Below are 72,089 nucleotides of genomic sequence, written 5' to 3' on the forward strand. Positions count from 1 at the left end.
AAATATTTAATGGTAAACTTTGCAGTAGTGGCACACTCTCCTGCCTCACAAAAGCGCAATGAGGTTACCATTCTGCTTTGTAAAGCCATACAAGCAGAAATAATAAGCCAATCATCTGATAATGTTGGTTGATGGATTAAAACTAACCTACCAATACAAAAGAAACATCTAATTATATACAATATATTTACATGCCTAACATAGAAACTCCTAGCTTTTTTTTCAAACTATTGCATCTGAAATATTGGGAGCAGGCTTTGTTCCTGTAATTTTAGATGGAGATGTTAATCAAATTCAAGATTCAATTTTGGACAGGCAATCTAAAAGCCCACTTCAACAGACCAAATCCAGTCTGAGCATTCTATCTATGAAATCTTCATTAGGATTAACAGATCCCTGGTGACTCGTTAATCCTACCGAACGTGATTACACTTTTTTCTCCTGACCACATTCTTGTTACTTTCACTTGGATTTTTTTCTAATCCTATATAATAATTCTCACCTCCAACATTCTATGCTTCTGTCTGCCTGTGTCTGTAACTTTCTTCACAGATGGGCTCCGAAGCCCTAGCTGATGTCACTAGACCCATTATGACGCGTCCTATAAAATTCTCACCCCCCAACGTTCTCTGCGTCTGCCTGCCTGTGTCCGTAACTTTCTTCACAGATGGGCTCCGAAGCCCCGAGGGTTGGCGGCGGGAAGGGGGGCTCAAGAGGGTCGCCGCAGGGGGGTCCAGGGGTCAGGAACTCCGAGGGGGGGTGTCGGAAAATCGGAGGAAGGGAGGTCTGCAAATCGGAGGGAGGGAAATGGGGTCTTTAACTCGGAAGCGGGAGGGGTATGGAATTCAGAGTGAGGGAGGGAGGGGGTATGGAACTCAGGGGGTGGGGGGTCTGGAACTTGGAGGAGGGGACGAGAGGGGAGGAGGGGGGGAATGCACCACCTGTACAAAAACTTAAAAAAAAAAAAATGGGGGGATGACCCTGGAACTCGGAGGGAGGGAAGGGTAATGACGACCCTGCAACACGGAGGAAGGGTGGACACGAACTGGGTGGGAGGGAGGGCCCCAGGCACGCACACACTCTCACAGACACACTCGCACCCAGTCTCACTCTGTCTATCACACACACACACTCACAGATTCACTCTCTCTCACACACAGTCGCTCTCATACACATGCTCTCAAACAGACACACTCCGAGGAAAACCTTGCTAGCGCCCATTTCAATCGTGTCAGAAACGGGCCTTTTTTACTAGTCTCTCTATATAAAACACACCTCCAACATTCTAATGAAGCCTCACTTTCCCAACGTTCTAAAGTGAGGCGGCAGAGACCACTTTTTGAACATCAGTGTTTGCCCCGCCCACTCGCTGCTGATTGGCTGTGCCTCAGGTGATGCACACAATGTACGGTTCCACCTCCCAAACACTCACATGGACTTAGAAACCACCAAGCCTTTGAATGGGACCGATGCTGCAGAGGAGCAGGAGTGGGACAGCGAAGAAAATGCAGCGGCGTTCAGGAAAAAAAAAAAAACACACACGAGTCTCGCCCCTTCCTGAGGAGGGGGTAATTACCAGCACAGGGACCAACCGCGAGGAAAGCGCGGACGAAGAACGCCACTAAACAACCACTACATTGCGGACCTTACTCTGCAAGCTGTTCATGCGGTGAGTCTCCAAGCCGGCGTTCAGTGCCTACAACAGAGACTTCCAAACACATGCGCCCTCAGCCCCGCCCCCACTACAGAACGCCACCCACATTCCACACTAAAACCAAACCAACCCCCCCCCCCCCCCAAAAAAACCACCCAAACGGAAACCTCCGGCGCCCAACCCCCCCCTAACAAAACGGATAATAGCCCACCTGAGTGCCCAGCTGAAATCAGTGCCTACAAGGAGACCTCCAGATACATGCGCCCTCAGCCCCGTCCCCCCCTACAGAACACCACCCACATTCCACACTCGAAAAAAAACCCATATCTACTCCTACTGCCTGCCTGCAACGGATCCCTCTGGTTTCAACAAAAATACAAGTGCCTACAAATACCACATCAGAGTGCCCTGCTGAATTAAGATTACTGTATCACACTCACACGCAGAGAATCACCCCCTACCAGCCACAAAAAAACCCCACATCTAATATGGACAATCAGCATCACTCACTAACACACATATATACAACCAAACTGCCCACCACCCAAAATGCCACACACTGCCATGGACAGACAACATCTTGCTTTCACACTCATACACACACACTCCCTCCCCCAACCCCCTTAATACAAAAACTGAAACAGTAAAAACCTACATCTCTCTCTTACAAACACCCACAGAATCCCATAATCCCCCCCCCCAAAAAAACACAAACACTCATACAGAACAACCCTACCCCACAAACACCCCCCTACAAACACCCCCCCACAAAATGGCACAGACACCCACAACCCCCCTCAAAACCACAGTCATACAGAACAACGCTACCCTACCCCACAAACACCCCTCCCCCCCCCAAAAAAATAGCATACACCCATAGACCCCCACAACCCCCCCTCAAAACCACAAACACTCATACTGACTTTACAACTTTAAAAAAAAACTCTCTTCCTTTTTAAAAAAAAAATATATCCCTTAATATCAAACAGAAAAAAAAACCCACATGCTAGCGCCCGTTTCATTTGTTTTGGAAACCGGCCTTTTTTACTAGTATCTAATAATTTGCTACCTGAGGAAACCCACTCTGAAATTCATACTATAACCATCTCAGATCACTCAGCAGTCTCACTAACACTGATATCTGTACCCCTACATTCAAACCAACTTAGAGATTTAATACATCCTTTCTTCAAGATGAGTCTTTCAAATCTTTGGTCTGTCAATCTTTTGTACAATATTTGGACAACAATCCTACACATGAATATTCAACAAACATATGGTAAGATGCATATAAAGCCATGATAAGAGATGTCATCATTAATTATACTACAGACAAAGCCAAAGAACACAAAAAGAGATTAATGGATAAAGAAAAAGAAAAAAAAAACTTTCTCTTTCTTTTCTGCCTAGCCCTGATGGTACTTTTCAAATTGTCTTTCACAGTGCTTACTCTTGTGCTTTATTTTAGTTTATTTTTATTTAATATACCACCTTTTATATAATCAAAGCAATTTACAGGTAAAATCAATTAAAAACACAATGAAAAGGTATGAGAATGCCAACTATCGAAAAAGAAACTTACAAAAAACTTAGATTGTGAGTCCCCTAGGGACAGAGAAGGTAAAATTATGTATAATCATACCTGATAATTTTCTTTCCATTAATCATAGCTGATCAATCCATAGACTGGTGGGTTGTGTCCATCTACCAGCAGGTGGAGATAGAGAGCAAACTTTTGCCTCCCTATATGTGGTCATGTGCTGCCGGAAACTCCTCAGTATGTCGATATCAAAGCTCCATCCGCAGGACTCAGCACTTAGAGAATTACACCCACGAAGGGACACTCTGCCCAGCTCACCACCGCCGAAACGGGGGAGGGGAATTAACCCAGCTCATCCCCACACAAGTGGGGGAGGGGAATCCGTCCAGCTCATCCCCGCGGAGCGGGGGAGGGACACCACACCCGCCGATGCGGGGGGATCTGGCTTATCCTGCAACCACAACCGCGGGAGGAGCTGACTGACCCTAACACCGCCGAAGCGGGAGGGGTACAAAGCTGCCCTACAGCCGCACGAAGCGGGAGGGAGTGCCGGCAGAATTTATGTCTCAATCCAGCCCCGTAAAACGGGGGGGAGAGGAATGCAGCAGCTCACTGTAACACAAACTCGTCTCAACTCTTGAAGAATCCAAGTGAAAAAACTTGAACACGAAGTCTTTCTGAAGTAACTGAAGACTAAACTTGGACCTGAAATGCAACCAGAATAAAAACAGTACAGATATCTGGGAGGGGCTATGGATTGATCAGCTATGATTAATGGAAAGAAAATTATCAGGTATGATTATACATAATTTTACCTTCCATATCATCAAGCTGATCAATCCATAGACTGGTGGGATGTACCGAAGCAGTACTCACCCAGGGCGGGACATTGAAATCCCTGACCGCAACACTGAAGCTCCAAACCGGGCCTCCGCCCGTGCAGCCACAGTCAAACGGTAATGCTTGGAGAATGTATGAGCCGAAGCCCAAGTTGCCGCCTTGCATATCTCTTCCAAGGAGACGGATCCGGCCTCTGCCATCGAGGCCGCCTGAGCTCTCGTGGAGTGAGCCTTCAGCTGGATAGGCGGCACCTTCCTTGCGGCCACATAAGCCGCTGCAATGGCTTCCTTGACCCATCTTGCCACTGTAGGCTTAGCAGCCTGCAGACCCTTACGAGGACCTGCAAACAGGACAAACAGGTGATCCGATTTCCGGAAATCATTGGTCACCTCCAAGTATCTGATGATGCCTCGTCTCACATCCAGATATTTAAGAGCAGAGTACTCCTCTGGGTAGACCTCCCTACGGAAGGAAGGGAGACAGAGCTGCTGATTCACATGGAAGCGAGAAACAATCTTGGGCAGGAAGGAAGGCACTGTGCGAATAGTCACTCCTGCCTCAGTGAACTGCAGAAAAGGCTCTCGCCATGAGAGCGCCTGGAGCTCGGAAACTCTTCTGGCTGAAGTGATAGCCACCAAAAAGACTGCTTTCAACGTCAGGTCTTTCAGAGATGCCCTTGACAAGGGTTCAAAAGGCGGCTTCTGCAATGCTCTTAGCACCAGGTTGAGATTCCACGCAGGCACCACTGAGTGCAGAGGAGGGTGCAGGTGATTAACTCCCTTGAGAAAGCGCACCACATCTGGCTGCGAAGCCAGGGAAGCACCCTTCAGGCGGCCCCTGAAGCAAGCCAGAGCCGCTACCTGGATTTGAAGGGAACTGAGCGACAGGCCTTTCTCCAGACCCTCTTGCAGGAACGCCAACACTGAAGAAATTGGAGCAGTGAAGGGAGAAAGTGAGCCTGCTTCACACCACGCTGCAAAGATACGCCAAACCCTGGCGTAAGCAGTAGAAGTAGAGCGCTTCCTCGCTCTTAGCATAGTGGCGATGACCTTGTCTGAGAAGCCCTTCTTCCTCAGACGCTGCCGCTCAATAGCCAGGCCGTAAGACCAAAGGGGGAGGGATCCTCCATCACCATGGGACCCTGATGTAACAGGCCCTGCTCCACTGGCAGCCGCAGAGGATCGTCGACTGAGAGCCTGATCAAGTCCGCATACCAGGGACGTCTGGGCCAATCCGGACCCACCAGGATTACCCTGCCGGGATGCTTTGCCACCCGGTCTAGCACCCTGCCCAACATGGGCCAGGACGGGAACACATAGAGGAGCTCTTGTGTCGGCCACTGTTGGAGAAGAGCATCTACTCCCAGGGATCGAGGGTCCCGTCCTCTGCTGAAAAAGCGCGGCACTTGGCAATTGGCCGATGAAGCCATCAGAACTAGGCTCGGCTGGCCCCAGCGCTTCGTGATGTCCAAGAACGCCTGAGCAGATAGTTGCCAGTCTCCGGGCTCCAAGGTATGGCGACTGAGAAAGACCGCCTTGACATTCATGACTCCGGCAAGCTCCAGGTTCGCTTCCGCCCACTGGCAAAGATTCATAGCCTCCTTGGCTAGAGGGGCGCTCTTGGTACCTCCCTGGCGGTTGACATAGACCACAGCCGTGGCATTGTCTGACAGGACCCGTACAGGCTTCAACACCAGTACCGGGATGAACTCCAAAAGCGCCAACCGAATGGCTCTGAGTTCCAGGAGGTTGATAGACCACTTTGCCTCTGCAGGAGACCAGAGCCCCTGCGCTGTCCTTCCCAAGTAGTGGGCTCCCCAGCCCGATAAAGAGGCGTCCGTCGTGACGACAATCCACTCTGGGGTCACCAGAGGCATTCCCGCAGACAACTTGTCTGTCTGCATCCACCAGCTCAGCGCCTTGCGCACTGCTGGGTCCAAGGGAAGGCGCACAGCATAATCCTCCGACATCGGAGTCCAGCGCCGCAGCAAAGATTGTTGAAGTGGTCTCATATGAGCCCTGGCCCAGGGCACTACTTCAATCATGGCTGTCATAGAGCCCAACAGCTGCACATAGTCCCAATCCCGAGGAGGAGAGGCTACTAGGAACTGGTCCACTTGAGCCTGAAGTTTGACAATTCGATTGTCTGGCAGGAACACTCTGCCCACTTGGGTGTCGAATCGAACTCCCAGGTACTCCAGGGACTGAGTCGGGCGCAGCTGGCTCTTCTCCCAGTTGATGATCCATCCCAGGGAGCTCAAAAGAGCAACTACCCGGTTCACAGCTTGCCGCACTCTGCATAAGAGGGGGCTCGGATCAACCAGTCGTCCAGATAAGGATGGACTTGTACCCCTTCCTTTCGTAGGAAGGCCGCGATGACCACCATTACTTTGGAAAAGGTCCGCGGAGCAGTAGCCAACCCGAATGGGAGGGCTCTGAACTGGAAGTGTCGTCCCAGGACTGCAAAACGCAGAAAGCGTTGAAGATGAGGCCAGATGGGAATATGCAGGTACGCTTCCTTGATGCCCAAGGATGCCAGGAACTCTCCTGCCTTCACTGCCGCTATAACAGAGCGGAGAGTCTCCATGCGAAAGTGCCGCACTTTCAAGGCCCGATTGACCCCTTGAGGTCGAGGATAGGCCGGACAGAACCTCCTTTCTTTGGTACCACAAAGGAAATGGAGTAACGTCCCTTGCCAAGCTGACTTTCTGGCACCGGAACGACCGCGCCCAGGCGGATCAGATTGTCCAAGGTCTGCTGCACTGCCACAGCTTTGACCGGAGACTTGCAGGGCGAGAGTACGAACCCGCTTTTAAGGGTCGGCAGAACTCTAGCTTGTAGCCGTCTCTGATGACTTCCAGCACCCACGCGTCTGAAGTTATTGTGGTCCACTCGCCCAGAAACGAGGACAGCCGTCCTCCAATCTGCACTGGGGCGTGGACCAAGGCCCCGTCATCGGGTACGAGACCCTGGGGGAGGACCGGAGGGAGCACCTCCGGGACGGCGGTCTCTGCAAAAAGAATGCTGCTTGGGGGAGAAATTCCTCTTGAAGGAAGAAGGGGCAGAGGAGCCCGCTTGCCCGGGCGGTACCGACGGGCTTCCTGCAACCGTCCTCTGGAGGTACCGGGACGAGTACTAGCTCGAGCCCTGACCTCTGGTAATTTCTTGCCCTTAGACGTGCCGAGAACGGTCACGATTTTGTCCAGCTCGACCCCAAAGAGCAGCTTGCCTTTAAAAGGCAATCTAGCCAGGCGGGCTTTAGAGGCGTGGTCAGCAGACCAATGTTTCAGCCAAAGCCACCGCCGCGCAGAGACTGTCTGAGCCATGCCTTTAGCTGAGGCTCTCAAGACATCATACAGCAAGTCTGCCAAATAGGCTAAGCCCGATTCCAGGGCCGGCCAATCAGCCCTCAAGGAAAGATCCGAGGGGGAAGCCCGCTGCACCATAGTCAGGCACGCCCTGGCCACATAGGAGCCGCAAACTGAGGCCTGCAAACTTAAAGCAGCTGCCTCAAAGGACGACCTTAAGGCCGCCTCCAATCTTCTGTCTTGGGCGTCCTTTAGGGCCGTGCCACCTTCCACCGGCAACGCCGTTTTCATAGTCACCGCAGTGATTAAAGAATCCACGGTAGGCCACAGATAGGCCTCACGTTCACTTACAGCCAAAGGATAGAGGCGGGACATAGCCCTAGCCACTTTAAGGCTCGTTTCCGGGACATCCCATTGAGCCGAAATTAAGGTGTGCATGGCATCATGCACGTGGAAGGTTCTAGGCGGGCGCTACGTCCCCAGCATAATGGCAGAGCCAACAGGGGCTGAGGGAGAGACGTCCTCCGGAGAGGAAATCTTCAAAGTGTCCATGGCCTGTAACAACAGGTTGGGCAAATCCTCTGGGCTAAAAAGCCGCGCTGCAGAGGTCATCCGCTCCATCCAAGCGAGGATCCGTCTCCTCCAAGGAATCCGCAAAGGACCGTTGGGAGACCTCAGACACGCTGCCCTCATCTACATCGGGGGAGACAAGTCCTCCAAGGCCTGGAAATCAACCCGAGGGCGTTTACCTCTGGGAACCTCAACCTCTTTACCAGAAGAGGGAGCAGGGGCAGCGTTTTGCCTGAGGAAAGCCTGATGCAGCAGCAAAACAAACTCGGGGGAGAAACCCCCCAGACTGTGCACTTCCGCAGCCTGGGCAACAGCCCTAGACGCACTCTCAACCGGCGCTCGCAAGAGCGGGGGAGAGACATGCTGCGCATCCAAAATGGCGTCCGGCGCGACACTCCACGAAGGAGCCGCGCGGGAAGAACGGCGCTTAACTTTAGCCGCTTTTGTGCCGTCGCCCAAATTAAGGGCGTTCATGGCATTAATGTCTCCAACCTCAAGGGCGGCCCACGAAGAAGCCGTCCGAGCCGCGTGGCCGGCCAAGATGGCGGAGGCGAGGAGCGGGGGATGGGCGTTTATGGCGGGAAAAACCGCCACGCCGGAGGAAGGTCCATGCAGATGACTATTCGACTCCTGGAGCTACTAGGGTTTGTGATAAATTATCCAAAGTCCCACCTTCTTCCAGTCCAGACACTAGAATTCATAGGAACTCTGCTGGACTCTCAGACGGCTCGTGCCTACCATCTAGAGGCGAAGTCCGACACTTTTCTGTCTCTCGTCTCCTGGGTTCGGGCGTCTCAGCAGATCACAGCTCGGCAGATGTTGAGATTGCTTGGCCACATGGCCACAGTGCATGTGACTCCCATGGCCCGCCTTCACATGAGATCAGCTCAATGGACCCTAGCTTCTCGTGGTACCAAGCCGCTGGGGACCTGGAGGATGTAGTCCTGCTGTCCACGAGTTTTCTCCAATCCCTACATTGGTGGACAATTCGGTCCAATTTGTCTCTGGGACGTCCTTTCCAACTTCCTCAGCCACAAAAGGTGCTGACGACGGATGTGTCTCTCCTGGGGTGGGGAGCTCATGTCGATGGGCTTCACACCCAAGGGAGTTGGTCCTTTCAGGAAAAAGGGTTGCAGATCAACCTCCTGGAGTTGCAAGCGGTCTGGAACGCTCTAAACGCTTTCAGGGATTGGCTGTCCCAACAAATTATCCAAATTCAGACGGACAGTCAGGTTGCCATGTATTACATCATCAAGCAGGGGGGCACCGGATCTTGCCCCCTGTGTCAGGAGGCCGTCAGAATGTGGCTCTGGGCTCGCCGGTACGGCATGTTTCTCCAAGCCACGTACCTGGCAGGCGTAAACAACAGACTGGCCGACAGGTTGAGCAGGATCATGCAACCTCACGAGTGGTCACTCAATTGAAGAGTGGTACACGAGATCTTTCAAGTGTGGGGCACCCCCTTGGTGGATCTCTTTGCCACTCGAATCAACCACAAGGTCCCTCAGTTCTGTTCCAGACTTCAGGCCCATGGCAGGCTAGCGTCGGATTCTTTTCTCCTGGATTGGGGGACAGGCCTCCTGTATGCTTATCCTCCCATACCTTTGGTGGGGAAGACTTTGCTGAAATTCAAGCAAGGTCGAGGCACCATGATTCTGATCGCTCCCTTTTGGCCGCGTCAGATATGGTTCCCTCTTCCTCTGGAGTTGTCCTCCGAAGAACCGTGGAGATTGGAGTGTTTTCCGACCCTCATTACTCAGAACAAGGGGGCGCTTCTGCATCCCAACCTCCGGTCCCTGGCTCTCACAGCCTGGATGTTGAGGGCGTAGATTTTGCCTCCTTGGGTCTCTCCGAGGGTGTCTCCCGTGTCTTGTTTGCTTCCAGGAAAGATTCCTCTAAGAAAAGTTACTTTTTTCTCTGATGGAGGTTTGCTGTTTGGTGTGACAGCAAGGCCCTAGATCCTCATTCCTGTTCTACACAGACCCTGCTTGAATACCTTCTGCACTTGTCCGAGTCTGGTCTAAAGACCAACTCTGTAAGAGTTCATCTTAGTGCGATTAGTGCATACCATTACCGTGTAGAAGGTAAGCTGATCTCGGGACAGCCTTTAGTTGTTCGCTTCATGAGAGGTTTGCTTTTGTCAAAGCCCCCCATCAACCTCCTACAGTGTCATGGGATCTCAATGTCATTCTCACCCAGCTGATGAAACCTCCTTTTGAGCCACTGCATTCCTGCCATCTGAAGTACTTGACCTGGAAGGTCATTTTCTTGGTGGCAGTTACTTCAGCTCGCAGAGGCAGTGAGCTTCAAGCCTTGGTAGCTCATGCTCCTTATACAAAATTTCATCATAACGGAGTAATCCTCCGCACTCACCCTAAGTTCTTACCGAAGGTGGTGTTGGAGTTCCATCTGAACCAGTCAATTGTCTTGCCAACATTCTTTCCCCTTCCTCATACCTGCCCTGCTGAACGTCAGCTGCACACATTGGACTGCAAGCGAGCATTTGCCTTCTACCTGGAGCGGACAGAGCCCCACAGACAGTCCGCCCAATTGTTTGTTTCTTTTGATCCCAACAGAAGGGGAGTGGCTGTCGGGAAACGCACCATTTCCAATTGGTTAGCAGATTGCATTTCCTTCACTTACGCCCAGACTGGGCTGACTCTTGAGGGCCATGTCACGGCTCATAGTGTTCGATCCATGGCAGCGTCAGTGACATACTTGAAGTCAGCCACTATTGAAGAGATTTGCAAGGCTGCGACGTGGTCATTCGTCCACACATTCACATCGCATTACTGTCTTCAGCAGGATACCCAACGCGACAGTCGGTTCGGGCAGTTGGTGCTGCAGAATCTGTTTGGGGTTTAGAATCCAGCTCCACCCCCCTAGGCCCATTTTTATTCTGTTCCAGGCTGCACTCTCAGTTAGTTGAATAAGTTTAGGTCAATCTCAGTTATGTCCTCGCCGTTGCGAGGCCCAATTGACCAATGTTTGTTGTTTTGAGTGAGCCTGGGGGCTAGGGATACCCCATCTGTGAGAAGAAGCAGCCTGCTTGTCCTCGGAGAAAGCGAAAGCTACATACCTGTAGAAGGTATTCTCCAAGGACAGCAGGCTGATTGTTCTCAGCAACCCGCCCACCTCCTCTTTGAAGTTGTGTCTTCCCTTGTCTTTGCTATTTACTGGACTGTCGAGCACACTTGCGTTTGGGCGGGAAGACAGTCGCGCATGCGCACACGAGGGCTAGCAAACGTTGTTGCTAGTGAAGATCTCCGATCGGAGGGGGCTGCCGTGGACGTCAACCCATCTGTGAGAACAATCAGCCTGCTGTCCTCTGAGAATACCTTCTACAGGTATGTAGCTTTCGCTTTAAGCCACCTGCCAACCCCCAAGCAGCCAGTAAATCTCAGTCTCCAGCAGAGGGTAGACGTACAGCCTGAGCAGTCAATCTGGTCTGGTAGGCCTGGGATTTGTTTTAGGCCTTTTGTTGGTTAGCACCCTGTACTTAGAATCTGTGTGCTTCGGGGAAGTGGCTCCAGTGGGGCTCCGTTTATCCCCTGGGGTGTCACACCCGGTGATCGGGTCCCTCCCCCTGCTGTGCTCTCCTGAGCAGTCAGCCCTGCGCCTCGACTCCTGTGTGATTGCAGGAACCTTGAGAGCCATAGCCCTTGTCAGCTTTTAGCAACCGGGCTAGGAGGTAAGAAGCCAGTTGAAAAAACAACAAAAAAAGAAAAGCTCTGCTTGTTTGTTTTGGGGCTGACCGGGAGAGCTGCAGTGTGTTTGTGAGAGACAGTGAGTCTGGGTGCTGCTGCCTGTTGCGTTGCTTACCTCCTTTCTTCCCTGAGGGATGTCAGCGGGGAAACCGTCCCGTTGCCGGTTCTGTGTGCACCGAGGTGTGGACGTGCCGGGGGCACAATGCAGGCTCTGTGGGGAGCCGAAACCACCTCTTTCTTCACCTCTGGTATTGTCCACAGAGGTTTCCGGGATTGGCTCGAGCTCTGTTGATACATCCTTGCTCCCGGGTGCGGTAGCGGCGGTTCTGATTTTGGGTGGAACCGCCACCATCTTGGATTCCTCCAGCCCTGCGGTTTTGCCTCAGACATTGCAGGATTTTCAGGGGCAGAACGTAGGCTGGTCTCCTGAGTGCTCAGGGGGCATGGGATTCTCACCTGATTTTATTTGGTCGATGTTCCAGGCGTGGAAGTCAGGTTCCCAGCAGGCAGACCTTCAGAAGGGGGGTAGGTCCCTTAGTTGCCAAGCGCCCTCGTCTGAAGTGGTCAGAAGACCCTGAGTTTTTGTCCTTACAGCACTCAGAAGAGGAGTGAAGTGATCTTGGAGATGACGTTCTTTTGGACACCTGTCCTGAGAAGGAGGGGTCCTTGCCAGGTGAAGATCCCTCGGTAGTGAGGATCTTTCATAGAGATGAGCTGGCTGAATTGATTGATCAGGTGGTTGCTACACTTAAATTTGATTCTCCTGAGACCACGGTGGCGGAGGTAAAGCAGGTAGACCTTTAGTTAAGGGTATTCGCTGGTCTTCCCATTCTTTTCCCATGAATAAAGACCTCAGAGATATGATCATTCAGGAGTGGTCTTCCCCAGATTCTGCTTGTAGGGTGGCTAGAGCTATGGTGAGGCTTTAGTCTCTTCCGCAAGAGGATAGGGACTCCTTAAACTCTCCTACAGTAGACGCGGTGGTGACGGCGGTCACTAAAGCCACTGCTATTCCTGTTGATGGGGGGGCTGATCTCAGGGATCCTCAAGATAGGAATCCTTTATTAGGCGTAGTTTTGATCTGTCTGCCTTGTCGCTGCAGGCCTCGGTGTGTGGAGGTTTAGTAGCTTGTGTTTGCTTCCGCTGGGCTGAAAAACTCTTAGATGATCCAGCAGTGGATAGATCTTCCTGGGTGCAGGAACTAACAAAATCTGGAGATGGGCTCTTCTTTCTTAGCGGAAGTTCTTTATGATTTGCTGCACATGTCGGAAAAAAAAATATGCATTGGTTGTGGGAGCTCGTCAGGCTCTTTGGCCTCGAGGTTGGGTCGCAGATGCGGCCTCTAAGTCCAAATTGTGTTCTCTCCCCTTCAAGGGCTCTATGCTGTTTGGAGAAGAGCTGGATAAGTTGGTACGCGGTCCTGGGGATGCTAAGGTTCCACACCTGCCAGTGATGCGTCCCTGAACAGGTGGTCGAGGGGTATTGGGCCATGGTTGTCTGCAAGATGCTCAGTGGTACAGTCCGGGTAGGGCCAATGGTGCGCCTAGAGGGCGATTTTTTTCAGCTTACGCAGCCCTAGAGTTTGATGGCCCTCTTTCCGCTATTTTTTTTTCTGGGATCTCCATGTCGCTCTCGTCTCAAGGCCAGGGCAATTCGCCAAACCCTCCGGTTGATCGATCTGGGGGCTGTGGTTCGCCGTACCCACCTCAGAGAGGGGGGCGGGTTGTTACTCGATTTATTTCGTGGTTCCCAAGAAGGAGGGTACCTTCCGGCCTATTTTAGATATGAAAACGGTCAACGGGGCGCTGAAGGTTCCCTCCTTCTGGATGGAGACTTTGTGTTCGGTCATCCTAGCTGTTCAGTCGGGGGAGTTTCTCACTTTGTTGGATCTGACAGAAGCCTATCTACATATTCCCATCCGGGTGGCGCATCAGCGTTTTCTTCGTTTTGCGGTCTTAGGACAGCATTTTCAATTCTGTGCTCTGCCGTTCGGTCTTGCGATGGCACCTCATACCTTTTCCAAGGTTATAGTGGTCATAGCGGCGGCATTGAGGAAGCAAGGAATCTTGGTGCATCTGTACCTCGACGATTGGCTGATTCAAGCCAAGTCAAGGCAGGAGAGTGTAGAGGCGACTGCGAGAGTGGTGAGTTTCTTGGAGTCAGTTGGGTAGTGAACATGGACAAGAGTCACCTAGTTCCGTCGCAGTCCCTGGAGTATCTGGGAGTTCGTTTCGATATGTTGAAGGGGCGAGTGTTCCTACTGTCAGCTTGGATTGTCAAGATGCAGGCTCTGATTCATCAGCTTTGCTCCAAGAGATATCCTTCAGCTCACTCTTATCTGCAGATATTGGGTCTCATGGCAGCGTCGATAGAAGTAGTTCCGTGGGCCTTGGCTTACATAGTAACATAGTAGATGATGGCAGAAAAAGACCTGCACGGTCCATCCAGTCTGCCCAACAAGATAACTCACATGTGCCACATTTTGTGTATACCTTACCTTGATTTGTACCTGTCTTTTTCAGGGCACAGACCGTATAAGTCTGCCCAGCACTATCCCCGCCTCCCAACCACCAGTCCTGCCTCCCACCACCGGCTCTGGCACAGACCCCCATACTCACCCCCATTTGGGAATCTGCTACCAGAGGCAAGTTTGAGCCTCACACCACAGTGCTAAGGTGGCCAGGCCGTGAGGTGCTTGCTTTTATTTATTTATTTATTTATTTTTATAAACGGCAGGAGAGAGCCAGAACAAATCTCAGTCAAGGCAGACTAGGAAGGGACCAATAGGAGGAAACTGGCATCACCAGGTGTACACCTAGACCCTAAGCCCGGGCCACTTCAACCCTAAAAGTTCTACCGGGCCTGAGGGACTAGGCCAGGAGCTAAGCAATCCAGAGCCGAACGGTTATGACCATCCACCTGCTAGATACAGAGGTGGCTGCACATGACCATATATAGTAAACCTCTTAAGTTCTCTCTCTCCATCTGCTGGCAGAGGGACATAACCCACAGGTCTCTGGATTGATTTGTGGAAAGCTATGAAAGCTTGAATTACATTTTTAAAAAGGGTTCTAGGAGTGATCCTGGAAATTACAGACCAGTAAGCCTGACGTCAGTGCCGGGCAAAATATTGGAAATTATTATAAAGAATAAAATTACAGAACACAAACGTGGTTTAATGGGACAGAGTCAGCATGGCGGCAGTTACATTCGTCCCTGCTGGATCGCTAGTCTCACTCAGGACTTGAGGAGAGACTCTTTTTGCTGGATGCTCCCCGCATCAGCCTTTAGTCATGGCTTCACACGCTGAATCTGGAGAAGGGCATGCCCTTGGATTCTCCAGACTAGATTGTTCTCACCACGGATGCCAGTCTGGGAGGTTGGGGGGCCCATTGCCTCGGACAGGTGGTCCAGGGCTGTTGGTCATCAGAGGAGGCCGGATGGTCCATTAATCTTATGGAAACGCGGGCGATCCATTCGGCTCTCCAGGCTCTTCAGTATGTTCTAGGCGGCAAGGCGGTCTGGGTTCTGTCCGACAATGCCACGGCCGTCGCATATGTCGATCGTCAAGGGGGGCACGAAGAGACGTGCGGTCGACGAGAAGACAGCAGGGTTAATGCATTCTGCGGAAGTTCGTCTGCAATGTCTCTCAGCAGGTCACGTGGCCGGCGTGGACAACGTGAGCGCAGATTTTCTGAGCAGACAGACATTGGACCCCGGAGAGTGGTCACTTCATCGTTCGCTGTTTCATGGTCTGGTGATGGAGTGGGGTCTGCCTGTGATGGACCTCATCGTGATGTTCAGGTGCCCCGGTTTTTCAGTCATCGTCGGGATCCGCGGTCCAAGGGGATCGACGCCCTGGTGCTTTCATGGCCTCCTCAACAGCTGTTGTACATGTTTCCTCCTTGGGCCCTGGTAGGTCGTGTAGTTCAGAGAATAGAGCAGCACTTAGGCACAGTGATTCTGGTAGCTCTGAATTGGCCTCGTCGGCCGTGGTACGGAGATCTAGTGCGTCTGGCAGTTCGGGGTCCGCTGTCTCTGGAAGAGTCGGTGTTGTTAGTGCAAGGCCCCATAGTGATGCCCGATCCGTCTCCGTTCTCGCTTACGGCTTGGCTCTTGAGAGGAACAGGTTGCGGAACAAAGGGTTTTCGTCCAGAGTAATTGATACTATGTTGCAGTCCCGTAAATGGTCCACCTCCGTCGCTTATGTTCGCATGTGGTGAATTTTTGAAAATTGGTGTCAGAAACGTTCTTATTCTCCTTGGCACACTTCAGTTCCGGAAGTGCTAGAAATTTTGCAAGGTACAGGTTGCGGCTTTGGCTTGTTTCCGGGGGAAGGTACAGGGTGTATCCTTGGCCTCTTCTCCGGACGTGGTTCATTTTTTGCGGAGCGTGAAGTTGATTCGTCCGCCGCGGTGTCAGGTTGTTCCTCCGTGGGATTTGAATCTGGTGTTGGTGGGTTCCCTCTTTGAGCCGTTGGTTTCAAGTACTTTTAAGGATCTCACTCTGAAGACAGTGTTTTTGGTGGCTATTGCTTTGGCTCGGCGGATTTCAGAGTTGCAGGCTTTGTCTTGTCGTGCTCCTTTTTTGACTTTTTCTAAGGAAAAGGTGTCCTTGAAGCCCGTTTCATCCTTTTTGCCTAAGGTGGTTTCCTCTTTTCATGTGAATCAGGACATTTCTTTGCTAATTTTGGGCGTTAGGTCGGGAGATTCGACTCGCCGTTTAGCTAAATTGGATGTTCGTCGAGCTTTGCGTTCTTACTTGACAAGGAATCAAGTGTTTCGGGTCTCTGATAGATTGTTTGTGTTGTATGGGGGACCTAAGAAGGGTGCTGCAGCTTCTAAAGCAACGATATCCAGATGGTTGAAAGAGGCAGTTTCTTCAGCATACTTGCTCAAGGGGCGTGAGGTGCCTTCGGTACTTAAGGCGCATTCTACTCGGGTGGGTGGCTTCCTCCTGGGCTTAAAGTAGTTTGATTCCTCCTCAAGATATTTGCAGAGCGGCTGTCTGGTCCTCTCTGCATTCTTTTGTGAAGCATTATAGGATTGATGTGCAGGCTAGAGTGGATGCGAGTTTTGGTGCGGCAGTTCTGACTTCTGGTTTTCGGGGTTCCCGCCCTTAGACTGCTTTGGTACTTCCCAAGCGTCTTGACCAGTCTGGAGGGTCGCCGAGGAAGATGAAATTAGGCCCTACCTGCTAATTTTCTTTCCTCTAGACCCTCCAGACCAGTCAAGAACCCACCTGGTATGTTTTAGTCTAGTGTGGTCTGCAGGCTGGTTTTGGTTTTGTGCCTCAGGGTTGCTATGACTGATAGGTCTTTAGTTCTGGACTTATCGTTTTCTGAAGTTCAGTGGTAGTAGCCTCTGCGTTGTCAGGGGCGGACCGCAGCGCTTTGGCATTCGGTCGACAGAAGCATATTCGTATCTGTTTTGAGTTCTGAGTACAGGGTTCTGTGTTTTCATTTTATGTGTTTGATTGTTCTTTTCTGCTTTGTTACTGATTTACTGGCTGCTTGGGGGTTGGCAGGTGGCTTATACATTGTTACAGTTTTAGTGTTCTCAGTCTCCCTCTACTGGTAGGAGTGCATAACCCAAGCGTCTTGACCAGTCTGGAGGGTCTAGAGGAAAGAAAATTAGCAGGTAGGGCCTAATTTCACCATCATATCACCTCTCCTTTCCTCTAGTGTATACAGTGGGGGAAATAAGTATTTGATCCCTTGCTGATTTTGTAAGTTTGCCCACTGACAAAGACATGAGCAGCCCATAATTGAAGGGTAGGTTATTGGTAACAGTGAGAGATAGCACATCACAAATTTAATCCGGAAAATCACATTGTGGAAAGCATATGAATTTATTTGCATTCTGCAGAGGGAAATAAGTATTTGATCCCCCACCAACCAGTAAGAGATCTGGCCCCTACAGACCAGGTAGATGCTCCAAATCAACTCGTTACCTGCATGACAGACAGCTGTCGGCAATGGTCACCTGTATGAAAGACACCTGTCCACAGACTCAGTGAATCAGTCAGACTCTAACCTCTACAAAATGGCCAAGAGCAAGGAGCTGTCTAAGGATGTCAGGGACAAGATCATACACCTGCACAAGGCTGGAATGGGCTACAAAACCATCAGTAAGACGCTGGGCGAGAAGGAGACAACTGTTGGTGCCATAGTAAGAAAATGGAAGAAGTACAAAATGACTGTCAATCGACAAAGATCTGGGGCTCCACGCAAAATCTCACCTCGTGGGGTATCCTTGATCATGAGGAAGGTTAGAAATCAGCCTACAACTACAAGGGGGGAACTTGTCAATGATCTCAAGGCAGCTGGGACCACTGTCACCACGAAAACCATTGGTAACACATTACGACATAACGGATTGCAATCCTGCAGTGCCCGCAAGGTCCCCCTGCTCCGGAAGGCACATGTGACGGCCCGTCTGAAGTTTGCCAGTGAACACCTGGATGATGCCGAGAGTGATTGGGAGAAGGTGCTGTGGTCAGATGAGACAAAAATTGAGCTCTTTGGCATGAACTCAACTCGCCGTGTTTGGAGGAAGAGAAATGCTGCCTATGACCCAAAGAACACCGTCCCCACTGTCAAGCATGGAGGTGGAAATGTTATGTTTTGGGGGTGTTTCTCTGCTAAGGGCACAGGACTACTTCACCGCATCAATGGGAGAATGGATGGGGCTATGTACCGTAAAATTCTGAGTGACAACCTCCTTCCCTCCGCCAGGGCCTTAAAAATGGGTCGTGGCTGGGTCTTCCAGCACGACAATGACCCAAAACATACAGCCAAGGCAACAAAGGAGTGGCTCAGGAAGAAGCACATTAGGGTCATGGAGTGGCCTAGCCAGTCACCAGACCTTAATCCCATTGAAAACTTATGGAGGGAGCTGAAGCTGCGAGTTGCCAAGCGACAGCCCAGAACTCTTAATGATTTAGAGATGATCTGCAAAGAGGAGTGGACCAAAATTCCTCCTGACATGTGTGCAAACCTCATCATCAACTACAGAAGACGTCTGACCGCTGTGCTTGCCAACAAGGGTTTTGCCACCAAGTATTAGGTCTTGTTTGCCAGAGGGATTAAATACTTATTTCCCTCTGCAGAATGCAAATAAATTCATATACTTTCCACAATGTGATTTTCCGGATTTAATTTGTGATGTGCTATCTCTCACTGTTACCAATAACCTACCCTTCAATTATGGGCTGCTCATGTCTTTGTCAGTGGGCAAACTTACAAAATCAGCAAGGGATCAAATACTTATTTCCCCCACTGTACATATTCAAGTCTCCCAGTCTCTTCTCATACGTCTTGTTGCACAAATGCTGTACCATTTTTGTCACCTTCATCTGAACCGCCTCAAGTCTTTTTATGTCTTTGAAGAGATACGGCCTCTAAAACTGGACACAATACTCCAAATGGAACCTCACTAATGACTTGTATAGGGGCATCAACATCTCCTTTCTTCTACTGGTTATGCCTCTCTCTATTCAGCCTAGCATTCTTCTGGCAATAGCCATCACCTTGTCACTTTGATTCACTGCCTTGAGATCCTCAGACACTATCACCCCAAGGTCTCTCTCCTGATCCGTTTGTGTCAGTCTTTCAGTCCCTAGCGCATACTTCTCTTTTTGAATTTCTACATCCCAAGTGTATCACTTTGCACTTTTTTGCATTAAATTTGAACTGCCAAACATTCAAGGCTTCTATAGTGTATGCAGGAGGGGTGGGGGAAAGTTAGGTTGGAAAAGAAAAACAGGCCATGCAAATACGATTTTCAAAAGGATGTATGCTATTTACCCCCCCCCCCCCCCCCCCCCCACCACCTGAAGAAATATGTGCAAAATGAAAATTTAAATACATATGATAAAAGTATCTGTGTGCTTGCATTTATGTGGGCTGTTTGAAAATTACCAACTATATGTTACCTAGCTGTTTCTTACTTTTAGGGGAGACCGGACAGAAGTAGGAACTCTGAAAGATGAAGGGCTTCAAGTCTCCAGCACCTCAGAAAATCAGTCTTTTGCGGTGAGTTTCTCAATTATTTATGTTTAAAATATACTTAATTGGATTGTGATTTCCATTTCAAATAATGATTATTTTGTGCATGGATTTAACTTTTTGGTAATAGATTCTATGACAACAGTATACCTTTCATACCAGAGGAGGTAATAGCCAGCAGTGGCGTACCAAGGGGTGGGGACGGTCCACCCCGGGTGCACGCCGCTGGGGGGTGCTGCGGCGCGTGCCTGCTGCGAGAGTTCGCTAACTTCTCTCGTTCGCTGCAGCTCCCTCTGCCCCGGAACAGGTTACTTCCTGTTCCAGGGCAGAGGGAGCTGCAGCGAACGAGCAAAGTTATTAAACTCGCGGCAGGCGCGCGCTGCGGCAACCCCCCCCCCAGCGGCATGCACCCCGGGGGGGGCCTCTTTCGCGGGGGGGGGGGTGTCTTTCGCCGGGGGGGGGGTCCGCGCTGCATCGGGGGGGGCGCTGCACCCGGGAGGCGGGGCGCCGCCCCGGGTGTCCGCCCCCCCTATGAACGCCACTGATAGCCAATACTGCTATATTAATCAAATAACTCTCTCTTTTGCTTATGGGGACAGATGCTGGTTTATTTACATTTATTTTCTAATAATGAAGGGGGAAACAGTTTTCAAAGCATTTATCTAGGTATGTTGTCTGTGCATCTGCAAGCTCATTTTTAATAGGAAGCTACATACACATTATATCTTTGATAGTGCATTAGCATTCAGACCATGAGTATGGAAATACTGAGAGAAAGTACATGTGATGATTTAAAAATGAAATTACCATGCTTGTTCTCTCCCAACAGAACCCTGTTCCCTCCCAACAGAACCCTGTTCCCTTTTATTTGTACTGAGGGGAATGGGCATGTTTACCCACATAAAACCTTTGACAGTTGGGCTCCGTGTTTTTACCCTATTCAACTACTTGCACAGAATAGGTGGCGCAGAGTATGTTGATGCTTTTAGTGTGTGTACATAAGTATATAAGTACATAAGTATTGCCATACTGGGACAGAACAAAGGTCCATCAAGCCCAGCATCCTGTTTCTAACAGTGGGCAATCTAGGTCACAAGTACCTGGCAAGATCCCAAAACAATACAATACATTTTGTGCTGCTTATCCTAGAAATAAGTTGTGGATTTTCTCCGTTTCAATAATGGCTTATGGACTTTGTTTTTTTTTTAATGAAGCTATCCAAACCTTTTTTAAACCTCGCTAAGTTAACTGCTTTTACTACATTCTCTGGCAACGAATTCCAGAGTTTAATTACATGTTGAGTGAAGAAATATTTTCTCCGATTCATTTTAAATTTACTATTTTGTAGCGTCATTGCATGCCCCCTAATCCTAGTATTTTTGGAAAGAGTAAACATAAGTACATAAGTAATGCCACACTGGGAAAAGACCAAGGGTCCATCGAGCCCAGCGTCCTGTCCACGACAGTTGCCAATCCAGGCCAAGGGCACCTGGAAAGCTTCCCAAACGTACAAACATTCTATACATGTTATTCCTGGAATTGTGGATTTTTCCCAAGTCCATTTAGTAGCGGTTTATGGACTTGTCCTTTAGGAAAACGTCTAACCCCTTTTTAAACTCTGCTAAGCTAACCACCTTCACCACTTTCTCCGGCAACGAATTCCAGAGTTTAATTATGCGTTGGATGAAGAAAACTTTTCTCCGATTTCTTTAAATTTGCTACACTGTAGTTTCATCACATGCCCCCTAGTCCTAGTATTTTTGTAAAGCGCGAACAGACACTTCATATCCACCTGTTGCACTCCACTTATTATTTTATATATCTCTATCATGTCTCCCCTCAGCCGTCTCTTCTCCAAGCTGAAAAGCCCTAGCCTCCTTAGTCTTTCTTAATAGGGAAGTCGTTCCATCCCCGCTATCATTTTAGTCGCCCTTCACTGCACCTTTTCCAATTCTACTATATCTTTCTTGAGATGCGGCGACCAGAATTGAACACAATACTCAAGGTGCGGTCACACCATGGAGCGATACAACGGCATTATAACATCCTCACACTTGTTTTCCATACCTTTCCTAATGATACCCAACATTCTATTCGCTTTCCTAGCTGTAGCAGCACACTGAGCAGAAGGTTTCAGTGTATTATCAATGACGACACCCAGATCGCTTTCTTGGTCCATAACTCCTAATGTGGAAACTTGCATGACGTAGCTATAATTTGGGTTCTTTTTTCCCACATGCATCACCTTGCACTTGCTCACATTAAACGTCATCTACCATTTAGCCGCCCAGTCTCGTAAGGTCCTTCTGTAATTTTTCACAATCCTGTCGCGAGTTAACAACTTTGAATAACTCTGTGTCATCAGCAAATTTAATTACCTCGCTAGTTACTCCCGTCTCTAAATCATTTATAAATATATTAAAAAGCAGCGGTCCTAGCACAGACCCCTGAGGAATCCCACTAACTACCATTCTCCATTGTGAATACTGCCCATTTAACCCCACTCTCTGTTTCCTATCCTTCAACCAGTTTTTAATCCAAATTAGGACGTTTCCTCCTATCCCATGACCCTCCAATTTCCTCTGTAGCCTTTCATGAGGTACCTTGTCAAACACCTTTTGAAAATCCAGATACACAATATCAACAGGCTCCCCTTTGTCCACATGTTTGTTTACTCCTTCAAAGAATTGAAGTAAATTGGTCAGGCATGATTTCCCCACACAAAAGCCGTGCTGACTTGGTCTCAGTAATCCATGTCCTTGGATGTGCTCTGTAATTTTGTTTTTGATAATAGCCTCTAACATTTTCTCCGGCACCGACGTCAGACTCACTGGTCTATAATTTCCCGGATCTCCCCTGGAACCTTTTTTAAAAATAGGTGTTACATTGGCCAACTTCCAATCTTCCAGTACCACGCTCGATTTTAAGGATAAATTGCACTAACAGTAGCTCCGCAAGCTCATTTTTCAGTTCTATCAGTACTCTAGGATGAATGCCATCCGGTCCAGGAGATTGGCTACTCTTCAGTTTGCTGAACTGCCCCATTACGTCCTCCAGGTTTACCGTGAAGTCAGTAATTTTCTCCGACTTGTCCGCTTGAAATACCATTTCCGACACCGGTATCCCACCCAAATCTTCCTTGATGAAGACCGAAGCAAAGAATTCATGTAAGCCGCATTGAGCCTGCCATGAGTGGGAAAGCGCGGGGTACAAATGTAACAAAAAAAATCTCCCCTCTACATCTTTATCTTCCTTGATCGCCCCTTTTACCCCTCGCTCATCCAGCAGGCCAAGCAATTCTTTTGCCGGCTTTTAATATACTGCAAAAAAATTTTTGCTATGTTTTTTTGCCTCTAATGCTATCTTTTTTTCGTAATCCCTCTTGGCCTTCTTTATCTGCGCCTTGCATTTGCTTTGACACTCCTTATGCTGCTTTTTGTTATTTTCAGACTGTTCCTTCTTCCATTTTCCATTCCACTCATTATTTTATAGACCTCTTTCATGTCAGCCATCTTTTCTCCAAGCTGAAGAGCCCTAGCCACTTTAGCCTTTCCTTATAGGGAAGTTTTCCCTTCCTCTTTATCATTTTCATCACCCTTCTCTGTATCTTTTCTTATTCCACCATATCTTTTTTGAGATGCGGTGGAACTTTGTGCAGAATTCCAAAGAACTACTACCCTAGTAATTTCTCTTTGAAAATTAGGTTAAAGTACATACTGTGATAAACACAGGACTGCCCTACCCTGAGGAGGCCGCTAGATGGCGCTTTCCTACCAGCACTATGAAAAGGGACATCAGGGTAATTTCCTGAAGAGGCCAGCAGGGGGAGCTCCCGCTAAGGCCTGTTAAGAGAAGGACACCCAGAAGGCTCTGGACTCTTCCAGAACTAGGAGGGGGGCCCCAGAAAGGGTGTGGTGGGCTAGTAGTAGCCCTATATAAACAGTACCTCCTGAGGAGCTAGGGAGAGAAGATGAGGGGACCTGCAACGCCTGGAGTCTGAGGATTACAAGAGGGAGAAAAAGAAGGAAGTAACCTGCTGAAGGAGAGCTCCTGGAAAGTTGAGAGAAGGTTCCCTCAAAAACCTAAGAGGTACTTACCTAGCTGTGGACAGGATTTATGACATTATGTATGGTGTGAAGTGAAAGTACCTAATAGCCGTGGGGTGGAGGATAGGACGATAAAGTTGTGAAGAGTGTCCTATCCAGGGGTGGTGGCTGTTATACACAGAGACCCAGGTCTCTCAAGTAAATGGGCTCAGTGAGTGAACTGGTAAATGAATAAGAACTGGAGAGAAGTTGTTCCCCACATGACTGCAGCCAAGTACTAATAACTTGAATTTGCATATGTTGACTGTCTGAATTTGCATATTTCTGAAGGCTGGAGAAGCAGAGTTATAGTCTCAGGGAAAGTGCAGTGGGTCACTGTCCGTGAGCAAGAGGAGTGACCGGGGCACGTTGGACATAACTGGAAAGAGTTCCAGGGGGACGGAAGGCAGGTCCGAGCAGTCACCCTGAGTGAAGCAGGAACCCAGGATATTGAGGTGGGTGCCTGCAAGCCACTAGGAAAAAATCAGCTGGAGCCAGGGGTTAGTGAGGCCAGGTGGAAAGCAGGAAGTGCATTTGTTTTTCAAGCTGTTCAGAAGCTGAGCGCAGGTGAACCTGGACGGGAGTCACTAGAGGGCCTCAGCACACACCAGAGCAACCCCTGGGGGTTTACAATACACCATGAGAATAATTTTAAAACAATGTGCAACACATAGAAAGAGAGATTACATTATGCATTGAGCTAACAGGATACAGGTCTGAGGAGCTTCAGGTCCTCCACACCTTTTATCTGCTTGGAGAGAACATACCTCATGGGCAGACAACAAGATGGCTGCTTTTATCTTTGTGTGGTCCAGGTAATTAAAATCTTAAATTTCAAGCACAAGATGATAAAGGGGATGGAACTCCTCTCATATGAGGAAAGGCTAAAGAGATTAGGTCTCTTCATCTTGGAAAAGAGATAGATAGGGGAGATATAATTGAGGACTACAAAATCCTGAGTGGTGTAGAACGAGTAGAAGTGAATTGATTTTTTACTCATTCCAAAAGTACAAAGACTACGGGACACTCAAGGAAGTTACATGGAAATACTTTAAAAATATATATTTTTTCACTCAATTAATAGTTAATCTCTGGAACTCTTTGCCAGAAGATGTAGTAACAGCAGTTAGCATATCTGGGTTTAAAAAAGGTTTGGACAAGTTCCTGGAGGAAAAGTCCATAGTCTGCTACTGAGACAGACATGGGGAAGCTACAGTTTGCCCTGGGATTGGTTGCATGGAATGTTGCCTCTATTTGGATTTCTGCAGGTACTTGTGACCTGGCTTGGCCACTGTTGGAAACAGGATGCTGGGCTAGCTGGACCTTTGGTCTAACCCAGTATGGCTATTCTTATGTTCTTGGATATCCTCTGGGGGTACAGACTTAAGAGGGATACTCTTCAGTCTGAAGGATCACCTATTAAGATTTTCCAAGATTTTTCACCTGCATTGCAGAAGTGTCATCGGCGATATTCACCCATTTGTGCCACCTTGTCTGAAAAACTTCATTTCTCGGGGGCAAGAGTAATGTTTTCATGTTGGGGACTGATTATATACATTTATTCCAGCTGTTTTTTCTTATTCTTCTTTATTACTTTATGTTATCCTGATGCTTCCTGTTCATTTAGGTTCTTCTATTGTTAATGCATTACTGTGGGGTGCAGGGACCCGTGCATCAAGCTGTGATCTTCTCACTGCGCTTTAGCAATGTGGGTAGAAATAGGGAGGCTGGGGGGTTCTCGGGAGGCTGAGGAGTAGGTGGGTTGGAGGGGTGGGGATGGATTGGTTGGGGAGTTGCCCTGTTTGTTTGCTGTGTGACTTGGAGCTGGATGTCTGTACTAGTTGCATGGTGTGAGATTGTATGTCAGGAGCCGAAAAATGTGGTTCACTGGCATAGGAGACTAACAGTAATTGGGGTGAAGGCTGGGCACCCTAGTTGCCTGTTTTGGATTTTTTGCTCTCTTACTCCACAGGGGCTCTGGGGACTGGGTTGATGTCTAATGGTACCACTCGGATTGCCATGTGGAAAGTGTGTGTGTGTGGGGGGGATATCTACCCCAATGAAATGCAGTGAAAACTTGTCTGCCTTGAAGTGTCACAGGGTGGATATCACCTGTCTGCAAGAGACCATGCTTACAGATGCAGAACACCTAAAGCAAAGATGAACCAGGGTGGGTGAAGTATTTTGTTCCTCCTCTGGTTCTCATAGGTGGGGGAGTTACAATTTTGTTTAACAGATCTTTGCAGTATAAGGCTGACCTTATCATAAAAGATACTGCGGGTCATGAGGATTCTCCGAGGACAAGCAGGCTGCTTGTTCTCACTGATGGGTTGACGTCCGACGGCAGCCCCAGGTCCAGAATTCTTCCTAGCAACAAAGTTTGCTAGAGCCCTCATGCGCACGAGTGCGCACAACGCACATGCGCGGCCATCTTCCCGCTCGTTGCGCGAAAGTGCCCCTCAGTCTCTTTTTTTCCCGCGGTCAGGGTGGCTGTTTTTCGGTCGCTTTGCGCCTCAGGAGAGAGCCCTTCCAGTTTTTACCGTCTTTTTTCCTCGTTTTCGCGAGTTTGCTCACTTGTTTTCTTGTTTAAAAAAAAAAGAGTTAAACTTAGCCGCCCTTCTCTTTAGTTTGCGGTAGTTTTTTTGTTTTCGTTTCGTGTGCGGCCCTGTTGGCCGCCCGTATGGGGTTTTGTTTTCCCCTTCTTTTTGGCGCCATCGCGTCTTTTGATTTCGCCGCCGCAATTTTTCCATCAATGTCATCGAAGATTGCCAGCGGCTTCAAGAAGTGCACTCGGTGCAGCCGGGCGATCTCAGTCACTGATCCACACGCTTCATGTATTCATTGTGTTGGGGCGAGTCACCTCCCTGACGCTTGTACTTTGTGTCGTGGTCTTAAAAAGCGGTCACAAGCATCGAGATTAGCTCAGTGTGAGTGCCTGTTCCACGCTTCGCCCGGTCCTTCAGCGTCGACGTCAGCAGCAGTACCGAGATCGGCGGCGGCGGTGTCAATGTCAGCATCGGAGAGTGCATCGACGTCTGGAGCGCAGGTAATGGCTGTCCAGAGACCATCTCACACTGGCAGCAATGGGCCATCGAGTGAGTCTCCACCTGCCTCGAGGACCCCTGCGGCGCAGACCCATCGGGACCGACCTTCTTCGGACCCGACCTCGAGGAGACGTTTGGATTCAACGTCTTCCTCGTCGGTACCTGGGGGTACCGAGACCGTGCTTCGAGCGAAGGCGAAGAAGCACCGGCATCGGTCGCCCTTCCACCATGGTACCAAGAGCTCTGGGACGCCGAAGGATTCAGCACCCATGAAGCATCGACGCCGGGAGGACCGCTCACCCTCCATTCAGGAAGTGTCGATGCGCACTTCTTCGGACAGCCCGGTACCGCCTCCACCTCCTCAGCAGATTCGGGCTTCGACTCCTGCACTGACTCCCCAGCCTTTCTCCACAGCCACTCGTGACGAGCACCTCAAAGCCATTCTTCCAGGGATCCTGGAAAGGCTGCTGCAATTGTCTGTTCCGGTACCGGCGGTGCTTGCGCCTACGGTACCGTTGATGGATGCGGCGGCTGGCTCCCCGTCTGTGGTGCGGCCTACGGCGTCGGCTGCCACCCAAGTGGTTTCCCCATCGACTTCGGTGGAGGGAGCTTCATCGCCGTCAGCACGGTAGTCTACTTCTTGACACCGTCATCAAGGACATCGCTCCTCGGCGTCGAGTCGGGCCCGGCTTCAGACTGCGGTCAGAGAGTTCTTGTCTGATACCGAGGGAGAGGCCTCGTGAGAGGCAGAGGAGGACCCAAGATATTTCTCGGATGAGGAGTCTTGTGGTCTTCCTTCTGATCCTACTCCTTCACCAGAGAGAAAGCTTTCTCTCCCCCCGAGAGTTTGTCTTTCTTGTCTTTTGTCCGGGAAATGTCTACGGCCATTCCCTTCCCAGTGGTTACTGAGGAGGAACCCAGGGCTGAGATGTTCGAGGTCCTGGACTATCCTTCACTACCTAAGGAGTCATCCACTGTTCCCCTACATAATGTCCTTAAGCAGACATTGATGGCGAGCTGGATGAAACCACTAACTAATCCCACCATCCCTAAAAACGTTGAGTCCCAGTACCGGATTCACGGGGACCCGGAGTTGATGAAGACCCAGTTGCCTCATGACTCTGGGGTTGTGGATTCCGCTCTCAAGAGTTCTAAGGATTACGCCTCGGCGCCCCCGGGGCAGGAGTCTGGACTCTTGGGAGGAAGGCCTATCATTCCTCTATGCTCGTGGCGTAAGATCCAGTCCTACCAGCTCTACATGAGCATCCATATGTGGAATAATGTGAAGCAACTGGCGGACTTGGTCGATCAGCCCCCTTTGGAGCAGGCCAAGCCTTTTCAGGAGGTGGTCAGGCAGCTGAAGGCATCACTTTTGATGTTGCGTCTAGGGCCGCTGCTCAAGGTATAGTGATGCACAGACTCTCATGGCTGCGTGCCTCTGACCTGGAGAATCGAGTCCAGCAGCGGATTGCAGACGCTCCTTGCCGGGGGGATATTTTTGGCAAGAAGGTCGAACAGGTGGTAGAACAGCTCCATCAGAGGGAAACCACATTCGACAAACTCTCCCACCGGACGCCTTCAGCATCTACCTCTTCAGGTAGATGTTTTTATGGGGGTCAGAGGAATGCTCCCTAAGCTTACGATAAGCGCAGGTACAATCCTCCCCGCCAGCCTGCTCAGGCTAAGCCCCAGCGCGCTCGTTCACGTCAACAGCGTGCGCCTCAACAGACCCCAGCAGCTCCCCAGCAAAAGCAAGGGATGGGCTTTTGACTGGCTCCAGTGTCTGTGCCGGACGATCTGCCGGTCGGAGGAAGGTTAAAATTTTTTCACCAGAGGTGGCCTCTTGTAACCTCCGCTCAGTGGGATCTTCAAATAGTCTGGCTAGGATACTCCCTCAATTTGATGTCTAAACCTCCAAATTGTCCACCGGGAGCTCAGTCCTTCAGCTTCCAGCACAGGCAGGTATTTGCAGAGGAACTCTCTGCCCTTCTCAGCGCCAATGCGGTCGAGCCCGTTTCACCAGGGCAAGAAGGGCTGGGATTCTATTCCAGATACTTCCTTGTGGAAAAGAAAACAGGGGGGATGTGTCCCATCCTAGACCTAAGGGCCCTGAACAAATATCTGATTCGTGAAAAGTTCAGGATGCTTTCCCTGGGCACCCTTCTTCCCATGATTCGGGAAAACGATTGGCTATGCTCTCTGGACTTGAAGGATGCTTATACACATATTCCGATACTGCCAGCTCACAGGCAGTATCTTCGATTCCGTCTGGGAACACAGCACTTTCAGTATTGTGTACTGCCCTTTGGTCTCGCCTCTGCGCCCCGGGTGTTCACCAAATGCCTGGCGGTAGTGGCAGCGTCTCTACGCAAGCTGGGAGTGCATGTCTTCCCTTATCTCGACGATAGGCTGGTGAAGAGCACTTCCGAGGCAGGAGCTCAGCAGTCCATTCAGATGACTCTCAAACTCCTGGAGCTACTTGGGTTTGTTATCAATTATCCAAAGTCCCATCTTCTTCCAGTCCAACAACTAGAATTCATAGGAGCTCTGCTGGACTCCAAGATGGCTCACGCCTACCTCCCTGAAGCAAGGGCAGACAATCTTCTGTCCCTCGTTTCTTGGGTCAGAGCATCTCAGCAGATCACAGCTCGGCAGATGTTGAGATTGTTGGGCCATATGGCCTCCACAGTTCATGTGACTCCCATGGCCCGCCTTCACATGAGATCAGTACAATGGACCCTAGCTTCCCAGTTGTCTCAGGCTGCGGGGGATCTAGAGGATGTTATCCAGCTGTCCACAGAGTTTCTCAATTCCCTCTATTGGTGGACAATTCGATCCAATTTGACCGTGGGACGTCCCTTTCAAATTCCTCAGGCACAAAAGGTGCTGATGACGGATGTGTCTCTTCTGGGGTGGGGAGCTCATGTCGATGGGCTCCACACTCAAGGAGTTTGGTCCCTCCAGGAAACCAGTCTTCAGATCAACCTCCTGGAGTTGAGAGTGGTCTGGAACGTGCTAAAGGCTTTCAGAGATCGGCTGTCAAATCAAATCATTCAAATTTGGACAGACAATAAGGTTGCCATGTACTACATCAACAAGCAGGGGGGCACCGGATCTCGCCCCCTGTGTCAGGAAGCCGTTCAGATGTGTCTTTGGGCTCGCTGGCACGGCATGTTTCTCCAAGCCACCTATCTGGCGGGTGTAAACAACAGTCTGGCCGACAGATTGAGCAGGATAATGCAACCTCACGAGTGGTCGCTCAGCTCGAGTGTGGTACGCAAAATCTTCCGAGCGTGGGGCACCCCCTCGGTGGATCTTTTTGCCACTCAGACCCATCACAAGGTCCCTCAGTTCTGTTCCAGACTTCAGGCCCACGGCAGGCTAGCGTCGGATTCCTTTCTCCTACATTGGGGCAAGGGCCTCCTGTATGCATATCCTCCCATACCTTTGGTGGGGAAGACTTTGCTGAACCTCAAGCAGGATCGCGGCACCATGATTCTGATCGCTCCCTTCTGGCCGCGTCAGATTTGGTTCCCGCTTCTTCTGGAGTTGTCCTCCGAAGAACCGTGGAGATTGGACTGTTTTCAAACCCTCATTTTTCAGAACGAGGGGGCACTTCTGCATCCCAACCTCCGGTCCCTGGCTCTCATGGCCTGGATGTTGAGGGCTTAGACTTTGCCTCCTTGGGTCTGTCGGAGGGTGTCTCCCGAGTCTTGCTTGCTTTCAGGAAAGATTCCACTAAAAAGAGTTACTTCTTTTAAATGGAGGAGGTTTGCCGTCTGGTGTAACAGCAAGGCCCTAGACCCTCGCTCTGTCCTACACAGACCCTGCTTGAATACCTTCTGCACTTGTCTGAGTCTGGTCTTAAGACCAACTCTTTAAGGGTTCATCTTAGTGCAATTAGTGTAGAAGGTAAGCCTATCTCTGGACAGCCTTTAGTTGTTCGCTTCATGAGAGGTTTGCTTTTGTCAAAGCCCCACGTCAAATCTCCACCAGTGTCATGGGATCTGAATATCGTTCTCACCCAGCTGATGAAACCTCCTTTTGAGCCACTGAATTCCTGCCATCTGAAGTACTTGACCTGGAAGGTCATTTTCTTGGTGTCTGTTACTTCAGCTCGTAGAGTCAGTGAGCTCCAAGCCTTGGTAGCCCATGCTCCTTATACTAAATTTCATCATAACAGAGTAGTTCTCCACACTCACTCTAAGTCCTTGCCGAAGGTGGTGTCGGATTTCCATCTGAACCAGTCAATTGTCTTGCCAACATTCTTTCCCCGTCCTCATACCCACCCTGCTGAACGTCAGTTGCACACATTGGACTGCAAAAGAGCATTGGCCTTCTATCTGGAGCGGACAAGCCCATTCAGACAGTCCGCCGAAATGTTTGTTTCTTTTGATCCCACACACACAGAAGGTGTTCTCTCCACAGAAGAACAACGAAGCAAAGAAAACAGTGGATACAAAAAAGTCCTCTCTCAAGTGGTGTCTTCTTAAGCAAGTTCTTTATTTCAAAACAATTAAAACAACGACCCGACATGAATCGTGTTTCGGCCGTATAGGCCTGCGTCAGGGGTCTATTCACTTCCAATAAAGAAAGAGAACATGTAGATAAAATTAACAACCAGTCAACTTTCTGCAAATTGAAATACTCACAGAAGTCAGACTTACTGGCCTGTAATTCCTAACCTCTTCTTTACTTCTGCTTCTGTGGAGAGGGACCACATCTGCTCTTCTCTAGTCCTCCGGGACCAGTCCTGACTCTTCAGGTGCTGCCTTCCTCCCATTCCATCCACAGAAGCAGAAGTAAAGAAGAGGTTAGGAATTACAGGCCAGTAAGTCTGACTTCTGTGAGTATTTCAATTTGCAGAAAGTTGACTGGTTGTTAATTTTATCTGCATGTTCTCTTTCTTTATTGGAAGTGAATAGACCCCTGACGCAGGCCTATACGGCCGAAACACGATTCGTGTCGGGTCGTTGTTTAATTGTTTTGAAATAAAGAACTTGCTTAAGAAGACACACTTGAGAGAGGACTTTTTTGTATCCACTGTTTTCTTTGCTTCGTGTTTCTTTTGATCCCAACAGAAGGGGAGTGGCTGTCGGGGAAATGCACCATTTCAAATTGGCTAGCAGATTACATATCCTTCACTTACGCCCAAGCTGGGCTGACTCTTGAAGGTCATGTCACGGCTCATAGTGTTCGAGCCAAGGCAGCGTCAGTGGCCCACTTGAAGTCAGCCGCTATAGAAGAGATTTGCAAGGTTGCGACGTGGTCATCTGTCCACACATTCACATCTCACTACTGCCTTCAGCAGGATACCCGACGCGACAGTCGGTTTGGGCAGTCGGTGCTGCAGAATCTGTTTGGGGTTTAGAGTCCAACTCCACCCACCCCGTTCCAGACTGCACTCTCAGTTAGTTGTTATTTTTTCAGGTCAATCTATGTTATGTCCTTGCTTGGCCCAATTGACCCTGTTTATTGTTTTGAGTGAGCCTAGGTGCTAGGGATACCCCATCAGTGAGAACAAGCAGCCTGCTTGTCCTCAGAGAAAGCAAAAGATACATACTTGTAGCAGGTATTCTCCGAGGACAGCAGGCTGATTGTTCTCACCAACCCGCCCTCCTCCCCTTTGGAGTTGTCTCTTCCTTTGTCTTGCTTTGTAAGTTGACTGAGGGGCACGTTCGCGTAACGGGCGGGAAGATGGCTGCGCACACTCGTGCGCACGAGGGCTCTACAAACTTTGTTGCTAGGAAGAATTCCAGACCTGGGGCTGCCGTCGGACATCAACCCATCAGTGAGAATAATCAGCCTGCTGTCCTCGGAGAATACGTGCTGCATGTATGTATCTTTCCCTTTCCACGTCGGCACCGAGGAGTCTCGGTGAGGTGCATCGGGCGAAGGCCAAGAAGCATCAACACTGATCTCCTTCAACGCACAGTGCCGGGAGCTCTGGGACGTCGATGGATCCAGCTCCTGAGAAGCATCGGTGCCAGGAGGAGCGCTCCCCCTCCATTCAAGAGGTGCCGACATGCACATCTCCCAGCTGCCGAGATCCTGCTCCCGCATTCCATGCGGTTAGGCAACCTGAGCCCACACCGGCCCCACAGCCTTTACAGATGATGGCTCTCAATGAGCGACTCCGGGCCTTGCTCCCAGAGCTTTTGGAGGCCTTTATGCAGCGATGTATGTCGGCATCGGGGGTGCCTGCGCCTACCACGTCTTCCACTGTGGACCCGTCTGGCTGCTAGCCTGAGGTGCAGCCTGCAACACCGTTGCTGCTTGCGGTTCCGATATCGATGGCCACCCAGGCCGGTTATCCTTCGACCAGTCTGAAGAGGATCCCAGGTACTTTTCCTCTGATTAGTCCTTTGGAATTCCTTCAGAACCTTCCCCGCCACCTGAGAGAAGGCTATCACCTCCTGAGAGCCTCTCTTTCTCCTCGTTTGTGCGGGAAATGGCTGAGGCCGTACCCTTGGATATAACAAAAGAGAGGGAACGAAGTACAAAAAAACAGCACCACGGGCTAAGATGCTCGAGGTTCTGGACTACACCTCTCCACCTAAGGGAGGCAATGATGGCTCCCTTCCATGAGGTACTCAAGGTAGTCCTCATATGGAACTGGGCATCCCCTCTGTCTGTCCCTGTGGTCCCCAAGAAAATTGACACCCAATATCGGATCCACGGGAGCCTGGGTTGGCAAGGTCTCAGTTACCCCACAACCCGGTGGTGGATGCCGCTCTCAAGAGAGCCAAGAGTACTAGGGACTATGCTTCGGCTCCCCCAGGCAGAGAAGCTAGGACCATGGATTCTTTTGGAGAAAAATGTATCGGGCCACAATGCTCATCGCCCATATTCAATCATTCCAGCTCTTCACGAGCGTCTACTTGCGGAACTTGGTGAGGCAGCTGTCTGGCTTGGTTGATGCACTTCCTGCGGAGCACGCCGAGCCTTTTTGCTAACTGGTCAAGCAGCAGAAGGCGTGTCGCAAGTTCTTAGCCAGGGGCACTTACGACACTTTTGATGTGGCATCCAGAATTTCTGCCCAAGGTACAGTGATGCGCAGACTCTGATGGCTGCATTTCTCTGACCAGCAGAGAATGGTGGATTCCCTATGCGGAGGGGGGGGGGGGGGGGGAGATAACCTTTTTGAAGAGAAGTTGAGGAACTGGTTGAATAGATCAAGAAGCATACTAATGCTATGTCTTCTCTCTCCCTCTGAAAACCACCTCCTCATCTAGGAGGTATTTAGGTGGGCCCCAGAGTACTTCTTATGCCTTTTCTAGAAGTAGGTATGCTCTGGCGGCTCACCAGCCTACTCAGGCTATGCCCAAGCGCGCTCATTCTCGTCAACGGCGTGCATCTAAAGCCCCTGCTGCTCCCCAGCAAAAGCAAGGGACAGGCTTTTGACTGTCTCCAGCAGAGCACAGCCACCATAAAAGTGTCCGTGCTGGACGACTTACCGGTTGGGGAGGTTAAAATCTTTCACCAAAGGTGGTCTCTCATAACCTCCAACCAGTGGGTTCTTCAAATAGTTTGGTTAGGATAGACCCTCAATTTGATATCCAAACCTCTAAATTGTCCACCGAGAGCTCATTCGTTCAGCTCTCAACACAGGTACTTGCAGAGGAGCTCTCCGCCCTTCTAAAGGCTCATGTGGTCGAACCAGTGGTGTTCCTGGGGGGGGGGGGGGGCGGTGGGTGTGGTCCGCCCTGGGTGCACGCCGCTGGGGGGGTGCCGCGCGCGCCTGTCCTTCGTTCGTTCCATGCTCCCTCTGCCCCGGAACAGAGGGAGCATGGAACGAACGAAGGACAGGCACGCGCGGCACCCCCTCCAGCGGCATGCACCCGGGGAGGGGGTTTCTTTCACGGGGGGGGGGGGGGTCCTTTTTGCCGGGGGGGGTCGCCCTGCATCCGGGGGGCGGGGCACATCGGCAATCCGCCCGAGGTGTCAGCCCCCCTAGGAACGCCACTGGGTCGAACCTGTTCCACCAGGGGAAGAAGGGCATGGGATTCTATTCCAAGTACTTCCTTGTGCAGAATAAGACAGGGTGATGCGTCCCATCCTAGACCGAGAAAAGTTCAGGATAGTTTCCCTGGGCACCCTTTGAATGGAATTTAATTACTTTGACCTCATACATTCCCAGACTGTTCTACACAGCCTGAGTACTGGTGGACTTAACAATCAGAAGGACGCTGGGATCAAGTGAATATGATAAAGTAATTCAAAGTTTATTAGTCTCTTACCAAAAGCAGGATTAAAACAAGATCATCACAGTGCATATGCCTGGCATTCATATCTCATCCTGGAAGAGCAGTGCTGCATGACACACAACCGGTTTTTGCATTCTCTCCTCTCGTCTCCTCTTCTTTTTTCTCCCCTTAATGCCCTAACTGTCAGCCTTTATATACAATTCTGCTATCATTGATCCCTATTAATATTTCATTCTCCCACTGGCAATCTTTGCATCTTATCCTTAGATATCCTAGATATCAACATCTTTGATAGCAATGATTTCACATGTTTCCAAGTTTCCCTTCAACCCCCCTGGATGTTCTTATTTACTTTCGTCTGACCCACCGTTATCTGCCTTTACCAAAATATCTTTGCTTCTTGTTATTGTCTGTTCACCTGTTGTTTTGAGAACAGATTCCGCCTCCCTCTGTCAGCTCTCAGTTGCTTAATTCAGCTTTTATTGCAGTGACATTATCTGTGTCAGAGATGGTCTTTTATTTTTAGAGGCCTAGTTCTCAGCTCTAAGCCTGCCTTGACCTGTATTTCACTGAAGGCAACTGATAGCATTTTTCTACATTCCCCTCTTGCCGGGCCCATAGGTGGGGCCGGCACACGTGACTTCTAGTATATGGCCATCCGTTCCAGAGGACTCCTAGTCTGATGTGGAGATATATAGATCAGGTGACATGGGCGGTCTGACATAGTGAAAAACAAGGCCATAACAAGAATCAATATGCGGGCACATAGATATATCAACACTACTTACAACTAAACTCCAATGTATTCATCGTTTCAAAAATATCGTTATTAACAACAATGTGCCTTTATATAAAACACTCTGTACCCACATGCATACACCAATCACTCTTAGTACCTGACTAAAACATCAAAACACATTAAAATATACATTAAACATTAGCATTCACAGTTATTACAATGTTAAAGTCCTTTGCGTTGCTGTTGTAATTTCAAATTTAACTTATTGCCCCAGCTTTCCACTCGGGCGTTATATCCAAGCCAAGCTTTACTGGCTTCACCTCCAATCCGCTTGGTTATATTCACAAAATAGACCACCTTTGTGAATGTAATGTCTTTTAAATCCTGTATACAGGTACGCAGTGAAAGGTGACCACTCCACTGTTCACCATAAGCTGTTCCTCATACGTGTGCCGGTTCCCAATGCTGGACCGCATTTCGTTCACTTCATCAGGAGGAACCAGCACAACATCTACAACAATACAAACCCAGTATCACCCCCCCTACTAAATCCATATACATTAATAAGCCACAATGTAAAGCAACATTTCACACTTTTTCAACTCTTAACCAGCTGCATGCTGAACTGGTGCACGCTAAAGCATGGATCAACGACCACTCCACTGAAACTAACTACGGGGGCCATGATGACGTGATTTAAATAGCTAACCTGACTGCTCCACCCAAACTATGTAAAGGGACGCGTCCTCAAATCCACTCTACCTCCAAATTAAGGCCAGTGGGAGCCACCGTCCCCCACATATATATGTACCGTTGTTCAATAGATAGTAATTGGGTACTAATATTGCCCCCCCTACTGTTACCTAAGGGGATCTGTACCAGAACTACACAACGAAGTTGATCAGTAGTATGGTTATACTCGCTCCGATGAGCGACAAGCGGATTAACCAACTTGTTGAGACGTAAATTACTCACATGCTCTGCTAACCTATTTTTCAACTGTCGTTTTGTGTGCCCTATATAATAAAGCCTGCAGGGGCATATGATGCAATATACTACCCGTGCACTAGTACAACTGGTATTCTGCCTTAAGCTAAACACCTTGTTAATGTGGGGAATGGGGACTGTTCTAGTGTCCCGAGAATATTGACAGTACACCCCCCCCCCCCGCAGGGGGAGTGTCTACCTCCCTCAACATTCCTGGTGGGTCTCTTCAACAGTTCACCCAAGTTCGCTTCCCGTCTACGCGCCACTTTAGGGCGCTCGCTGAACTCAGAGTGGACTGAAAGAACGTGCCAGTATCTATGTATAATAGAACAGATGGCAGATGCCTTCTGTGAAAATGGAATTACACATGCCAAGGCCATTTTGAGGAGTACTTTGCTTGGGCAAAACACACCACTGACAATGAGTATGCAGGGCCCTCTTATAAGCTTTCTTGAGGACCCCCACAGGGTAACCACGGGCTCTAAACCTGTCCATCATAATACTAGCTTGTTTCTTGAACTCCATAGTAGAAGAGCAAAGCTGACGTAAGCGTAATAGCTGACCAACCAGAACACCTTTCTTTAAACCATAATGATGAAAACTTTGATAATGCAGTAGGGTGTTGCGGTCGGTCGGCTTGCAAAAAATGGTGGTAGAGAATTTGCCATCAACTGTTCTAGTAATTTAATGTCCAGGAATTCAAGTTCATATTGATCTATGCTAAAAGTAAACTCGATATGCGAGTCCACGGTATTTAAATACCCTATGAAGGCCCGCAATTCGGCTAAGGGGCCCCGCCAGAGTAAAATCACGTCGTCGATATATCTCTATACCTGTATGGCCTTGTCCTGAGGGATATTTGTGTAAAGGGCGACGACATCCAACCCCACCATATAGAAATCGTCACCTATCTGAGGTTCTATGCCAAATGAGATACAGCATTGGGATTCCCCTTTATCTTAACCAAACCAAGGAGCCTAACTATCCTACAACTCTGGGGCATGGTGAAACTTGGAAGCACATGAATTCAAATAAGTCTATTTGACCTACCATAACATTTACAAGTTTGAGTAAATATGAATGCAAACAACTAATATATCATCACTATAGAGCTAATCATTAGTCAGAACTTGACTGTGTACTAATACAGGAGCAATGTCTTATTTTAGCATTAATAAAAGGGTTAATATTGGCTACATAAAAACTTACTGGAGTCAATATGATGTAGAACTAATACAAGCTAAATAGCATCATAATTATGAATCAGGCAATGGCAAAATGTAATATATCTAGATCGTATATGCAGGCCTTGCTGAGTGGAGGAGTGGCCTAGTGGTTAGAGCACCGGTCTTGCAATCCAGAAGTGGTCGGTTCAAATCCCACTGCTGCTCCTTGTGATCTTGGGCAAATCACTTAACCCTCCATTGCCTTAGGTACAAACTAAGATTGTGAGACCTCCTGGGACAGAGAAATGTCCAGTGTACCTGAATGTAACTCACCTTGAACTACTACTGAAAAAGGTGTGAGCAAAACATAAATAAAATAAATATAGCGTCCTGGAAGATACAGTGGTGGAAATAAGTATTTGATCCCTTGCTGATTTTGTAAGTTTGCCCACTGACAAAGACCATAATTGAAGGGTAGGTTATTGGTAACAGTGAGAGATAGCACATCACAAATTAAATCCGGAAAATCACATTGTGGAAAGTATATGAATTTATTTGCATTCTGCAGAGGGAAATAAGTATTTAATCCCTCTGGCAAACAAGACCTAATACTTGGTGGCAAAACCCTTGTTGGCAAGCACAGCGGTCAGACGTCTTCTGTAGTTGATGATGAGGTTTGCACACATGTCAGGAGGAATTTTGGTCCACTCCTCTTTGCAGATCATCTCTAAATCATTAAGAGTTCTGGGCTGTCGCTTGGCAACTCGCAGCTTCAGCTCCCTCCATAAGTTTTCAATGGGATTAAGGTCTGGTGACTGGCTAGGCCACTCCATGACCCTAATGTGCTTCTTCCTGAGCCACTCCTTTGTTGCCTTGGCTGTATGTTTTGGGGTCATTGTCGTGCTGGAAGACCCAGCCACGACCCATTTTTAAGGCCCTGGCGGAGGGAAGGAGGGTTGTCACTCAGAATTGTACGGTACATAGCCCCATCCATTCTCCCATTGATGCGGTGAAGTAGTCCTGTGCCCTTAGCAGAGAAACACCCCCAAAACATAACATTTCCACCTCCATGCTTGACAGTGGGGACGGTGTTCTTTGGGTCATAGGCAGCATTTCTCTTCCTCCAAACACGGCGAGTTGAGTTCATGCCAAAGAGCTCAATTTTTGTCTCATCTGACCACAGCACCTTCCCAATCACTCTCGCGCATCATCCAGGTGTTCACTGGCAAACTTCAGACGGGCCGTCACATGTGCCTTCCGAGCAGGGGGACCTTGCGGGCACTGCAGGATTGCAATCCGTTATGTCGTAATGTGTTACCAATGGTTTTCGTGGTGACAGTGGTCCCAGCTGCCTTGAGATCATTGACAAGTTCCCCCCTTGTAGTTGTAGGCTGATTTCTAACCTTCCTCATGATCAAGGATACCCCAGCGAGGGTGAGATTTTGCGTGGAGCCCCAGATCTTTGTCGATTGACAGTCATTTTGTACTTCTTCCATTTCTTACTATGGCACCAACAGTTGTCTCCTTCTCGCCCAGCGTCTTACTGATGGTTTTGTAGCCCATTCCAGCCTTGTGCAGGTGTATGATCTTGTCCCTGACATCCTTAGACAGCTTCCTTGCTCTTGGCCATTTGTAGAGGTTAGAGTCTGACTGATTCACTGAGTCTGTGGACAGGTGTCTTTCATACAGGTGACCATTGCCGACAGCTGTCTGTCATGCAGGTAACGAGTTGATTTGGAGCATCTACCTGGTCCTGTAGGGGCCAGATCTCTTACTGGTGGTGGGGGATCAATACTTATTTCCCTCTGCAGAATGCAAATAAATTCATATACTTTCCACAATGTGATTTTCCGGATTTAATTTGTGATGTGCTATCTCTCACTGTTACCAATAACCTACCCTTCAATTATGGGCTGCTCATGTCTTTGTCAGTGGGCAAACTTACAAAATCAGCAAGGGATCAAATACTTATTTCCACCACTGTATATAGGAACATAATCTCCTTCCTCTGTTCTGGCAACAAGCTTGGTATCAGCCAGAAGTCGTTCATACAGGACATAGTGACCTGTAGGTTCTTTCTTGCTTATAGCAGTTGCAATTACACGTTCTACTAATCCTCTAGTGCATGGGATGATACAGCATCCTACAACTATGAAAATGGACAACACAAACAATAACAGCACCTGGCGGCTGAAACAAAATGATTTTTCCATTTTTCAAACATTTTATCCAGCATCCGGTCCAGGAAGTGTCAACGCCACAGTTATGAGCCAGCTCCTCAGAAAGTGAGGTGAGGCCTTTCAGAGCGCTGGAGATTTATCCATCTGGAGCAGTATTATTAGGGATAAAAGTACAGCATTGAGTACACCAATTTACACATACCCCATTATCCGAAGCTAACATCATATCAAGAACCATCCGTTTCTCCATGGTCATTCTACTGGTGGCAATCTAATTGGGCTACTATTCCCTGAACCAGCACCTCTGGTGTAATTAACAAATCTTTGCTGATTGTAATAGATGTAATCGATCCAGTTTACATTCTTATTAATTGTGGCCCATGAAAAAAAAAATGACTCAAATCCTGAAGCAATTTGATTGGCAGGGCCTGGATTCATCTTTGTTTGAGGGGTGGGAAAAGCAATATGGTAGTTAGTGGCATTTATGTCCGTTATTGGGAATATCAAATCCCAAAAATAGGTGGCAGGAGGACAATACGGAATGTGGGCAATAGGGTCTCTACCGTCAGCATCTATGCCCAAGAAATAGGCTCAGTAAATACATTCCGTTGTACCTCTAAAGGTAATGGCAACAGGATTACAATGGCTTCATTTGGCAATGATGTGACATCTGCCTTTAGTTTGAGAATTGTAATACTCTTTCTTAGGGGATTATCATTACCTTGATATTGACCATGGCCTGATCACCACCACACCTTAGACCAGCTTGTCACAGGTGGAACCAGGACAACATGTGCATATCATATGCAGAGTAATATCGTTGCCAATTTAACTCTCCACAGCTAAACATAAGCACAGACATCAAAGGTAACTACTAGTGTGTCGTTGGTGAGAGACAAGGTGATCGTATAGGGAATAAGATGTTCAGTCCTGACATTATCTGGGGTACTGTAGGGTACGAGAATAGTGGATAGAAAACAGATTAGTAAGAATGTGGCAGTCATAATTGTTATTGCTTAGAGAACTGAAATAAGGAGACACAATGCAGGATTACTGAGATCAATCCTGGGGTTCCAACTGAAAGGGAAGGATTCTAAGAAAAAAAATGATTAGATACAGAAGTTAGGAAAACTAAGAGTCCCAGGAAAAACAAACATAAGTAAACCATCAACTATTGGTGTACTCGGGGTAGATCCTGGTGGCCCCAATTTGTCCTTCTCCAGCAAGGTAAATAGAGTAAATTTCAAGACGTCGACTCCCAATCTCCCTAAAGAAAAACCAAGGTTTCCAACCACTGTGGACAGTGTTATATGTGACAAGCCAAAAGTCGAGTATTTCTCCTGTTTCAGGCCTAATTAATGGTGTCTCTGGCTGTGTTCTACCTTTATAAGGCCACACCCTCAAAATATATCAAAAACATCTACTATGTGCCTATCAGGGCCTCTGGTCAAGGGGTCAAGTAATGATTCACACAGTATCTGGTATCTAGTTATGGGGTCCCAGGTCGGGTCATCATCTGGGGCAGGGTCCCAAGGTAAGGCCCAAGATAGAGGTTGGGTGATATTGGCTTGGGTCATGCAGTGGAAAATACCTCCCTAAATCAGGAGAACTAAATAATAAAAAATAAAAATATAGGAGCCAAATAACAGTAAGGAGAATAGGGAAGGTAAGCCAGAGTATAGTAACAAGAAATTCAATAGCAGTCTCCCAATAGTCCAGTTCCGGATGATAATCAGGGATGGGTCTTTCGCTATGTAACATTAATGCCTAAATGAGGAATACTTAAGAAACACGTGAAACTTTTCAAGTACATAAAAAGTTAGTCCCAAAACCAAAATTAGGAGCACTGTAAGTACCACAGTTCCTAACACAGTTTTTGGAGTACAAAGTATAGTGTCCTCTTGTATGTTGCTCTGAGCTTCAGGCAGAAAACTTGGACTTTCGTCATAGGGTTCCACTGAAAGATTGCCAGGTGCAGGTTCAGTAATAGGTCCAATGGAGGTCAAATCGACAAGGGTGGTCTCCTTTTGAAGGGCAATGCCGTTCAGTTAAGTTGATTTCTTCCTGAGGGGTAATATCTGTAGTTGTCAGATGCTCCAGTCATGGAACAGAAGATTTTAATCCATCACCAGGAAGTGAAAATCCCAGAGGCTCAGTAGATTGGAAACCTCATGGTAAATATTCTGGAGGCAAGCAAGTTCAGGGGCATCAGGAACAATCAATTCTGCAATTAAAGTTTGTAGATTCACAATTCTGGCTTGTAAATCTGGGATATGTCCTTCTGGCATAGGTATCAGGTCAAGAAGTGGTGGTTGAGGATTCAGGAGGAGTGGCAATCGTTGGACTGGTGGGGGTAGCTGGTGGTGGCAGATCTGGAATCATCAATAGGCTTGAAAAGGTCAAAATCAGGAGCTTTGTAAATTCGGATATCTTTTAGGTGGACCCAGGAAAGGTGATCTCGTAACTTGACTGCAGTGGCTGACAGGGCTTCATTTTGGAAGGGTCCTACGTAAATAGGGTCTTTCCACGTTTTGTGGGTGTAGTACTTCTTGTGAACCAAGTCTCCAACTTTGAGAGCTTTTGGATGACCGGTGGCAGGGGCAAGGCTATCATTACCCTCCCCTCTTCTGTCTGAAATCGCCTGTGGAATTGAAGACAGAGAAGTAATGATGGTTTGTAACACATCCCAGTAAACAGAATATTTGTCAGGCAAGTGGTTATCAGGATTGCCTTTAATAAGTCGCATATTGCGGCCTGTACAGAGCTGAAAAGGAGTCAGTTTCAAAGAGTCAGATGGGGTGGCTCAAAGGGCTAAAAGAGCCAACAGCAGAGCATCGAGCCAATTCTTAATTCCATTTGCCATAAGTTGTCTCAATTTAGTTTTCAAAAGTCCATTATATCGCTCAACGAGGCCATTGCTAGTGGGTTTATAAATACAAACAGTATGATGTGAAATACCCAGAGCTGGTATAAAGGACTTTAGGAATGTATTAACAAAATGAGAACCGTTATCAGTAGTAATTCTACAGGGAATCCCAAATCTGGGAATGATCTCCTGACAGAGAGAAAGTGCCATTACTTGTGCAGTTTCTCTGGTACAAGGAAAAGCTTCTCTATCCATTTAGAGAAACCATCCACGCAGACAAGCAGGTACCTTTTACCTCTGACAGGTGTCTGCATGTCTGTAAAATCAACATGCCAATGTAGGCCTGGTCCTTGCACAATAGGCAAGTGACCAGCAGGTATAGCGGGTCCCCGCTTAGGTGTATAAAGAAAACATTTGTAACAATGCTGAACAACTGTCTTACATAGCAGTAGCAGCAGTGGAGCCCACAGTTTACAGGAGAGTTGATCATATAATGATGCTGCATTCAGGTGAAGTTGGTAGTGTATGGCATGTAGGAGTAAAGAGACGATGATGTACTGAGAAGCACATATTTGGCCATTAGGGTGGGTCCAGAGATCATCAGGATTAATAGAGCAGCCTGCTAGTTTCCATTGGCGAAGTTCTTCTTGTCTTACTGAAGACTGCAAAGTAAAGGAAAAATCCTGTAGGGGCGAGACAAGGAGGGAGGTTTCGTCAGGGGGAGCGGGTATATCAAGGGGAGGGGTGTCAGAGGGGGGAGGAAGTAGGTGTGGAAGGGGGGGGGTGAAAGGGAGTATGTCAAGGAGTGGGGAAGGAGACGGAGTAGAGGGTGGGGTTAATGCATCAGTGACGCACACTGTTAGGGTTAGGTTAATAGCAGACGTTACCTGGCATGCCAAGTCATCAGCTAAATTATTACCATTGATTGCAAAGGAAAAGGTGGTTTCTTGGTGGGCCCTAATCCAAGTGATGGCTATGCAGAGGCCATTCTGATGGCGATGCTGTAAGGTCTCAAAAAGGGAAGTCCAAAGTGGTAAATGGCAAGGGCTGACCAGTAGAGGAAACCATACCCCTCTGGTTCCACTTGCAGGCATAGGAGTGTAGGGATGAAAAGACATATAGAGTCTGTTACTATGGAGAGGTCAGCGTCCAAAGCCTTAAACAGTAACACGTAAAGTACGACTGCAAGTTCAGCCGTTTATTATTCAAAGCGCGTGATAAGTTGATCAAAGTGAATTGGAAATTGGAATTGTGTAAGCAAATCACGCCCTAACAAATTAATGGGGCATAAGGGAGCATAAAGAAGTGGTGCACTGAGCACTTGGTTATCTAAATAAATGGTTGGTGGCTGCAGTGTGAGTGTAAATGTAATAGGGATACCTTCAATTAACTTGGTGACCAATAGGTCGCTATACCCAGCAGTTGTCTGAACCATTTCTCACAAATGTGGGTCAGAGCCTTTTTTCATTCACGAAGAACTTTATAACGGTATCCAGGGGCGTGGACATGGTCAGATATGTGTATGGCAGAAATAGTGGCACAAATAGTGTTATGTGAATAGTAGAGAGGAAAAGGAGTCTAACAGACTAACTGGTTATACAACAAGCCTGGCACTGTACCTAGATCTGCATTAAAATTTGTTGCAAAATTAAAGTGAACTGTATACTTTCCACTCTTCAGGGATACACCTCCGATGTGGGAGTCACACTACTCCAATCGAGGGAGGGCTCACAAGGGGAGCTAGTCAGATACCCCACTTTTCTCCGAGGACAAGCAGGCTGCTTGTTCTCACTGATGGGTGACGTCCACGGCAGCCCCTCCAATCGGAATCTTCACTAGCAAAAGCCTTTGCTAGCCCTCGCGCGCCGATGCGCACCGCGCATGTGCAGCCGTCTTCCCGCCCGAAACCGGCTTGTGCCGGCCAGTCTTCTTTTGTCCGCGCTCGGTACGGTCGTGTTTACGCCGTTCGCGCCCCTTAAGTCGACCTCGCGTGTCTTTTTTGACTTTCGCTACTAAAAAAAAAAAACAAAGCATTCGGAGGGAGACCTTTTCGGTCTTTTTTCCCCTTCCTGTATTTCTAGTTTTTGCCCCGTTAATTTTTTTTCGTCGTCGGTGTAGGCCTTTTTGGGCCCTCGGGTGGAGTTTTTCTTCCCGCTTTTGTGGTGCCATCTTCGCCATTACGAGTTTTGATCTCGCCGGCGCGATTTTTCCGCCCATGACATCGAAGTCTCCCAGTGGCTTAAAGAAGTGCACCCAGTGCGCCCGGGTAATCTCGCTCACTGATAGACACGCGTCGTGTCTTCAGTGTCTGGGGGCTGGGCACCGCCCGCAGGCCTGTAGTCTGTGCACTCTTTACAAAGCGGACTCGGTAGCGAGATTGGCCCAATGGAACGTTTTGTCTCGGGCTCTTCGTCGGCATCGGCACCGGAATATCGAGTGCATAGACGTCGCCAGCGTCCAGACCTTCGTCCTCGGCCGCGACTGCATCGAGTGCATCGAGGCATCGACCCTCTGCATCGGGGCTGAGACATCGGAAGGCTGCGTCGGCGTCGGTGGTACCAGGGGACCCTCCACGTCTGCTGATGTCGTCGGTCGAGTGGTGCTTCGTCTGGAGTGCAGGTGAGGGCTGTCCATTCCCCTGCTGGTGGCGGTGAGCCTTCGGGTGGGTCTCCCCCTACCCTGAGGGCTCCTGCGGTACAGCCCCCCCGAGACCGACCTTCTTCGGCCTCGGCCCCGAGGAAGCGACGGTTGGATTCTACGTCCTCCTCCTCAGTGCCGGGAAGCTCCGGTGACATGCTTCGTTTGAAAAAGTCAAAGAAGCATCGACACCGGTCCCCTTCCCGTATCGGCACCGAGAGCTCTGGGTCGCCGAGGGAGTCGGCACCCAGTAGGCATCGGCACCGAGAGGACCGCTCACCCTCTGTTCAGGAGGTGTCGATGCGCTCCACTATGGACAGCCCGGGACAGCCTCCACGCCCGGAACAGACTCTGACATCAACACCTGCATCGGCTTCCATGTCTTTCTCCACAGCCGCTCTGCACGAGAGTCTCCGGGCCGTCCTCCCAGAGATCCTGGGAGAGCTGTTGCGCCCTTCCCCTCCGGTACGGGGGGTGCTTGCACCACCGGTACTGTCGAGTGAGGCGCCGGCTGGCCCCTTGCCCGGGGTGAGGTCTCCGACATCGGTGCCGCTTGCGGTACCGACTGCGGTCGCCTCCCAGGAAGGCTCCCCGACGACGTCGGCGGAGCGAGCTTCGCTGGTGCGGGCGAGGGAGTCTACCTCTCGACGCTCCCACCGTGGCCGTGGTTCCACGGAGTCGAGCCAGGCACGGCTTCAGACGCAGGTCCGTGAACTTGTGTCTGATACCGATGGTGAGGCCTCGTGGGAGGAGGAGGAGGACATCAGATATTTCTCTGACGAGGAGTCTGATGGCCTGCCTTCTGATCCCACTCCCTCTCCTGAAAGTCAGCTTTCTCCTCCCGAGAGTCTGTCTTTTGCGGCCTTTGTCCGGGAGATGTCTACGGCCATCCCCTTCCCGGTGGATGTGGAGGACGAGCCCAGGGCTGAAATGTTTGAGCTCCTGGACTATCCTTCTCCACCTAAGGAAGCGTCCACAGTACCCATGCATCATGTCCTAAAAAAGACATTGCTGGAGAACTGGACCAAGCCATTAAGTAATCCCCATATTCCCAAGAAGATCGAGTCCCAGTACCGGATCCATGGGGACCCAGAGCTGATGCGCACTCAGTTGCTTCACGACTCTGGAGTTGTGGATTTGGCCCTAAAGAAGGCTAACAGTTCTAGAGAGCATGCTTCGGCGCCCCTGGGCAAGGACTCTAGAACCTTAGACTCCTTTGGGAGGAAGGCCTACCATTCTTCTATGCTCGTGGCCAAAATCCAGTCTTACCAGCTCTACAGGAGCATACACATGCGGAACAATGTGCGGCAGTTGGCGGGCTTGGTGGACAAGCTCCCCCCTGAGCAAGCGAAGCCATTTCAGGAGGTGGTCAGGCAGCTGAAGGCGTGCAGAAAATTCCTGGCCAGAGGGGTGTATGACACCTTTGATGTTGCGTCCAGGGCCGCTGCTCAAGGTGTGGTGATGCGCAGACTCTCATGGCTGCGTGCCTCCGACCTGGAGAATAGGATCCAGCAGCGGATTGCGGACTCGCCTTGCCGTGCGGATAATATTTTTGGAGAAAAAGTCGAACAGGTGGTAGAGCAGCTCCACCAGCGGGATACCGCTTTCGACAAGTTCTCCTGCCGGCAGCCTTCAGCTTCTACCTCTACAGGTAGACGATTTTTGGTGGGAAGGAGGACTGTTCCCTACTCTTCTGGTAAGCGTAGGTACAATCCTCCTTCTCGACAGCCTGCGGCCCAGGCTAAGCCCCAGCGTGATCGCTCTCGTCAGCAGCGTGCGCCTCAGCAAGGCCCCTCGGCTCCCCAGCAAAAGCCATGGACGAGCTTTTGACTGGCTCCAGCAGAGCATAGCCGACATCCAAGTGTCAGTGACGGGAGACCTGCAGGTCGGAGGGAGGTTGAAAGTTTTTCACCAAATGTGGCCTCTCATAACCTCTGATCAGTGGGTTCTCCAAATAGTCCGGCAAGGATACACCCTCAATTTGGCTTCAAAACCTCCAAATTGTCCACCGGAAGCTCAATCTTACAGCTTCCAACACAAGCAGGTACTTGCAGAGGAACTCTCCGCCCTTCTCAGCGCCAATGCGGTCGAGCCCGTGCCATCCGGGCAGGAAGGGCTGGGATTCTATTCCAGGTACTTCCTTGTGGAAAAGAAAACAGGGGGGATGCGTCCCATCCTAGACCTAAGGGCCCTGAACAAATATCTGGTCAAAGAAAAGTTCAGGATGCTTTCCCTGGGCACCATTCTCCCCATGATTCAGGAAAACGATTGGCTATGCTCTCTGGACTTGAAGGACGCCTACACACACATCCCGATACTGCCAGCTCACAGACAGTATCTGCGATTTCGGCTGGGCACACGTCACTTCCAGTACTGTGTGCTACCCTTTGGGCTCGCCTCTGCGCCCAGAGTGTTCAAGAAGTGCTTGGCTGTAGTAGCAGCGGCACTTCGCAGACTGGGGGTACACGTGTTCCCATATCTCGACGATTGGCTGGAGCTCTACAGTCCATGCAGATGACTATTCGCCTCCTGGAGCTCCTGGGGTTTGTGATAAATTATCCAAAGTCCCATCTTCTCCCAGTGCAGAAACTCGAATTCATAGGAGCTCTGCTGGACTCTCGGACGGCTCGTGCCTATCTCCCAGAGGCGAGAGCCAACAACTTGTTGTCCCTCGTCTCGCGGGTACGAGCGTCCCAGAAGATCACAGCTCGGCAGATGTTGAGATTGCTGGGCCACATGGCCTCCACAGTTCATGTGACTCCCATGGGCCGCCTTCACATGAGATCTGCTCAGTGGACCCTAGCCTCCCAGTGGTTTCAGGCCGCTGGGGATCTAGAAGACGTGATCCACCTGTCTACGAGTTTTCTCAAATCCCTGTATTGGTGGACGATTTGGTCCAATTTGACTCTGGGACGTCCTTTCCAAATTCCTCAGCCACAAAAAGTGCTGACTACGGATGCGTCTCTCCTGGGGTGGGGAGCTCATGTCGATGGGCTGCACACCCAGGGAAGCTGGTCCCTCCAGGAACGCGATCTGCAGATCAATCTCCTGGAGTTATGAGCGGTCTGGAACGCTCTGAAGGCTTTCAGAGATCGGCTATCCCACCAAATTATCCAAATTCAGACAGACAACCAGGTTGCCATGTATTACATCAACAAGCAGGGGGGCACCGGATCTCGCCCCCTGTGTCAGGAAGCCGTCAGCATGTGGCTCTGGGCTCGCCGTCACGGCATGGTGCTCCAAGCCACATATCTGGCAGGCGTAAACAACAGTCTGGCCGACAGGTTGAGCAGGATTATGCAACCTCACGAGTGGTCGCTCAATTCCCGAGTGGTGCGCCGGATCTTCCAGGTGTGGGGCACCCCCTTGGTAGATCTCTTTGCATCTCGAGCTAACCACAAAGTCCCTCAGTTCTGTTCCAGGCTTCAGGCCCACGGCAGACTGGCATCGGATGCCTTCCTTCTGGACTGGGGGGAGGGTCTGCTGTATGTTTATCCTCCCATACCTCTGGTGGGGAAGACTTTGTTGAAACTCAAGCAAGACCGAGGCACCATGATTCTGATTGCTCCTTTTTTGCCGCGTCAGATCTGGTTCCCTCTTCTTCTGGAGTTGTCCTCCGAAGAACCGTGGAGATTGGAGTGTTTTCCGACCCTCATCACACAGGACGAAGGGGCGCTTCTGCATCCCAACCTCCGGTCCCTGGCTCTCACGACCTGGATGTTGAGAGCGTAGACTTTGCCTCTTTGGGTCTGTCAGAGGGTGTCTCCCGAATCTTGCTTGCTTCCAGGAAAGATTCCACTAAGAGGAGTTACTTCTTTCTGTGGAGGAGGTTTGCCTTCTGTTGTGACAGCAAGGACCTAGATCCTCGCTCTTGTCCTACACAGACCCTGCTGGAATACCTTCTGCACTTGTCTGAGTCTGGTCTCAAGACTAACTCTGTAAGGGTCCATCTTAGTGCAATCAGTGCATACCATTACCGTGTGGAAGGTAAGCCGATCTCAGGACAGCCTTTAGTTGTTCGCTTCATGAGAGGTTTGCTTTTGTCAAAGCCCCCCGTCAAGCCTCCTACAGTGTCATGGGATCTCAATGTCGTTCTCACCCAGCTGATGAAACCTCCTTTTGAGCCACTGAACTCCTGCCATCTGAAGTACTTCACCTGGAAGGTCATTTTCTTGGTGGCAGTTACTTCAGCTCGTAGAATCAGTGAGCTTCAGGCCCCTTACACCAAATTTCATCATAACAGAGTAGTCCTCCGCACTCACCCTAAGTTCTTGCCAAAGGTTGTGTCGGAGTTCCATCTGAACCAGTCAATTGTCTTGCCAACATTCTTTCCCCATCCTCATTCCTGCCCTGCTGAGCGTCAGCTGCACACATTGGACTGCAAGAGAGCATTGGCCTTCTATCTGGAGCGGACACAGCCCAACAGACAGTCCGCCCAATTGTTTGTTTCTTTTGATCCCAACAGGAGGGGAGTGGCTGTGGGGAAACGCACCATATCCAATTGGCTAGCAGATTGCATTTCCTTCACTTACGCCCAGGCTGGGCTGGCTCTTGAGGGTCATGTCACGGCTCATAATGTTAGAGCCATGGCTGCGTCGGTAGCCCACTTGAAGTCAGCCACTATTGAAGAGATTTGCAAAGCTGCGACGTGGTCATCTGTCCACACATTCACATCTCATTACTGCCTGCAGCAGGATACCCGACGCGACAGTCAGTTCGGGCAGTCAGTGCTTCAGAATCTGTTCGGGGTTTAGAATCCAACTCCACCCCCCTAGGCCCATTTTTATTCTGTTCCAGGCTGCACTCTCAGTTAGTTGGATAAATTGTTAGGTCAATCTCAGTTATGTCCTCGGCGTTGCGAGGCCCAATTGACCATGGTTGTTGTTTTGAGTGAGCCTGGGGGCTAGGGATACCCCATCAGTGAGAACAAGGAGCCTGCTTGTCCTCGGAGAAAACGAATGCTACATACCTGTAGAAGGTATTCTCCGAGGACAGCAGGCTGATTGTTCTCACAAACCCGCCCGCCTCCCCTTTTGGAGTTGTGTCTTCCCTTCTCTTGGTCTTGCTACATATAAGACTGGCCGGCACGAGCCGGTTTTGGGTGGGAAGACGGCCGCGCATGCGCGGTGCGCATCGGCGCGCGAGGGCTAGCAAAGGCTTTTACTAGTGAAGATTCCGATTGGAGGGGCTGCCGTGGACGTCACCCATCAGTGAGAACAATCAGCCTGCTGTCCTCGGAGAATACCTTCTACAGGTATGTAGCATTCGCTTTACCCAGGCGTCCTGCGAGTGAGTCTGAGTAAAAAGAGTGTGTTATCCATGGTAACTCATAGGGACAAAACACAGTAACAGGGACTTAAAAGGTCAAGGGATACAGCAGACCTTGCGTTCTAAATCTGAGTCCTTAATTAATGCATCCACCAATTAACTCTTCCTCAGGAGCCATTATAAGAAACTTAAGACAGGGCCGCATAGAACACCCTTGGCACACACAGTTGAATCAACTTCAAACCCAGGAAGAGGAATAAAAAGTATGAGCAATCTAGGTCTTAAATTTGGAAATAAAGAAAATGTAGGGAAAAATTTGGATAGGGGCCCTCTGATAAGCACTGCTTTGTAAAGGGAAAGTAGGTTCCCAGTACCCATATGCAAAGGGAAGTAGGGCCGTAACACTCCTAGAAAGAGGGGAAAAAACGGGCCTACATAGGACTGCAACACTCCACCTGTGGTGGGAAACCAGTCCCAAACACTCCTTTGCAGGGGGCAACAGGACCTACATAGAACTGCAACACTCTACCTGTGGTGGGAAACTAGTCCTATACACTCCTATATAAAATGTGACACACTAAAAAACACATCTTTGGTAGAGGGGAACGTAGGTCCTCAACACTCCCTTGGCCAGGGGAACAGGACCCACTTAGGACTTCAACACTGCACCTGTAGTGGGAAAAACAAGTCCTTAAACATTCCTCTAGAAAAAGGGGGGGGATGATCAGTATCCACTTATGGGAAACAGCAAGTCATAACAAAAAAAAAAGGTATTTTTAAGACAGAGAAGGTAGTGCTGGCAAGGCAAAAAGCTAATGCTAGGCAGAAATTGAAACAAACGGAGTTTTTCAGCATTTTGATGTTTATAATAGTGGAAAACCGGTCGACAGGAAATCCCCAGCTCGCAGTACTGAGCTGAAAGCACATGGAAAACACAGAACAGATCCCAGCTGTCATCAGCGTTGGTGGGCACCAATGCTTGAGGCACGGTCGGAGTCACCAATGAATGGAATTTTAATTACTTTGACCTCGTACATTCCCAGACTGTTCTACACAGCCTGAGTACTACTGGTGGACTAAACAATCAGAAGGACGCTGGGATCAAGTGAATATGATAAAGTAATTCAAAGTTTATTAGTCTCTTACCAAAAGCAGGATTAACACAAGATCATCAGAGTGCATATCCCTGGCATTCATATCTCATCCTGGAAGAGCAGTGCTGCATGACACACAACCGGTTTACTGCATTCTCTCCTGCTCTCGTCTCCTCTTCTTTCTTCTCCCCTTAATGCCCTAACTGTCAGCCTTTATATACATTTCTTCTATCATTGTTCCCTATTAACATTTCATTCTCCCACCGGCAATCTTTGCATCTTATCCTTAGATATCCTAGATATCAACATCTTTGATAGCAATGATTTCACATGTTTCCAAGTTTCCCTTCAACCCCCCTGGATGTTCTTATTTACTTTCGTCTGACCCACTGTTATTTATTTATTTGTTACATTTGTTACATTTTCCCACCTATTTGTAGGCTCAATGTGGCTTTCATAGTACCGGAAAGGCCTTTGCAGGCTCCGGTGAACATACAGGGTAGCCCTTCTCTGACATCTATATGCAGTTTATATTTCTCCAGAGGTACAGAGCATCAAAGACAAAATAATTCAGTTACCATTCCAATTCACTCCCTCACTTCTGCTGCAACTGGACTAATTTATTTATTTATTGGTTACATTTGTATCCCACATTTTCCCACCTATTTGCAGTATCAATGTGGCTTACATAATGCCAATAATGTTAGATTTTTATTGTGACTTTCATGCCTACTTACTAGAAACCAGGCTCTCGACAACTGCTCAATTTCACAGATACCCCAAAATGGCCACGAGATAGAACTCCATGCCATCATCATTCAACATGACTCCACAGAAGCTAATGAAAGACTATACCAATACACTGCAATATTAGGAAAGTGTGTGGTGTTAAAAGGAGAAAGACTTAGACCACTGTGTTGTTAAAAGTCAGGAGAAAGACATAGCCTGTACTGTAGGAGGGCACATGAAGCTATAAAAACCAGTAGTCTAATGTGAAGATGATTCAGCTGAAGCCCAAATCCAGGAAGAGTACAGGATAACCCCTCCTACACAGATGGAATGTACAAAAGAGGGCTGGGGTTTGGAGAAAGACAGATTTTAGGACAAAATGGAATACAATTTATAGAGCTCGGGTGGGCAGACACTGCTTGGTGAATAACTGGACACTGTTAAAGATTATCTTATGCAGTATGACCTCTGGTTTTCAGGGGGAAAAAAATCAGCAGCTTACCTACCCAGTGCTGAGGTTAAGCAGCTCTCTGTGCTACAGAAAACAGAACAGTAATAACTGGAAAGTCAGATGATATTTCAGAGCCATTCAGCAACAGATCAGGCTGTAGAAGGGATGTTTCAACCAGTGTGCTGTTCACAAGTGCTGCACTGCCTGCTTTTCTCACAGCTCAGACAGGTTGACCTGGGAGATCCTAGCTCCTCGCTATCCTGGTATCCACAAAGGCTCTCACACTCTGAGGGCTGTGCAGCTTCCCCACGCTGCAGGTCGTTCAACTCTTTCCGCACGGTCTGAGCAGCCAAGCTGTCATGCAACAGGTGAAGCTCCTCCTCACTCTCCTTTCCCTGCACCTGGCATCGGCACACTTCAATCCAGAATCCCTGTTAACCATCTGTGTCGAAAATGCTCTTCATCCCTTTCTTCTTCCTCTTCGTCCACCTCCTCTATACAGAGCATCGATGGCTGTCCATCTCAAAGAATCTACATAGGAGGAGAAAATGGTCTGCTTGGAGGATGGAAATTCCTTGATGGTGGTGGGTTCTCTGGGGGCACCAGCAACATCCTGGTCCTCAAGCCCAGGGCTAGCACTCAGAGTGTCAGCACTGGGAGCTCTGCCACCGCCCTTGCTGGGTGTGCTGGTGTGGCTGGTGTCCATTTCATCTGTGATCTGCACGGAGAAGGAGGTGCTGCTGGGGGATGTGACAGTGCTGGACTCACAGGAGCAGCTGCTGTAATTCTCTGAGCTTGGTGAGGGTGTTACCACACTTGTATCCAAGTGGGAATGAGACCCACTCACCTGGGCCAGAATGATGCTGTAGGGTGGTGGTGGGGTGCAGGACGATATGCCACCTCTTCATATGCTGGCAGCTTAAATGAAGCCAACAACCTGAGATCTAGCATGGAAGGAGGGTAGTTGCAAGCATCATGATAAGCAATGAGGTTGATCTCCCGCTGCTGCTGCTGCTGCTGCTGCTGCTGCTGCAGGCGCTTTTTGGCACGTCGATGCCTGTAGGCACAACAGCAGCTGAAGAGGATGAGCACTGTCCAGAGAAGCCAGAACCACCACAGCTCATAGTAGTAGGTGCAGCAACCAGTCTCTCCACAGCAGTGACCCGTTTCACAGTTATCTGCCTTTACCAAAATATCTTTGCTTCTTGTTATTGTCTGTCCACCTGTTGTTTTGAGAACAGATTCCGCCTCCCTCTGTCAGCTCTCAGTTGCTTAATTCAGCTTTTATTGCAGTGACATTATCTGTGTCAGAGATGGTCTTTGATTTTTAGAGGCCTAGTTCTCAGCTCTAAGCCTGCCTTAACCTGTATTTCACTGAAGGCAACTGGTAGCATTTTTCTATACCTTCTTCCCATGATTCAGAAAAACAATTGGCTATGCTCTGTGGACTTGAAGGATGCATATATATTGCAGGAATTACCACTATTGTTAGCAGAATCTGTGGTACTTCAGGAGTCAAACACCACACACCAGAATGAGAGAGAAATCTTCTTTATTTGCCAGCAAACAAAGTAGGACATCAGCTCTAGGTCTCTCCTTCTCTTCTCTCTCTGTGTCTTGTCTCTCTCGTCTCAGCTCCTTCTTCTCTCTAACGTAAGCTGCTTCTGCTCTCCTTTATATAGGGTCCTAAGCCCTTCTGGCCCCCCTTTCTCACCAGATGGTAAAGAATAGATTGATTACCCTGTCTGGAACTAATTATCTCTATACATTTACCTCCAAAATATCAGTTACATAGGTTTGATATTTCCTAAACTGACCTATGACCTGGGGCCTCTCAAACTAGACAATGTGGCACCTATCTCTTGCATTTTATTATTAAATTCTCATATTCCCAGTCATAGCTTAAACTGCTAACTGGACTCTGGCATTCATTAAGGGGTCAAGGGGCCAGTCTTGCTTAATGGCACACAGACATGGTTTGTTATTACTTTCAGAAGGCCAGTCCTACATTTAGCTATTCATCAAGGAGAAGAGAGTTGACTTGTCCTGACCTCTTTCACCTAGCTTCCTACACAGAACTCGCTAGGACTGTGGATAATTCAAACCAGATGATGACCTCTTAAACTGCAGACAATCTCACTTGTAAAGTCAGACACTGGATTGAAAAAATATTCTACATAGAAATAGAACTTATTAATTAAACAGAATAAAACATATTCTAAAATAAGCAGAAATCAGAATTCCTTATAAGACAAAATCTAACTCATCTAGAATTATTTAAACCTACACTATCTCCTTCTAAACAGCATTAGCCTAATCCTTTAAACTGCCTGCGAAACTGTCCAGTATGCCTTGCTTATAATGGTATCCAGATGTGGTAAATATGAACTAGCCTTAACCATCCATCACTCAAAACAGGACAAAGAAAGTTTCATTTCTCTCTGACCTTTCTAACCTCTAGTCTAGCAAAAGCTAGACTTCTGAGCAATTAAACCCAGATGACATTCTTCCACTTTACAGGACTGAACCAAACTTTAAACAGAATTAACAAATATAATTTCTCTGCCCAAGCTGCCTCATTCCCCCCTTTGAGACTAAAATCAGCTTATGCAGAGATAAGTCTCACAACTCAAACTCTGGGGATTATAGTGATCCCAACTCCATACCTCCTCCTGGGGCATAACGTCTAGGAATAGGCTTGTGAATCACCATTACCCTACTCGTTAAGGTCCGACGGCATACTGCCGAAGCACATAAAGCCAGGAAACAAAACAACAATCCTGCTAAAACTAAGACTATTAGGGAAATGAACAAGGGACGTATCCATGAGGTCAATGACCACCACCAGGAGGTAAGGTCTAATCCTCCTCGGTAATCCTCCACATTAAGACTGGCCAACTGTAGGACTTTATCCATGGCATGCCTAACTACATGCGTCCTATTTATGACAATAGTACAGCACTCTGAAGAATTGAGCACTGTGCAGAGGCCACCCTGGGCTGCAAAGAGGTAGTCAAGGCCCATACGGTTATACCGAGAAACTACACTTAATTCATTAATTTGATCCTGCAATGCATTGACTACCACGTTCAGCTCATGAACTAAAACATGGAGTAGGGACTGAAGTCGCCGGGTAGCCATGCCTAGTTCAGTGATACCCGCTACCGGGCCCCCAATTGGAATCCAGGCCGTGGCAGAAAGGGCCACAAGTCTCTTTTTGGTCAGAGGATAAGTAGAGTTGATGTACTGGAGGGCTAATTCAATCGCCTCATCCTCTGTGGCAACGGAGGAGGGTAAGGACAAGGCCTCTCGCTTAGAGCGGTGCGGGGATGGTGGCCTGAGAAGAGGAATAACTTAGGAAAATAATTTAAGGTTACCAATACACAAAAATCATATGTGGGGGGAAGAATCATGTGGAGGACATTATCACAGAGCCAGTAATGACCAAGGAGAGGGTGAGGGAAGTTCCCAATAAATGTTGGCTCAGGCTGGACAAGGTACTTAGGATGCCCATAATGCGAGCCCCTATCCCAGGGGGAACGAAGACGATATGGAGACTTTGCACACCATAGGTGCCAATCCCCAATTGTGACAGGCTGCTCACTTGTTATAAATTCTTCATACCCCGGGGACTTATGAAAGTAGAAAATAAGCCGGGACACTATGATCCTCTCAGTGGTACGCTTAGGAGCCAGATAATCACCTGGGTCATAATCTGCAGGTACGGTAGTAGGGCACATAGGAGTACCTGGAGAGACTACCCACACAGATTCCCCCTTCTCTGGGAAAACATTGGTATAGTTACAGGAAATAGGAAGAATAGTTGAGATGTTTCTTGTTAAACAAAACACTCCAGAAGCTGGATAGGGAGACGTAAAGACTGGCCGTAGAGAAGATTCAGAGGGGGAGGTAGCATTATAAAAGGACCACCAAGTATAATCCTGGCTCCAAGGGCCCGAACTCGAAAAGTAGGGAGGTATAAGAGCTGTAAGCGGCACAGGGACAGGAACAGCTGGGACATCTGTGGTATAAGGAGAAAATCGGGAACACACAATACAAGGGGAAGTAATCTTTGCCTGGCTAATTAGTTCCTGGACAGAGTGTAGCCAAAGGTTGGAGCGAGTTGGGGTATTAGGAAAAAGGAGGCAAGGAGTAGAAAACAACAAAAGCACCCAAACTACTAACATTTTCTTTCTTCCTAATCTAAAACAAATACAGCAAACTAATTAAGCAATAATATTCCAACAGTCTGTGCTAGTCACAGATTACTCTAATATAATGTTCTCAGTCTTTGAGTTCTTATACCAGTTGGGATAGAACCTCAACTGACAAGAATCAAGCTCTCAAATTCCAGGAAAGCCAGAATCAAGCAAGAAAGAGTCTCAGTATGAAGCCGAAGTCCAGCAGCTCCTGCGGTATGCAGTTGACCCTTCTTTTCAGCTAGTAGATTCTTTGGTTCGGGTCAAGCGCAGCTTCAATGGCTCCGCGGGATCACTTTCTGCTCTCCACTGTTTAGGCTCCGTCTGATCCGTGCTGGGCTCAGTCTGGTCAGCAGACTTGATTCGAGACCAATGGACCCATGGAGTTATCCCTGCGACCTTCACAGCTGTAGGGGTAGAAAGCAAAACAGTAAAATGTCCTTTCCACCGGGGCCCCAAGGGCTGGAGCCTCCAGTCTTTCACCCAAACTCTATCCCTGGCAGGAAGGAATGTACCTGAGCCTGGAAGGGGACAGGGTTTATTTCTCTCACATAAGACTGAAGCTCAGAAATTATCCGGCCCAAGAGGGCTACCTGGTCCTGCACCTGGGCAGACCCTAAAGTCCCTATGTCTCCCTTAATTCCCTGCAAAATGGCTGGGGGCTTACCATACACAATTTCAAAGGGAGAGAGGGCCGTTCCTTTAGTTGGGGTGCATCGGAGGTGGAAGAGGGCTAGTGGCAGTGCCTGTGGCCATTTCAGTTGAGTTTCCTGACAAATCTTTGCTAGGCTATTTTTCAAGGTTCTGTTTGCCTGCTCAACCTGCCCTGAACTCTGGGGACGGTAGGCACAATGCAATTTCCAGGTAATGCGCAATGCGCGGGACAGGGCCTGAAGTGTGGCTTCAACAAAGGCGGGACCATTATCTGAGCCTATGGCAAGGGGCAGTCCATACCTGGGGATGACATCCCTAAGGAGGGCTCGAGCTACTTCTGTGGCTTTCTCAGTGACTGTAGGGTATGCTTCCACCCACCCAGAGAAAGTGCAGACCATAACCAAGAGGTATCGGAGCCTACCGCTCCTGGGCATTTCTGTGAAGTCTATGACTAGGGACTCAAAGGGTGTTAGTCCTCTGGACTGAACTCCTGGTGGAATACGGGGTCCCTGACGAGCATTATTCTGGGCACAGAGAGTACATCGGGCAGAGGCAGTGGCAACCAGACTATCCAATCCTTCCAAGACCACTACTCGACTGAGTAGGCGGGCTAGTGCTGTCTTCCCTAAGTGTGACAGGTCATGAGCTTGAGACACTACAGGCCAAGCTAGGTGGCGTGGCACCAGAACTCTGGTATCAGGGAGATGTAACCAACCATCAGGTCTCCTTACTGCCCCTTCCTCTTGAGCCCATTTCTCTTCCGTTTGGGTGTACATAGGCGTCCATTCTTGCAGTCGAATTTGGAACAGGGGGGTCACAGTACCTGCTGGAGGTCCTCGAGCAGCTTCCTTGGCCACCCGATCAGCATGGCGGTTCCCTCGGGCCACTGGAGTATCTGTCCTTTGGTGTCCCCGGCAGTGAATGACAGCTACCTTTTTAGGGGCCCAAACGGCCTCTAGCAACTGAAGTATTTCGGGTCCATACTTAACAGGTTGGCCTGCGGCATTTATGAGTCCCTTTTCCTTATACAAAACTCCATGAGTGTGTAGAGTTGTGAAGGCATACTTGGAATCAGTATAAATGTTGGTCACCAGTCCTGCTGCTAGCTCCAGAGCTCGTATGAGGGCCACAAGTTCTGCTTTCTGGGCTGAAGTTCCTTGGGGCAGGGCCCTTGCTTCTATCACCTTGTCCTCTGTCACCACAGCATAGCCTGCCAATCGCTTGGAGTTCTCCACGTAACTGCTTCCATCTGTGAAATAAATTACATCTGGGTCCCTCCAAGGAACATCTTTGAGATCTGGTCGACTGGAGTACACTTCATCCATGGTTTGGATACAGTCATGATCCGGTGGTCCCTCAGATGCTGGCAAAAGAGTGGCGGGATTGAATGTAGCCACTGTTTCCAGGTGTATCCGTGGATTCTCACACAAGCTGGCTTGGTACTTAACCATGCGGCTATTTGTAAACCAGTGGTTGCCCTTGTACTCCATGAGGGTGAGAACTGCGTGGGGGACTTTGACAACCAGTTCTTGCCCCAAGGTCAACTTATCAGCTTCCTGGACCAGTAAGGCTGTTGCTGCAATGGCCCTCAGGCAGGCTGGCCATCCTTTAGCCACTCCATCCAGCTGTTTAGACAGGTATGCAACAGGCCTCTGTCAGGATCCCATCATCTGGGTCAGCACACCCAGAGCAACCCCCTGTCGCTCGTGGACATATAGTGAGAGAGGTTTCTCCACATCAGGAAGGCCTAACGCAGGGGCTTGGAGTAGGGCTTTCTTTATGGCGATGAAGGATTGTTGAGCAATAGGTCCCCATTCAAATGGTTCCTTTTCACCCCCCTTTGTGGCCTGGTAAAGGGGTTTCGCCATCAGTGCAAAATTCGGAATCCAAATTCTGCAGAATCCGGCTGCTCCCAGAAATTCCCTAACTTCCCTTCTGGACTTGGGTTGGGGAATTGCAGCAACCGCTTGCTTCCTACTGACATCCAGTCTCCGACTTCCCTGGGAAATGCAGAAGCCCAGATACTTCACTTCTGACTGACAGAGTTGGGCCTTCGAGCGTGAGACCTTATAGCCCGCATCCAAGAGTAACTCCAGCAATTCTCTGGTAGCCTCGAAACACTCTTCCTGGGTCACTGCTGCAATCAGGAGGTCATCTACATACTGGAGTAAAACTCGCCTGGAAGGCTCAGATTTAAAAGTCTTAAGGTCTTGTCCTAGGGCAGTCCCAAAAATGGTGGGGGAGTTCTTGAACCCCTGTGGCAGGCGGGTCCATGTATACTGAAGCTTCCGTCCTGTTACTGGGTTTTCCCATTGAAAGGCGAAAAGCAGTTGACTGGCGGGGGCCACCCGAATACAAAAGAAGGCATCTTTTAGGTCCAGTGTCGTGAAATGGGTAGCTCCAGAAGGTATCAATCCCAGCAGGACATATGGATTAGGCACTACAGGGTGTAATGAAATAGTGGATTTGTTGACCACTCGTAAGTCTTGGACTGGCCGGTAGTCCTCAGTCCCTGGCTTCTGAACTGGCAACAGTGGCGTATTCCATGGAGACTGGCAAGGTCGAATAATTCCATGGGATAACAGACGATTCAGATGTGCTTGAATCCCTTCCAGAGCCTTTCAAGGAATTGGGTATTGGCGAAGATGGATTGGCCGGGCACCCGGAAGTAAGTCTACATGAACAGGAGGAATATTTCGGGCCAACCCTGGGGGATTATCTTCTGCCCAAACCCCATTGACCTGGAAGCTGTCAGCCAGGGGTAGGTCAACTTGGCCATGCGACTGATGCAGCCGCCATTCTTCTTCAAGGGGGCAGCAGAAACTCAATATGCCCTTAGGGCTAGATGTCGGGGGCCGAAAGGAGACTGAAGTCTGGCCATCAGAGTCAAAGGAAATTTGGGCCCTAAGCTTGGACAGCAGGTCCCGGCCTAACAAAGGGATTGGACAGTCTGGCGTATACAGGAATTCATGAGTGACTGTGTGTGAGCCTAATTGGCATCTACGGGTCGTCAGGAAGGGCCTCCGGTTCTGCACCCCCGTGGCTCCCACCACTCGGACAGTTTTTCCAGACACAGGCGCTAATCGCTCCGTCACAACAGAATGTTCAGCTCTTGTATCAATCATGAATGGAATTGAGCGGCTCCCTATGGTTAGCTTGACCATGGGTTCCTGGGAGCCCAGTTTGTAGGAACCCGGTCTGTCCTATTCATCCCATTCTGCCATCTCGGCTATCCCAATGATGTCATTCAGAAGGCTCATACCTTCCCTCTCGAACTCGGCCTCGGCTTCCTCGATCTCCTGGTCCCCTTCTCAGTCCCTGGCGCTTCTGGGGGCATTCATCTTTCCAGTGCCCTCTTTCCTTGCAGTAGGCGCACTGATCCCTCTCCAATCGTGGTCTGGGATTCTCCCCTCGTGGCCGGGATTGATTGAAGGAATCTCGAGGCCTGGCTGGCGGTCCGGGGTCCCACTTTGGCTTCCCATTGGCTAGAGGTCGACCTCGGTTAAGGGTGGAATTAGTAATGGCTGCCGCCAAAAGGTTGGCCTTCTTCTGCATCTTCCGGTCAGCCTCTCGGCGCATCTCCTGATCCCTATTAACGAAAACCTTTGTTGCGATCTCAATTAGCTGGGTGGTATTCATCCCTGCGAATCCCTCCTGACGCTGCAGCTTCTTCCGGATATCTGGCATACTCTGGGCCACCAATGCACTATTCACCGTTCTCTGGTTTTCTAGTGCCTCAGGGTCAAATGGGGTGTATGTTCTGTAGGCTTCAATTAGTCGCTCTAAAAAGGCCCCAGGGGATTCAGTTGCCCCTTGGAGAATTTCAGAGACCTTTGCCAGATTAATGGGCCTCTTTATGCCTTTCTTCATACCTTCCAGCAAGTCCCGGCAATAGCCAGACAGCAGTTCATAGTGCTGCCCATTATTTGGATCCCAAGCTGGAGCTACGCGAGGGAACCGAGTTCTAACCCATTCCTCTGGGTCCTGTGTCCCCTCGGGGGCACGTACTCGCGTGATGGCCTCAGCATTTTGTAAAATCTTCCGCCTCTCCTCAGTTGTGAAGAGGGTCAGGAGAAGCTGTTGACAATCAGTCCAAGTTGGGTTATGGGTGGCCATAATGCTAGCCACTAGGTCCACCACTGCCTGAGGCTTTTCAGTATAAGAGGGGTAATGCGTCTTCCAATTCAGGAGATCGGTGGTTGTGAAGAGTACATACTGGTAGGCCTGTGCCTGTATAACCTGACCCTGATTATTAGGATCCGGTCGAGTGGTGGTTACCTGGCGGAGGGGCAGAGTTCTCGAGGAGGTGGGAATGGAACCTGAGGTAGAGCTAGGAGCTACCCCCTTATCATGCTCAAAGGTGATTGCAGCAGGTCTAACCCATTCAGGGGAGGTGTGTTGAACCCCTGAGGGATGGGGAGGGGTACTCATAGACTGAGAGGTGATCACAGGTGATTCAGTCCATTGAAAGGGATGCTGGGCCCCTGATGAGTGGGAAGGGGTACTAGAGGGAAAGGCTGGGCTGTCGGGAGTTGAGGTCAGGGAGTGGAGCCCAAAGCGGGTCTTTGGAGGTTAACAGGGAAGAATGTGGCAGAGGAGGGTAGATGCTGGCTGAAAAGTCCAACCTAGGATGTGGCGGGGTTTGCACAGAAGGGGAGGAACTATCCGGAGAAGCCTGTGCTGGAGAGGCTTGGGCTGGACGCCGTGGATCTCTGGGGGTGGAGCGGAACCCCAACAATGGGTCATAAGGTGGTGGCTCAAGATCTGAGGGGTCATCAGAGAGTATGGGTTTCTCAGACAGAGTAGGGGCGGAAGCCACCGATTGGGTGGTAGGCTTCCTGGGACTCTTTCCCTCTTCCAGTTTAGATTTTCTAATAATCTTTCTTTGAACGCGGCCCAACATGAACTTTACTGGGGATCCCATATAAGTTTTCAACCAAGAGGGAGGGTCAGTCACAAGGCTGTCCCAGGAATCTATATAGGGGAGTTGTTCAAGATATCCTGGTTCTCCTACAACTATGCTGTAGACCTTCCGGATTACGTCAATATCTAAGCTGCCACCAGGGGGCCACCCCACTGCCATAGATGGCCACTCAACTTCACACAAAGAGTACTTAAGCTTAAAGTCTGTCCATAATCATTAACTAAAAATCCTTTCTTAAAATTCTTAAGCATACAATCTAGGGGAGTAGCAGTTTGACTAGATGATGTCCCCCCCATAATGCTTACAGTTACAACACACAGAAAGGAAGGGAAATTTTTGGAAGTGTGGTAAGGGATCCACACATCCAGAGACACAAGGTAAACAAACAACAATCGCTTCCTTCCGTCGCTGGCCAGTTGAACTCGCGTTAACTGGAACCGCAGCTATAAGAAGTCCACACTCATTTAATCATTCATGCATCACACACATACTGTACAAAAAATCCCACCCAACAATTTCAGATTTCTCAGATACAGGTAAGCTCTGGCGGTTTCCCTGCTAGTCCCCACTAGACTAGAAGGTACTAAGGCCTTCGCTGAGAGTTGATCAGACTCCCCTTCCCTCAACTTTTGAGGGGCTGGTTTACAGTTTCCTAGCTAGGATTACAATACAGAATACATACCCGGCCAATGTTCCTCAGTCAGTTGGGTGCCAGAAATTGATGCAGGGTTCAGGATCCCACTTCTGACACCAGGAATTGTTGCAGGAATTACCACTATTGTTAGCAGAATTTGTGGTACTTCAGGAGTCAAACACCACACACCAGAATGAGAGAGAAATCTTCTTTATTTGCCAGCAAACAAAGTAGGACATCAGCTCTAGGTCTCTCCTTCTCTTCTCTCTCTGTGTCTTGTCTCTCTCGTCTCAGCTCCTTCTTCTCTCTAACGTAAGCTGCTTCTGCTCTCCTTTATATAGGGTCCTAAGCCCTTCTGGCCCCCCTTTCTCACCAGATGGTAAAGAATAGATTGATTACCCTGTCTTGAACTAATTATCTCTATACATTTACTCCAAAATATCAGTTACATAGGTTTGATATTTCCTAAACTGACCTATGACCTGGGGCCTCTCAAACTAGACAATGTGGCACCTATCTCTTGCATTTTATTATTAAATTCTCATATTCCCAGTCATAGCTTAAACTGCTAACTGGACTCTGGCATTCATTAAGGGGTCAAGGGGCCAGTCTTGCTTAATGGCACACAGACATGGTTTGTTATTACTTTCAGAAGGCCAGTCCTACATTTAGCTATTCATCAAGGAGAAGAGAGTTGACTTGTCCTGACCTCTTTCACCTAGCTTCCTACACAGAACTCGCTAGGACTGTGGATAATTCAAACCAGATGATGACCTCTTAAACTGCAGACAATCTCACTTGTAAAGTCAGACACTGGATTGAAAAAATATTCTACATAGAAATAGAACTTATTAATTAAACAGAATAAAACATATTCTAAAATAAGCAGAAATCAGAATTCCTTATAAGACAAAATCTAACTCATCTAGAATTATTTAAACCTACACTATCTCCTTCTAAACAGCATTAGCCTAATCCTTTAAACTGCCTGCGAAACTGTCCAGTATGCCTTGCTTATAATGGTATCCAGATGTGGTAAATATGAACTAGCCTTAACCATCCATCACTCAAAACAGGACAAAGAAAGTTTCATTTCTCTCTGACCTTTCTAACCTCTAGTCTAGCAAAAGCTAGACTTCTGAGCAATTAAACCCAGATGACATTCTTGCACTTTACAGGACTGAACCAAACTTTAAACAGAATTAACGAATATAATTTCTCTGCCCAAGCTGCCTCATATACACACATTTCAATGCTTCCAGCTCACAAGAATTATCTTCGATTTAGGCTGGGAACACATCATTTTCAGTACCACATGTTGCCTTTTGGCCTTGCGTCAGCTCCCAGGGTGTTTACCAAATGTCTAGCGGTAGTTGCAGCATCACTACGCAGACTGGAAGTGCATGTGTTCCCTTATTGCGATGATTAGCTGGTGAAGAGCACCTCGGAGGACGGTGCTCGAGTGCTAGGGTTTGTAATAAACTACCCCAAGTCCCATCTCTGTCCTGTCCAACAATTGGAATTCATAGGAAGCTTCCCAGAGATGCGTGTGGACAACCTTCTGTCCTTAGCGTCCAAGGTTCGGACATCGCAGCAGGTCACAGCTCTTCAGATGTTGAGTTTGTTGGGCCACATGGGTTCCACAGTGTATGTTACACCCATGACACGTCTTTACATGAGATCTGTTCAATGGACCCTGGCTTCTAAGAGATATCAGGCCACTGGGAGCCTGGAAGATGTCATCCGAGTGTCCCCTGAGCTACTACACTCTCTTTAGTGGTGGACAATTCGGTCCAATCTGACCTTTGGACGTCCATTTCAAATTCCTCAGCCACAAAAAGTGCTGACGATGGACACATCACTCTTGGGGTGAGGGCCCCATGTAGATGGGCTTCACACTCAATGAGCTTGGTCCCTCCTGGAGACAGGTCTTCAGATCATTACTCCATCCTCATTCTCCTCGACCTATCCGCCGCTTTTGACACTGTCAATCACAACTTACTTCTTGACACACTGTCCTCTTTTGGGTTCCAGGGCTCTGTCCTCTCCTGGTTCTCCTCTTATCTCTCCCATCGTACCTTCAGAGTACACTCTCATGGTTCTTCCTCCACCCCTATCCCGCTCTCTGTTGGAGTCCCTCAGGGTTCTGTCCTTGGACCCCTTCTTTTCTTTATCTACACCTCTTCCCTGGGCTCCCTGATCTCGTCTCATGGCTTCCAGTATCATCTCTATGCTGATGACACCCAGCTTTATCTCTCCACACCTGACATCACTGCGGAAACCCAGGCCAAAGTATCGGCCTGCTTATCCGACATTGCTGCATGGATGTCCAACCACCACCTGAAACTGAACATGGCCAAGACCGAACTTCTTGTCTTCCCACCCAAACCCACTTCCCCCCTATCTCCACTCTCTATTTCGGTTGATAACACCCTCATCGTCCCCGTCTCATCTGCCCGCAACCTCGGTGTCATGTTCGACTCCTCCCTCTCCTTCTCTGCGCATATCCAACAGATAGCCAAGACCTGTCGCTTCTTCCTCTATAACATTAGCAAAATCCGCCCTTTCCTCTCTGAGCACACCACCCGAACTCTCATCCACGCTCTCGTTACCTCTCGCCTTGACTTCTGCAACCTACTCCTCACTGGTCTCCCACTTAGCCACCTATCCCCCCTTCAGTCCGTTCAGAACTCTGCTGCACGTCTTATCTTCCGCCTGAACCGATGCACTCACATCACCCCTCTCCTCAAGTCACTTCATTGGCTTCCGATCAGGTACCGCATTTAATTCAAGCTTCTGCTACTAACCTACAAATGTACTCGATCTGCAGCCCCTCCTTACTTCTCAACCCTCATCTCCCCTTACATTCCTACCCGTAACCTCCACTCTCAAGACAAATCCCTCCTTTCAGTACCCTTCTCCACCACCGCCAACTCCAGGCTCCGCCCTTTCTGTCTCGCCTCACCCAACGCGTGGAACATACTCCCCGAGGCCATACGCCAGGCCCCCTCCCTGCCCATCTTCAAATCTCTGCTTAAAGCCCACCTCTTCAACGTCGCCTTCGGCACCTAACCTCTACACCTCTACCCAGGAAATCTAGACTGCCCAACTTGACATTTCGTTCTTTAGATTGTAAGCTCCTTTGAGCAGGGACCGTCCTTCTTTGTTTATTTTGTACAGCGCTGCGTAACCCTAATAGCGCTCTAGAAATGTTAAGTAGTAGTAGATCAACCTTCTGGAGCTCCGAGCGATCTGGAATGCTCTAAAGGCTTTCAGAGATCAGCAGTCCAACCAAATTATTCTAATTCAAACAGACAATCAGGTTGCGATGTATTACACCAACAAGCAAGGGGGCACCGGATCTCACCCTCTGTGTCAGCAAGCCGGCCAGATGTGGCTCTGGGCCCTCCATTATGGCATGTTTCTCCAGGTCACATATCTGGCCAGCATAAACAACAGCCTGGTTGACGGGCTAAGCAGGGTAATGCAAACTCACGAGTGGTCTCTGAATATGGGCATAGCCTGCAAGATCTTCCAAGCGTGGGGCACCCCATTGGTGGATCTTTTTTACCACTCAACCCAATCACAAAGTCCCTCAGTTCTGTTCCAGGCTTCAGGCCCACGACAGACTAGCGACAGATGCCTTTCTCCTTCATTGGGGAACAGGACTTCTGTATTTGTATCCTCCGATACCTCTAGTGGGAAAAACTTTGTGGTAAGCCTATCTCTGGACAGCGTTTAGTTGTTTGCTTCATGAGAGGTTAGCTTTTGTCAAAGTCCCCTGTCAAACCTCCACCTGTGTCATGGGATCTCAACGTCATTCTCACCCAGCTGATGAAAGCTCCTTTTGAGCCACTGAATTCCTGTCATCTGAAGTACTTGAACTGGAAGGTCGTTTTCTTGGTGGCTGTTACTTCAGCTCGTAGGGTAAGTGAGCTTCAAGCCTTAGTAGTGGATGCACCTTATACTAAGTTTCATCACAACAGAGTAGTCCTCCGAACGCACCCTAAGTTCCTGCTGAAGTTGGTGTCAGAGTTCCATCTGAACCAGTCAATTGTCTTGCTAACATTTTTTCCCTGTCCTCATGCCCACCCTGGCGAAAGCAGCTTGCACACCTTGGACTGCAAGAGAGAGTTGACCTTTTACATGGCGTGGACGAAGCCCTTCAGACAGTCCGCTCAGTTATTTGTCTCTTTTGATCCCAACAGGAGGGGAGTCGCCTTCGGTAAACGCACCATTTCTAATTGGCTAGCGGATTGCATTTCCTTCGCTTATGCCCAAGCTGGGCTGACTCTAGAGGGCAATGTCACTGCTCATAATGTCAGAGCCATGGCTGCGTCGGTAGACCACTTAAAGTCAGCCTCCATTGAGGAGATTTGCAAGGCTGCGATGTGGTCTTCAGTCCACACATTCACATCTCATTACTGCTTTGAGCAGGATATCCAGCGAGACAGCCGGTTTGGGCAATCAGTGTTGCAGAATCTGTTTGGGGTTTAGAATCCAACTCCACCTTCCTAGGCCCGTTTTGTTCTGTTCCAGGCTGCACTCTCAGCTAGTTTGTATATAGTTTCAGGTTAATCTACGTTCTCCGAGGACAAGCAGGCTGCTTGTTCTCACATATGGGTCGGCATCCACGGCGGCCCCAGGAACGGAGATTTTCCAGCAAAATCTTCAAAAACTTTGTGACAACCAGTAGAGCGTGGGACAGACGCACAGCCATCTTCCCGCCCGCGCGCGGCCATTCTCCCCTCAGTTTGTTCTTTTCCGTGGTGGAGAGTGGCTGCGTATTGGTCTCTCTCCCTCAGGTCCCAGGAAAAACTTAGGCGCCTTTCGCGTGTTGCTTATCGCTTTCTTTTTCACGTCGCCTTTTTGGCCTTTTTCTTTTTCCAGTTAAAAAAAAAAAGGAAACCCTCTTTTTTCCTAGTTTTTGTCCCTTGGTAAGTTTCCTTTCGTTTCTGTTGCGGCCTTCTTAGGCCGTACGTCCACTGTACTCCTTTTTTTGTTTCCCTCTGTTGGCACAATCGAGCCGTTTGATTTCGCCGCCGCAATTTTTCCGCTGATGTCATTGAAGCCTCCCAGCGGCTTCAAGAAGTGTGCTCGGTGCCAGCGGTCGATCTTGGGCACTGACCCGCACTCCTGGTGCATCCAGTGCCTTGTGCCCGGCCATCGCCCAGACACTTGCAAGTTGTGTCTGAGCTTGAAAAAGTAGACACAGGTGTCGAGAAGAGCTCTTCGGGACCATCTTTTCGGAGCTCCGACTCATTCCTCGGCATCGACGTCAGTACCGAGGTTGGCGGTGTCAATATCAGCACCGAGGATGGCATCGACATCGGAAGTGCAGATAATGGCTGTCCGAACCTCACCTTTAGCTGAGAGTAGTGAGCCATTGAGTGGGTTTCCACCTGTCTCGAAGGCTCCTGCTGTCCAGGCCCACTGGGACCATCCGATGTCGGACCCGACTCCGAGGAGGCGTATGGATTCCACGTCCTCCTCGTCGGTACCGAGAAGTACCGGTGACGTGCTTCGAACGAAGGTGAAGAAGCATCGGCACCGATCTCCTTCGAGACATGGTACCGGGAGCTCTGGGGCGTCGAAGGATTCGGCACCCGGAAAGCGTCGACACCGGAAGGAGCGCTCACCCTCCATACAAGAGATATAAGTGCATCGTTCTTCAGACAGCTTGGTACCGCCTCTCAGGTTTTCACAGATTCTGACTTCTACTTCGGTACCGGCTCCATAGCCTTCCTCGACAGTGGCTCTGGAGGAGAGCATTCGAGCCATTCTTCCAGGTCTTTTGGAAGGGCTGCTGCATCAGTCTGTTCCGGTACCGGAGGTGCTTGCACCCTCGATACTTTCGATGGAAGCGGCAGCTGATGCCGTGCCTGTGGTGAGGTCCCCGATGTTGGTTCCACTTGCGACATCGGCCTCGGCTGCCAGCCAGGTCGACTCTCCGTCGACATTGTTGGGGGGGGAGATTCATCGCCGCCGGCATGGGAGTCAACTTCTCGTCATCGCCATAGGGGACATGGTTCCTCGGCGTCAAGACGGGCCCGGTTTCGGACTGTAGTTCGGGGACTCTTGTCCGATACCAAGGAGGATGCCTCCTGGGATGAAGGGGAAGACCCCAGATATTTCTCTTCCGAGGAGTCTTGTGGTCTTCCTTCTGATCCTACTCCTTCACCTGAGAGGAAGCTTTCTCCGCCGGAGAGGCTCTCCTTCTCGTCATTTGTCCGGGAAACATCTGTAGGCATTCCCTTCCCTGTGGTAACTGAGGATGATCCCAGGACTGAGATGCTCGAGGTCCTTGACTATCCTTCACCACCTAATGAGTCATCCACTGCCCTTCTGCATAATGTCCTTAAGGAGACATTGCTGAGGAACTGGATGAAACCACTATCTAATCCCACCATTCCCAAGAAAGCTGAGTCCCAGTATCGGATTCATGGACAACCTGAGTTGATGAGGTCGCAGTTACCTCACGACTCTATGGTTGTGGATTCCACTCTCAAAAGAGCCAGGAGTTCTAGGGATTTTGCCTCGGCGCCCCCGGGACGAGAATCTAGACCCCTGGACTCTTTTGGGAAGAAGGCCTATCAGTCCTCCATGCTTGTGTCCAAGATTCAGTCATACCAGCTCTACATGAGCATTCACATGCAGAACAATGTCAAGCAACTGGTGGACTTGGTGGTCAAGCTCCCTCCGGAGCACGCCAGGCCTTTTCAGGAGGTGGTCAGGCAGCTGAAGGCGTGTCGTAAATTCCTGTCCATTGGTGCTTACGACTCTTTTGATGTTGCATCCAGGTCCGCTGCTCAAGGTATAGTGATTTGCAGACTATCATGGCTGTGTGCCTCTGACCTGGATAATCGGACCCAGCAACGGCTTGCGGATGTTCCTTGCCTGGGGGGATAATATTTTTGGCGAGAAAGTCGAGCAGGTGGTCGAGCAGCTCCACCGCGGGAAACCGCCCTGGTCAAACTCTCCCACCAGGCACCTTCAGCATCTACCTCATCAGGTAGACGTTTTTTCCGGGGAACGAAGAATGCTCCCTATGCTTATAATAAGTGTAGGTACTACTACTACTACTATTTAGCATTTCTATAGCGCTACAAGGCGTACGCTGCGCTGCACAAACATAGAAGAAAGACAGTCCCTACTCAAAGAGCTTACAATCTAATAGACAAAAAATAAAGTAATCAAATCAATTAATGTGTACAGGAAGGAGGAGAAGAGGGTAGGTGGAGGCGAGTGGTTACGAGTCAAAAGCAATGTTAAAGAGGTGGGCTTTCAGTCTAGATTTAAAGGTGGCCAAGGATGGAGCAAGACGTAGGGGTTCAGGAAGTTTATTCCAGGCGTAGGGTGCAGCGAGACAGAAGGCGCGAAGTCTAGAGTTGGCAGTAGTGGAGAAGGGAACAGATAAGAAGGATTTATCCATGGAGTGGAGTGCACGGGAAGGGGTGTAGGGAAGGACGACTGTGGAGAGATACTGGGGAGCAGCAGAGTGAGTACATTTATAGGTTAGTAGAAGAAGTTTGAACAGGATGCAAAAACGGATAGGGAGCCAGTGAAGCTACTTGAGGAGAGGGGTAGTATGAGTAAAGCAACCCTGGCGGAAGACAAGACGGGCAGCAGAGTTTTGAACCGATTGGAGAGGGGAGAGGTGACTAAGTGGGAGGCCAGCAAGAAGCAGATTGCAGTAGTCTAAACGAGAGGTGACAAGGGTGTGGATGAGGGTATTGGTAGAGTGCTCGGAAAGGAAGGGCGGATTTTATGGATGTTGTAAAGAAAGAAACGACAGGTCTTGGCGATCTGCTGGATATGAGCAGAGAAGGAGAGAGAAGAGTCAAAGATGACCCCAAGGTTTCGAGCTGAGGAGACAGGGAGAATGAGAGAGCCATCAACAGAAATAGAAAACGGGGGGAGTGGGGAGGTGGGTTTGAGGGGAAAAATGAGAAGCTCGGTTTTGGTCATGTTTAATTTCAGGTGGCGTTGAGACATCCAGACAGCAATGTCAGACAAGCACGCTGAAACTTTGGTTTGGATGCAAGGTGAGATATCAGGGGTAGAAAGGTAGATTTGGGAGTCATCAGCATAGAGATGGTAGGGAAAGCCATGGAATGAGATTAATGAACCAAGGGAAGAAGTGTAGATAGAAAAGAGTAGGGGACCAAGAACAGAACCCTGAGGTATGCCGACAGGCAGAGGGATAGAAGTAGAAGAGGATCCACCAGAGTGAACACTGAAGGTGCGGAGGGAGAGGTAGGAAGAGAACCAGGAAAGGGCAGAGCCCTGGAATCCAAGTGAGGACAGGGTATCGAGGAGTATGCTGTGATCAACAGTGTCAAAAGCAGCGGAAAGATCAAGAAGAATGAGGATGGAATAGAGACCTCTGGATTTAGTCAGTAATAGGTCATTGGAGGTATAATCCTCCTTCTCGACAGTCTTCTCAGGCTCAGCCCCAGCGCGCTCATTCTCGTCAATGAGTGTGCGTCTAGACAGGCCCCTGCAGCTCCCCAGCAAGGGACGGGCTTTTGACTGGCTCCAGCTGAGCATAGCCACTATTGTCTGTGCCGGACGATCTACCGGTTGGAGGGAGGCTACA

The 72,089-nt window shown here is 49.2% G+C and overlaps 1 long non-coding RNA gene across 1 annotated transcript; it reads left to right on the forward strand.

Moving 5' to 3' along the window:
• The first annotated feature begins 16,889 nt into the window (after positions 1-16,889).
• LOC115474850 lies at positions 16,890-33,212 on the forward strand. Its single transcript, XR_003942918.1, has 3 exons — positions 16,890-16,900; positions 18,680-18,685; positions 33,081-33,212. It is a non-coding gene; the product is annotated as an uncharacterized LOC115474850 (long non-coding RNA).
• Positions 33,213-72,089: the final 38,877 nt, after the last annotated feature.

Source organism: Microcaecilia unicolor, chromosome 7, assembly GCF_901765095.1.
Source record: "Microcaecilia unicolor chromosome 7, aMicUni1.1, whole genome shotgun sequence".
NCBI lineage: Eukaryota > Metazoa > Chordata > Amphibia > Gymnophiona > Siphonopidae > Microcaecilia > Microcaecilia unicolor.